Consider the following 72,089-nt stretch of genomic DNA (forward strand, 5'->3'; position numbering starts at 1 on the left):
CTGCTGTACTGCAGAAGCTTCCTTCATCACAGTATATTGTGCCACATTGCTGCTATATAGTAGCAAATAACACATCACAGCCGTATTTTAATAGTGTAACAAAAAATAGTGGACACTGATGACAAAAAAAGTTTCATAAAAAACAAACAATGTTTCAACTCCCGTAAGTGCAGCAGTCACAGCAGCCCTGCGCTTTAGGTACCCACTATACCCAGCCCATTCCTTGGTCTATGGTTTCTACATCTCAATGCATGTTGCCTCACCTTGTGCTTAACACAGCACACTTGATTTGTTACACTTGATTGTTTATTGAGTGTTATGTGGCCTCTATGCAAACTCAGCCCAACCAAAAAAAAATAATAATAATGAACTGATCGGTTTGTCTTTGCCACTTACCCTACACCACGGAGCAAGAAACCTTTAGGAGTGGAAACTCCGCTGTTTGTGGCGACCTGAAAAGATCACAAGCCCGCGACGCCACTACCATGCTAGCGGCACCTGGCAGCCTAGAAATTATCGCCATTTCGGTTACCGAGGCAACTGAAAGAGTGTGTTGCTCCTGTTCGGCCGCGTGCCTGACAACTTCTACTGAGGGCACACTCGCATGTTTACTTAACGCTGGTAGCCCGGAGAGTGACTGGTGCTGCGCTACAGCTATTTGAGAACAATAAAAAAAAATGCATTCCTTGTGATGACCACTATAATAAGATGATCTGCAGCTTCCAGTTGCACACAGCGCTATTGTTTGAAATTCACATGATGACTTTGATTGGATGGGTATAAGCGCTGCTGGCATTCGTTGAAGGCAAACATGCCTTCACTTTCTTCGATTTTGTGAACAAGTTGAGTTTCACCTGCTGGAGGAGAATGCGGGTGTCGTACGGCACAGCATTTATGACTACATGGCAGCCGAGAAGGCAACAAGCGGCTACCACATGATCGGTAGAAGAGATTGCAGCAGAAAGGGTGTAAGGTGCTTTATATCGTCCACCACTTCTTGTAGCATCTGAGTGTACTGCACACACATTGTGCTCTTTTACCTTAAGATGCACAGGCAAATATATGCAAATACAAATATCCATGTCCCTTAAGGACAACGGAAATGCACAGTCCACATTTATTACAAAGGCACGCAAAATATAGCCTCTACACATTACTTGAAACGAATGTTATTTAAACACACGCATAAGTCACGACAGAAACATCCGCACACACACACGGAAGCTCACTCGCAAATGTGCATAGTAGTTCTAACACTCGGTCATAGCTCCTGACTACCACTCCTTATAGCTCCTGACTTTGCCCTAACTTTGTGATCACCCCCTCACACAATGCTCCGACGCTCTGAGCCTGTGAAGTGACTTGAATGAATGAATGAATAAATATTCTGTCAGGTCTAACATAGAGATGGATACTCAGAGGCCTTTGTCTGTTGATGGGGTCGGGAACATTTCTTTGATGATAACATCAAAGTTGAGATTGCGTTCCCAGTCGTTTAACCATTGCACGGATTCCTTTATCACAAGAATGTATTTGCCTTCATTGCGCATAGCGTTGCCGGGGTGTTGCCCGTTCATTGCATAAAATAGGTCATCGATATGTTCTGTAAACTCCACATTACCTGCTGCTTCCAGTGCACTGAACACATGCCGCTGAATGTAGTACTTGGTGGCCGAAGCCATAGAAAGGGTGAAGACCTGCGTTGCGAGTTTGACAAGCATGAGGTCCATGTTTGAGGTGTGTACGTGGCGGCTTGTTATTTTGGAACATACATTCAAGCCATCAGCATTCTTCAGATCTTCTTTGTGGTCGGCTACATAAAACCAACATTTCGCATACTCTCCTTTTACTTTGAGCAGATGCTGCTTTAATTTTTTTTTTTTATGCACTTAAAGAGGTGTGGCACGCCCAAAAATATGTACACCTTTCTGTCTTCATGCATTGGGTGCTCAAAGAAGTGCTTGGCTGTGTACAGTTTCCCAATGACACCAAGCTCAGTCCACATTTTCCTGTTGGTGCTGGTGCCATCACATACAATGCCATCAACAATTGCACCTGCATTTTCCAACATCACTATCACCTGCAGCACCAACTGGCTCAGAACAGTTCCCTTTGTTGCTCCCCTTGATGCAAACACTCAGGTTGTGCATAATTTTCTCCAAAAGGTCAAAACATAAACACAAGTCTGTGGTTGGCCAGGGAAGTCATTTCACCACTACCCTCACCGTAGTCAACGAGGCCGATGTAGGTTAGCGTTTTCGAGTCTACAGAGTTTCTTTCCCTCACCTGCACCTTGTTTGTCTTTGGAAGTTCAATTTCACATCTTACTTCTTTTTTCAGAGCTGCAAATAAATCCAAATTGACACCTCATTTCAACTCTGCAGTAGCAATGTATTTCCTTATGGTTCTAACGCAGAGCAAAGGGCAATATGTCACTTTCCCGAAGAAACCTGTAGCTTGATGGCAAACGAATGCGCAGCAGTAGACACAGTAGCAGCTAGTTGTCCGTGAAACGCCTTCCCTGTTCTGACGTAGCTTTCGCGGCAGCTATGCACTCCGTTAACAGCATATGGTGCGTTTCTGGTAGCTCAACTTTCTTTGCCAGATTTCCACTTCGTTGTCTTCTTGGTCGTTAACTTGCTCTTTATACTTGAGCAGTTCATCGATGAGTTTTTCTTTCTTTTCTGGAACCTTAACTTTGAGCGGTAGAAGGCAATATGCTGCCTTCGCAATGCTTCCAACTTCGGTCTCTCTGAAGGACTCACTGGAAGTCGTGTACATGTCTCTTTCGCTCGTTTTTCTTTCCACGCTTTGTGAACATCCAGCGTATTGTCTAGGGATCTGCATGATCTGCACTGTGTTTCAGACGCATCAAGAAGCAGGGAACAATTTCTATGCATCCAGAATCCAAATTTGTCAACTGCGACGCATTCTAATTAGATACCAAGAAACTTGCTCATCGCAGGACCCCCGAAGCAGACAAAGCTTTTATAAAATGTGGCAAGCAATTCAGTGAGGTCTGGGACGTCATGGAGGCTAGAGAACTTTGAACACCTTAATGCTCACTTCGCACTCGAAGACATATTGTCTTGCTTTCAGCCCCTCTCCACACATTGCAAGCTCTAAACTCTTAATCATAGTAGCTGGTGAAGTTGCTGAAGCTTTCTCGAGTTCCGCAAAACAAATACTTTTGACGCCTTCCATACTTCATGGCGATTCCATGCTGGGTTCGGCGAGCTGACAGGCTTCTCTTTCATGAGTTTGTGAAGCAAGCATTGTTCAGGAACCACATGACTGCACGTCTGTCACAGAAATGCTGGTAGCTTTGCACTGCTTTTCTAAGGCGTGCACAGCATGTCGGAGCTACTGGTACTAGCATATGGAAGAATGTTGTCGCGTGAATGCAAAGAGCTGATTTTCCTTAAGCTCATAGGCCTCACCCGCTGTGTCAACAACGCTGACATTCACAGCTGTTGATGTTCCTGGCTTCTTGCATACACTCATTCTTGGTGTTTTGACAGTAGCATGACATTATGCTTCCAGAGGAGTCCACTTCCTTTTCGGGGATGTCAAAGATGCAGGAAGGAGCCTCTGGATGCAGTCTAGGTTTCTTCAGGTGGCCAAGGATTACCTCACCTCTAAGCTCACTGCAGTTCTTATCACGTCTCATGTTGCTTGTGAAATGCTTCTCGCAGAAGTAATCTCTTGATGTGAGCCGACGGCCACACCCAGGAATCGCCCATGCTTGCAGATGTTCAGAATCATTCGGAGCCTTGACGATGCTCACCTTCTCCCTGCAACACTTGTAACCACTTCTGAAGTTTTAAACAAAACACCTGCGTCCCATCTTAGTCTAGCAAACTCCAAATGAGGGCACATTGCACGCAGCAGCGCTGTTAGTATTGCGGCCCTCGAACAGACACTACAAAAGCTGTTGCTGTTTGACTTGAGGGCGCACAAATACAACATTATGGCATGCCTGCTGAAGCAAACGCCCGTGTCGTCTACTTGTCTGCTTTGAGCGTAAGGCACGGGCACCGCCAAAGAAAGCGTGCCCGCGCTGCCCGCTTGGGCACCTCTCTTTCTTTTTTTTCTTTTTTTTGTTTGCTGCGGCTTGTACAACACACTGCAAGGCGCCGCGACTACGCACACCTTCATCGGCGCATACAAGTGTTACGTTATCTGGTCGCCCATGCTCGCCCACGCTGACGGGAGTTTCACCTCCTAAATAGTCTTCCTCTGTGTCCTACAAATTGTGTTCACCCCTGCTACTATCAATATGCTTCACCACAATATACAGGATGCTTCACTGGATGAAAGGTTACGCATGTGCCAGTGTTGCATGTAATTTATGAACTTTCTATGATATGGCAATTGAGGACAATTGTGCAAGAAAGCTGACTTGAGGTGCCCCAAAAAGCCTAAAAGCTTCGAGCAGCAATCAACCTACACGAATTTGCAATGTGGACAGTTTACTCTCATTTTCCCTTACAATTACCTGAATTTTCCAAATGCCCAGAATTTCTCATACTTCTCCAGGTCACTAGGCAGACACTCTGATGTGTTTCTGGGAAAACTAAATCATGCTAGTGTCTATGCTTGTTGAAATTACTTTTTTACGGTACCTTAGGATAGCTTTGAAATTATGGATTCCCATTCTGAAACCATGCAGAATGGTGCCAGTAATAATCTGTTTCATGCACTAAATAGCATGCTTTAATTATTTGCACACAGTGGTTCTCCAGCTTTATTCAAATCTCAATTTAAGACTTTCCATGTATTTGCTACACTGGTGCTGATGCCTCAAAGGCACAAATGATGGCTACAAAGAACAGCATTTTTTTATCTTTGGTACTGAGAGGGATCACCTTCGTCTTGACTTGGTGACTTGCGGGCTATTGGTCTTGGGAGTATCAAGTCGAGCGGTGCGTTTGCGCTTGGGTGCAGTCTCTTGTGGCTCCTCTTTCGCCTGCCTGCTGGACCCCTTGACTGAAACAGAGAGGGGTCTATTATTCAGGCTATGAAACAGACAGCTATAACATTACGTTAAAAGACATGTTTTTTGCCGCAATTGAACACTCACAAAAGAAAGACGCATAAAGACAACACGGGCGGCTGTGTCTTTCTTTTGCGAGTGTTCAATTGCGGCAAAAAACATGTCTTTTAGCAAGCACCAACTAGGCCAACAAGCAGTTCTGTTGCAACATTACGTTGCATGTTTTGTATTAAAAATTTAGAAGCTGAATACAATGAAGGTGTGATGCACTGTAGTAACTTACCCGGAGTGGTATCGTCATCTGCTTTACCTCTTCCTTCAGATTTGCGCCCAGGCATTTCCTTTGCTTTAGAAGGTTCACTCCGTTTTGATCCGACTGAGGTGCTGTCCCCTTTCGCTCCTCCTCCACCTTTCGGCTCTCCTCTTGGGTGATCTTTGCTTTCTCCCTTGGATTCAGCCTTGGAATCTGCCTTGCCATCCGTTTTGCTCTCACCTTTGGAACCTTTTGTGAAGGACTGTTTGTGCTTGTCATGCGGCCCGTCTTGATGCTTACTGTCAGACTTTGTCTCTGATGTCTTTGATGACTTTGTGTCTGGTTTGGTTTTAATTCTTGGCACACCTTGGTTGTTTGAACTGCTGATATCAGCTCTCTGTGCTTTGGTATTACTTGATGCTGGTGACTCTAGCCGGCCAGACTTGTGACTTGGTGTGCTGTCATTTTTAACCTTGCCATGTGCGTGCTCTGGCTTAACCTTGCTGGTGGAGGACGCACTCTGCTTCGGCGTGCCCATGTCACCCTTTCGTGACGTCGTCCCTGATGTGGACTTGGCCCCAGACCTGCATCATAATTTGTGTACTTAAATTGTCAGCTTGTAGATATGCTTAACACCTTTTTCTGCAAATTATAGTTGTCATTTTTGCATGCTCTTAATGTAGAAACTGTGTTGCACAGTAGTGATGACACAATGAGCTTCCAGCAACCTCACATCAGTTGTGCTTTATTGCTACAATTATTAAAAACATTTACGTTGGTTAGTAAGCTTACAGAATGAATGCGGCAACCCCTTGTCATCATGTCTAGGTGTTCAAGAAAAGTAGGGCCTTGCCTGGAAGCTGCCTCTGCCTCACTGCGCCTTATTTTCCCGCCTGCACTGGGTACAGGCGAAGACTTTGCTGCATTCCAGTCACCTTTGCCCGTCTTGCCACCGGTGGCTTCAGGCTTCTTGGATGCTGAAGAGTCATCTACGCGCACTTTACCACCCATGGAGGATCTGTGAAGGCCAGAAAGTGAGGTTCTTGTTATGTTTATGGGGAGCATCCAGTGTGTAAACAAGTATGAAATTCCTTCAATGGAAAGGACTTGAAAACACAAAAAAGTGCAGCAACTTTCTCAAAGAAGTTTAGGAGGCAGTCATCTTATATGCTCCCACAGTGACCATGTGGTATTCGGGCAAGGAGTAGTGTTTCTTGGTACAAGAGACAAACATGCGATAAAGAATGCGTGTTATAGCACGACTAAAATTGTACAGTTGACTTTCATTAACTTTACTCCAATGGGATGGACAAAATTTACTGAATTATTTCACAAGTCAAATTAAACAACAGGCAGAAAAATGCAAGAACTCAGAGGATTCATTTGCTGGTCAGTGTTTGATCTAAAATGCCACCAAAATAAACACGCGACCACATTATATGGCTTCAAAGTTGAAAAATAATGTAGAAGTGACAGTAAGTTGATTTGGTATGAAAAAGAAAACCAATCACTTTACCTTCACGGAATGAAAATTTATTTACTCTAATGTCCACGGTCATCCCTCTCACCCACACAATATATTCTCTCACAATATATTCGCTCACACGCAGAGAAGCCAAATGTTATCGTTTTACAAGAAACATTAACATCTAACGTCACGCTGTCTGGCTACAAGCCCGTAGCAAAACACGAAGAAGGACGGGGGATCGCCGTACTGATTAGCAACAAGCTGACCCACATCACTCACGACCTTAACATGACCGCAAGTAAAGTCGAATACATGATGATAGAGATAATTCCTAGCCCAACTAACCGCGAAAGTATATTCATCCTGAATGTCTACAGTAGTCCCAAAGCTCCAAGACAACGCTTCAAAGCCCTAATCACCAAGGCCACGCAACTAGCGCGCGACTCCCCTTTGATCATAGCTGGTGATTTCAACGCACCGTACCACACCTGGGGCTACCCATATAACACTAACAAGGGGGAGGAACTCTGGCGTGAGGCTATAAACCTAAACTTGATGCTAGTCACGGACCCAGCGTTCCCCACCAGATGCGGAACATCGTCGAGCCGTGACACGACACCGGATCTCACCTTTGTCAGGAGCAATGCAGCCGTCAAGTGGACGAACCTCGGGGTAGACTTTGGTAGCGACCATTATATCTTGGCCACGCACCTCCAAGTCGAGCAGAAGAGACAGCGTATGTTCCAGTACACAGACTGGGACAAATTTCGCAAAATTAGGGAAGAGCGAACGGAGAGTGTGGAGAAGCCTAGCCTCGAACAATGGGTTGTACAGGTTAGGCAGGACATCAAAGCTACCACCAAAGAGGTTTGTACCGATCTTCCAGTGGAAAAGATGGACAGCCGTCTGGCTCACCTGTTGGAGGCCAAGCAGTCGCTCCTCGCCAGGTGGAAAGGACAACGGCTGAACCGCCGGCTAAGAAAAAAGATATCGGAAGTCAACAGAACTATAGAGGAACACTGCAGAGCCCTCTCTAAACAACAATGGGATGAGGTGTGTAACTCGATCGACGGGCAGCTGCGCAACGGGGGCACCTGGAACCTCCTAAAGCATCTCCTCGACGAGACAAACACTAAAACCAACCAACGCAACACACTGGCGCGCACCCTACACATAGCAAAGCGAGAATATTCGAGCAATGAAATTTTATCCCAACTAGTGAAGAAGTACCTGTCAGTCGCATCGGGCCCTACACCACCTTGCCCTGACTACGAAGGCTCCGACAACCCTGAGCTCGACGCAGATTTTGGGATTGAGGAGATCAGGCAGGCGCTCCATGCCCTCAACGGCAGATCGGCTCCGGGTCCAGACAAGATCACAAACAAAGCTTTACGGAACCTGGACGAGAAGTCCATCGAATACCTAACGGACATCATTAACCAAACATGGAGCAGCGGTAAAGTCCCGGAAATGTGGAAATCGGCCAACACCATTCTCATTCCCAAGCCAGGCAAGCCGCCCAGCCTCGATAACCTCCGCCCAATTTCGCTCACATCGTGCGTGGGGAAGGTTGCTGAGCACGCAATCCTAAACAGGCTTTCACGCTACCTGGAGGACCACGACATTTACCCACACAACATGATCGGCTTCAGGGTCGGACTCTCGACGCAGGACGCGATGAAGCTCATCAGGCATCACATTATTGACTGTAATACGCGGGACACGAGAGCCATACTAGGTCTAGATCTGGAAAAGGCCTTCGATAACGTTCTTCACTCGTTCGTTTTGAACACAATCTCGAGTCTTAACCTGGGGAAGCACTTTCATTCCTACACGAGATCTTTCCTGTCAAATAGAGAAGCCACACTTAAGATCGGGGACCTGACTTCAGACATGGTCAAGCTGGGGTCTAAGGGGACGCCACAAGGGGCAGTCATATCCCCAACCCTCTTTAACCTCGTCATGATTGGACTATCCCGGACACTCTCTGCTATCGATGGTATCAGTCATACCATATACGCAGATGACGTTACCATCTGGTGTACGGGAGGTAGTGACGGACAGGTAGAGACGGCCCTGCAAGAGGCGATTGATGCTACCGAGAGATACCTTGAGTCCACGGGCCTTCGGTGCTCACCGCACAAGTCGGAACTGCTACTTTATCGACCCAAGCGCAGAGGCCCGAAACCAAAGGGGTGGAAACCACTCGCCGAATGCGACATAAAACTGCGCACAAACGACGGAGGATATATTCCGAGGGTGGATGCTATCCGGATTCTCGGCATGATGGTAGAGTCGAATGGTTCAAACAACCAGACAGTGCTGCGACTCACTAAGAAGACGGACAATGCCATCAGACTAATCAGAAGAGTGGCCAACCGGCAGCAAGGCCTCGGAGAAGATAACCTCGTGAGATTGGTACATGCGTTCGTAATGTGTCATTTCACTTACGTCGCGGCTATGCACAACTGGCAAAGATCGGAGCGGGATAAGCTCAACGCATTAATCAGGAAGGCAATCAAGAGAGCTCTCGGCCTCCCCATATACACTCACACGGAACGCTTACTTCAACTTGGCATGCATAACACGCTAGAGGAAATAGCGGAAGCACAGGAGAGGGCCCAGTTCGTCAGGTTATCTACCACACAAGCTGGAAGACACATCTTACAGGAGCTGGGCGTTCCCCCCACAGTAATCAAAACAAAGTTCTGTAGCATCCCTCGAGAGCAGCGGGACCGCATCATTGTCGCCCCGATCCCACGAAACGTCCATCCAGAGCACAACGTGGGAAGACGTCGGGCGCGCGCGAAGGCTCTCCTGGAAAAGGCTCGTGAACGAGCTTCGGAGAACAGTTTCGTAGACGCAGCGCGCTACGCCGACGGACAGGCCTTCGCTGTAGTTAGCGTAGATCATGAAAGGCAAATAACAAACGCAATCTCGATTCGGACGACGTCCTCTGAGATCGCAGAGCAGGCTGCAATAGCGATGGCCTTATTGGACGACAAGAGGACATCAGTCTACAGTGACTCCATATCAGCTGTTAGGGCATTTGCCAAAGGTACCATATCCGAGCTGGCCCTAAGGATACTAGGAAGCAAGGAGATCAAGCCACACACATTGATCTGGTTTCCAGCCCACATGGGACAGATCGAGGGTGCCCCGCCCAACCTCAACGAGTCGGCACACGGAGCTGCGCGAGGGATCATCAACCGCGTAGCTACCGGGCAGCCTGACGCTGGGGGTACTGACAATCGGGACTCTCCTTCATCCTACACCGAAATTACTCAGCACTTTTATTTGGCTCGGAGGATCTACCCCCTCCCACATTGCAAACTCAATAGACCTCAAGCTTTGACACTCAGGCTTCTACAGACGGGGGTTTACCCAAACCCCCTACTTCTTCACAAGGTGTACCCCGAAATTCAAACAACAAATGCATGTGCACTTTGCAATGATTTAGCGAGTTTACCTCACATGCTCTGGCGATGTCCCGCGTTACACAGCGATAAAAACAACACTTCTTCACGTTGGGATGCGGTCCTACACAGCCCCAACCTCGAAGAACAGTTATGGGCTGTCCAACGGGCCCGCGACGCGGCGGAGAGACTCGGCCTCTCTGTCCCGACGTGGGAGCGGCCCGCTGCGCGCTAGTGCGCGCCCTAAAGGACCCTAATAAAGTTTTTCATCCATCCATCCCTCTCACCCAGAACTTTATTGCTGTCCATGAACCATAACATGTCCTCTGTATGATCTATTGTTTAATATTATACATTTATCAAATGGCCTAGCAACAATTACAAACACAATGGTGGCCCATGGCTAGACTAACCACTTCTCTAGTTCTTCCTGCAATGCACGCAGTTCTCCGAAATGCCAAAAACATGTAGTGCTACTTGTGCCCACTAGCCTAGCATGTAAAATAACAATCTTTTGAATGAGCTTTCGTAATCAGACTGAAAGCAAAGCACTGTTATCATGCTATGCAAGTAGTTGCTATTGCTACCTTGTGATGTCAATAATGTTAGCTAGGCTGGCTCTGACAGAAGGCTGTTGTGAATGCTGCAAAGATGGTTTTTGCTTAGTATGTGACTGCACTAAGCAGACATTCTTGGACAAATTTTCTCTAAAAGAAAGGCCTGCATTAGAACTGGGCAAATACTGTGAACATTCATTATGAACTAGCATTGTTGCTTAAAAATCTTCCTCAGGCAGGCTGAAAATGGCATATTGAAAATGGTCCAGGAATAATGAAAGTTTGGACCCATAGAAATGTATGGGCACCAGATAGGACCGTTAAGCATGATAGAATTAAAAAAGAATGAATTAACCAGAGTCAAATTACCAGAAGTCTACAGAATTATGCAAATGTTAGGTCTCAAGATGGCCAAGGGCATTCATTAGCTGCTTACCACAAGGCAGCCCTCCCATTTATCAGTGCCCATCCAGATGTCAAGGCAGCGTTGGTGCGAACAGTTGATGGGTCAACAAAAAACCCCTCTACCTGGGCCTTACCACCTGAACTAATTGATGAATAAGGCCAACGTTAAATGCTACCGTGGGAACAATTTCAACCTTGGATCCCCAGATTGCTAAATATGCGGGGGCATAGGTGCAACATCAGAGGCAGAGTTCAACGGAATGGTGTGATATCAAGGGCAGGATATTGCGAACGATTCAACTACTGTGACTGGCCATGATACAATCAGGTTCTTTAGTCTAGTCGCCCAGGGAAGACGATGGTATTAAAAACAGGGACCTTTTTCCAAGCTATACAGCAAATTCTATTCAGTAAATTCAACGCCAACACCACATGTGCGACAAGAAAGCCAGCATGAAAATGGCACGCCAGCAAGGAGCTGCAAAAAATTGCAATGAAAGATGGCACCTATCTTACGGGTACTGTGTGCCGGGAGCATGTTCAGCTAATGCAGTGGCGAATACGTATACAGGTACAGCTACAGCCAAATGGGTGCTACCTTTTCGCCTTTTCTTTGAGAGTTTATAATTTTTGCATACATTGTGCACATACAGTCAACGTGCAATTTTTTTGGAAACTTTCAGAAAAACGAATGCATGCCTTTTACTGCCCCCAAAGGCTCAAACTGCCATAGGCACGTCCAAAATAGCTCTGAAGGCCTGCGAGTACATTAGGTGTATCAGTGCTCGTACTGTCACAGGAGATGGCGGGTGCACGCGTGTAATTAAGGTATACATACTGTGTCCCATAACAATTGCCTCTTCCCACTCTTAGTATACTTCACCGCAGTACTTCGCGTATGCTTCACCGCATAACACTGCTATATTGAGCCAAAGCAGACTTGTGAGAACCGGCATTATGCAACTTGTACTTTTCGAGCTTTGAAGCCATTGGCGAGGATTAGAAAGGCAGAGTCAGCGCCATTGCTAACGGCAGCAAATTGTTTTAATGAAAAACATGGTGTTGAGCAGCAAAATGTTTGGTAACGAACGTCAAAGTAGCTAGGCCTAGCGTACCTGCAGTGGTGGCTACGGCTGCCAGTGGATCTGCGGGTGAGAGCACCTATTCGAGGCGGCGGGATAATCGAAATGGCGGAGGTGGCGGCTTCGATCACTGCCGTTTCGGGGCTGCAGGCATGGCACAAAGTCCGGAAAATCGGAGGGCCAAGGGTTTTCATGTCCGAAATTTCTTATACATTTACTCTATGGTGGTACCGTAGCGGTGTCGCAAAGGTGTGCACATTATCGGGCATGTCCGAAAAATCTGGCGTCCGGAAAATCAGTCATTGACCGTACGCACATTTATCCATTCACCACGCCTTGCATGTGCATGCAAAAAGAGCGAGAAGCGGCACAACGACAGCAGGGAGCACATTGTATTTGTCATATGTCGGTAAAACAGACGGTGCACCTTTTTTATTTTTTATTGGTCACTGCACGCGTTGGATAGGGTAAAGCCGAGTTGTAGATAAAATGCTGTTATTCTTGACTTAATGAAAACCTATAATGCAATCGTGTCATCAACAACTAAAGAATTTCGCAACTTCGAATATCTCATTCCACAATGCTTTGTGACAAATACTGTGTCACTACCCAGACCAACATACGAGCAAATAAATGTATCATAACAAAAAGGAAGCTCAAGTAGTCTTAACCAGCCCTGAACAGCTCTCCCACAGAAATAAAATTATCATCCACATATTACACAAATAAGTGATAGCTGTGTGGTGCAGTAGTTTCATTTGACCTTACATTTTTTTCTTGTGCACATGTTACTTTCTTTCATATTAACTGATATGTGTTTTGTTAGGGTGTCCAATTCATTTCATTTGTCACGCATATACATGTCCGAACCTTTTACGGAATAAACAGTGTCGGTGCATCTGCACTGTTGCTCGCCTTCGCCATGTTCATAATTTAAAATTACAGTGAACTCTCGTTAAGACTAACTCAGTTGAGCTGCATCCTCGCATATAACAAACAATATGAGAATGTTTGTTTGGTTTTCCACAGACTCAATGCAAAAAAAAATCCACTTAAGATTAACTGCCTCAGACGTGCTCTTCAGTTAAGACGAACATTCAGAGTGACTGCCTCCGCTACCGATCCTGGAGGCTAAGGTGCGCACATCAAGGCACCCTACTGGAGGTATGTGGTGCACAGTGCCTGTAGACAGAGGCGAAAACAAGAGGAGGAAACAAAATGAGACAGTGACGTTTCACTTCATGAACGCAGGTGATGCGCAAGCATATGGGTGCTATAGTGCATATGAAGCTATAAGCCCTCGGTGCGCTTAGACTGTCCGTATCACAGATCGTATTGAGAAAGGGCTCGTGCGGCCACGCTATACACAGCAGCCACCGTTGTAGAACATCCCCTTGTAAACATTTGCTTACTAACTAAATCATAGTGTCAGTGCGCACAGGCAAACATGGACACATCACACTCAATGACCGTGGGCACTCCCTTTCAAAACTCTGGCGCGAGGAATCACGGCACCAGCAGCAAACGAAGTGACCTCCGCGCTGTCTATCACTTCAAATTGAGCTGCAAGAACACAGCACACACAAAGCTCTGAGCCATTGGCGCACCCAGACTGTTTCCCCAAAGCAGACTGTATTCAAGATAAAGCTGCGGGACTGAAGTACAACATCCCCTCCCTCCCCTCTCGGTGCCACGGAAGATGGCGCGCTCCCACTTCCCTTAATTTTCTCCTTTACGCACCAAGATTCAGATGCCATCGTCGACTCACCGTCACACGCTTTCACTTGCACATGTACCGTACAGCGCGCAAAAACAATGTTACCATGAGACAAACCCTCTACGTCCGTATCGCGAACGAAACATGTAGCAACTGCCAGAGGAGGTCAACCCAGCGCGACTCTGCATACCTTCCTCCTCCGCGATACTTTGCCTCGTTTCTCCTCCCCCACTTCGCTCAACGTCACCTGGACTTTCAGCTAGGGTGCATTTCTTTGCCGCGCGCTCAGTGCACTGCTTCTTACTTTCGCTAGCTCGGAGCCTGCACCGATGACCTGTGAGGCAGCAGATGCATGCTTTAACTCCCTAGTGAACTTTTTGCAGCAGTATGAAGGCACAGAAGAATTTTTAAGGTCATTAACTGATATGAAATCGTTTGTGGCTACTTATCATTTTGCACAGAAGCATCAAACGTCCATCACGGACTGCACGAAACCAAAAGAGTACCACTTGAAGTTTTATATTAATTTCGGGTAAATAAATGCTTTGTATGTCATTCCCCTCGCCCCCTTTAGGTTTATTTCATTTACCGTTTTAAAGTAAGACATTTGGATGCTTCGGCCATGTTGCCAATTATTCTTCTGATAAGGCGAACTTCTGATAAGACAAATTTTCATGGTCCCTTTGAGTTCGTCTTAAAGGGAGTCTACAATATGTGGTTTTACAGGCCAAAACCGGGATCTACTTATGTCAGGCATGCTGTAGCAGGGGCTGTGTATTAATTATATACACCACCTTGGTTTCTTGAACGAGCACGTAATGCATGGTACATGAGTGTTTTTTGCATTTGATCTCCATCGGAATGGGGTCGCTGTGCTGGAATCAAACACTTGCGCAGCAGTGCAACACCGTAGTAAGTATAGGCTACTGTGGCAAGTAACAGGGAATAATCTGTGACACCAGTTTAAACAAGTTTTTCGCAGAGCTTTGATTCCCTTCTGCGAGATATTTTAGTGCATACGAAAACACGGGACAGCATCCTGCATCAGGTGTAGCCGATTGATTGCGCGGTACTTCCACAACTTCACTATTGATTGTGCGGCGAAAAGTACTTTTTCGATGAACGCAAGCTGCTTCGAAGTGATGCTAACTAATGTGTACACACCACCGCAACTATGCTGGTCACGAGAATGCCCTTTTTCATGCAGGCCGCACTATTATGAATCGCCACGTCAACGCCGTTGTGCTGTCAAGGCAGCTGCTGCGACCTGGACTACCACTGGTACATTTGGCGACAAACCGACAGCACAGTCAACGCAAGCTGCCTCCAACTCCAGACCACTTCCACATCCGGTAACCAAGTGCTACGCTCTTCGCAGCCGCTTCGGATGGACTACAATTACCACCACCATGCTGCAATCACTCAGGGCATGCACCCCGCAACTATGCTGGTCACGAAAATGCCCTTTTTCATGCAGGTTGGTTACTTGCCAAATACTAATTGCATTCGCTCCGATAATGCATTTCTGCTTGCGGTGTCGTGCCCCACTGACGCCATTGATTGCTTTCGGAAAACATTGTTCATATCTTGTCACCAATGTATCAATGCCTACGTCGTATGCCTTCTGTTAGTGTTGGCTGGGGACGTCGGATTAAACCCAGGACCTGATGGGAATAGTAATTCTCAGCCGTCTCTTGAATCCATTGCTATGGCCATATCCCGCATTGAATGCTCTCAGAATACTGTGTTAAGTGAACTAGTGCTGATTCACGCTGCTCAGTCGAAGGTGGAGGATTCAATTTGTATCCTCTCGTCGTGAATCGACGCCCTAGAAAAAATTGCGGAAACAAATCAGTTAAGTTGCGCAAGCTCTGTGGCCAATTCTGATATGGCTAAACTTTCCTCGGATATTAAACTACTCACGAACAAATGTGACAACGCTGAGAAACGTCTCCGCCACTCAAACTTACTGTTTTTTGGGATCACTGATAAGCAAGATGAAGCATGGTCACAGTCTGAATCACGTATCATATCATTCTGCTCCCAGGAGCTCTATATACCCGTTAATAGTCGAGATATTGAACGTGCCCACAGACTTGGCCGCTTCCAGCCAGGAAAGAACCACCTGATAATTATCAGTTTCATGAGATTCAAATACAAAGGGGAAATTCTGTCGGCCAGTTCAAAGCTAAAAAGCTAATTGTTTGCAGTCCGTGAAGACTATTCTGCGCATGTGCGCTTGGCAAAGAAGAAACTTTTTCGTATGGTCAGCAAAGTACTGCTTTTTTCAAAATTCATTTTGATAAGCTTATTATGAACAACAAACAGATTGTGTACGATGCTGGAACTGATTCTGTGGTCGAGCTATGTTCATAGCGCTCACCACATGCACCTAAGTCTTTGGTGCACCACCCTTTGGGAACTCCCACGCGTGCTAACTTTGCCCCAAGAAATAAATCTGTTTCAGTTTTACTAACCAATATCCGAAGCTATTTCCCAAAGAAAGACGCTGTCGAAGCTTTATTGGATGACAACAGCACCAATATCGCCATCTTCACCGAAACTTGGCTCACACCTGATATACAGAATGACGAACTTTTACACAATTTTTCCAGCGTGACAGATGTGGTCGCCGGGGAGGTGGCATGATGGTTCTTGTTAAGGGCACCCTGGTTTCTTCTGTTGAAATCAATAGTAAAAGCGAAATCCTTTGTGTCAACATTTCATTGGCTCATAGCGCTACTATTATCATTACCTGCTACCGGCCACCTGATTCTGATCACTCCTTCATTGTCGACCTAAGTAGCATTCTACTTAATATCAAAACCTTTCCATACATTGATTGGGACAACCTAACTGCATCTTCACATATGTGGGAAGCCCTCGCCAGTCTGCAACGCAGATACAAACACAACAAGCTCAACCGAACGCTCAGGAAACGTATTAGTACTCTCACCCTTCAAATCGAAGACTATGCACAACTTACTGGTCAAAATTGGCACAGCACATGCGACAGCATGGAGCGGCAACTAAACCTGCCCAAAACGTGGAATATCCTCCGTTGCCTCCTCGATCCGGCTAACAGCAAGAACACACAACAGCACAACTTGCAAAAAATTATTCACACCCATCCGGGCACGGACGCACAAGTTCTTCAAGAACTGATAGACCGATACATAGGACCTCAACCTACTACACCCGCTCCAGCATACACAGGCACCGATAACAACCACCTAGACGCGCCCATACAAGCAGCAGAAGTACGTGAAGCCATCCTCGCACTCCGCCCTAACTCAGCCCCGGGACCTGATGGCATTACTAATAAAATGCTTCGCAACCTAGATGAGGATTCTATACTAGCCCTCGCTGCTTATTTTAACGTATACTGGGAAAATGGAAACCTCCCCTCACAATGGAAAGATGCCAAAATTATTATGATTCCCAAACCTGGGAAGCGCCTCCTACTCGAAAACCTCCGCCCTATCTCCCTGACTTCATGTGTCGGAAAGGTCCTCGAGCACGTCATCCCCACACGCTTACACAGACATATGAACGACAACGACCTCTTCCCCAATACCATGGTTGGCTTCCGCCCGAAACTTTCTGCTCAAGATGTCATGATTCAGCTCAAGCACCAAATTATTGATGGCGACAAAAGCTCCAGGTTGGACACCAGAGCCATCTTGGGGCTAGACCTAACCAAGGCCTTCGATAACGTCATGCATGAGGCAATACTGAACCAACTGACACAACTCCAGGTTGGACATCGAACATATAACTACGTGAAGAATTTTCTTACAGGACGCACGGCCACCATTGCCATCGGAGAGTTGCAGTCGCCAATTATTCACTTCGGCAGCAAAGGCACGCCGCAAGGATCGGTTCTATCCCCTTTTCTGTTTAACGTGGCCTTGCTCGGACTACCGCCTGCATTAGCTAGCATCCCCAACCTCAAGCATAGCCTCTACGCAGACAATATCACCCTGTGGGTCACCGGGGGCAGCGACGGGGACATCCAAGACACGCTGCAGCAAGCCATCAATGAGGTCGTTGCATACGTAGAACCGCACGGCCTGGCGTGTTCCCCACAGAAATCGGAGCTCCTTCTGTACAAGCCTAATTGGGGAGGTCGACGTTCAGACCCTCACCCACCCGAGATAGAACTCCACGTGCACCAGCAACGCATACCTACAGTACCTAGCATTCGTATCCTTGGCTTACGCATCCAACAAAACGGCAGAAACACGGAGATACTCAAGCAATTAGATGATCATGTACATCAAACTACTCGCCTCATTGCACGCATCGGAAATAGACATCACGGCATGAAGGAAAGCAACCTTATACTCCTGGTAACCGCCTACGCCCTGAGCAGGATCACCTATGTCGCCCCGTACCTTAGCCTCAATGCAACTGACAAGCTCAAACTCAATACCATGATCAAGAGGGCCTATAAACAAGCCCAACATCTTCCCATCACCACCTCCAACGAGAAACTGGACGCCCTAGGCATCCATAACACCATATACGAGCTTATTGAAGTGCACCGTATTAGCCAATACGAACGACTTGCCAATTCCACCACGGGCAGGCACATTCTAGGCACCCTAGGCATAACCTACACCACCCAATTCGGACCAAAAGTACCCATCCCTCCAAACATTCGTGATCAGCTAGTTATCCCGCCCATACCTCGCAATATGCACCCTGAACACAATCCGGAGCGACGTGCAGAAAGAGCTAAACAACTACAAAAGCGCTACAACCAAGCCGCTGACGTAACCTACGTGGACGCAGCAGAGTACCCCAACCAAAACGCAATGGCAGTCGTCGCAGTCGCGGGTTCGCAGTACCACCTCTCCGCGGCCGCATCAATATTCGCCACGCAACCCGAAGTAGGAAAACAAACGGCCATCGCTTTGGCCTACGCGGCTACCAATGCACACTGCATCATCAGCGATTCAAAAACGGCCATTCGTAACTACGCAAGAGGACTCATAGCACCCCAAGCGCAGAAGATTCTCTCTGGCACTCCTCCCCCAAGGCAACGCCGCGTGCAGATCATCTGGGCCCCTGGTCACTCGGGTCTGGCTGGAAACGAAGCCGCCCGAGCTCTCGCACACCGGGCGCATCATCCTTCACCTGCGTCTTCCTATCCCGACCAGCCCTCTGTTCTGCATCGCGGTCACGCGTGGGACCGAATGGTCACGTTCAGAGAAATTCTCCTGCACTACCGCTGAGAGCGGTTACGCTACCCCCCAGCACACAAAACATTGAATAAGTCTCAACCCACCACTTGGCGACTCCTTCAGACACGAACTTTTCCGAACCTCGTGCTTTACAACCGCATGTACCCCGATGCATACTCACTACTCTGCAAAGCGTGCAAGGCCCACGCCGACCTCAATCATATTAACTGGCAATGCCCCAAAGCCTAACCCACCAACACCTCCCACACTAACACACGCATCATTAGAACGGCCGAGCAGTGGGAGACATTGCTGCTCAGCTTGGACCCAGAGGAGCAGCTCTGGGCCATCCGGATGGCCGAAGACGCCGCCAGAAAGCAAGGACTGGCCGCCGTTTGAGGAAGGGGGGGATTGGGGGTTAGTCTCCCGACCCCCGCCACCCCTTAACCCCATCAAGGACACAATAAAGTTTTATCTCTCTCTCTCTTCACATCATTCCAGATACTTTTTGGATCTTATTCTTTCTTTCAACCTCACTCAAACTGTCGGAATACCAACTCATAGCAGTAACACCCTTTATCTAGTCCTTGTGTCAAATCCTGAGCTAATTCAGTCATTGTCATCCACCGCCGGTTTGAGCGATCATATGTTAGTGTTGCTCGACCTCCATATTTCAATTCCTTCGTGCCAACGTTCAGTAAAGTACATTCCCGACTACAGCAAAGCAGATTTTTCCAAAATCAATGAGGAAATGGTCGAATTTCTCCAACACTTTGAACAATCAGCTCCTATAGGTCTATTGATGAAAACTAGTCTTCCTATAAAGAAAAAATTATCTAATAGAATCGTATGTACCCATCATTTGCATTCAGGGTGATGCCGGGAAACCGTGGTTTACGAATTTATTAAGAAAATTATGTAACAAGAAAAAGCGGTTGTTCAGGGAAGCCAAGAGCTCCATTTCAGCATTATAATGGGAAAAGTAGTTAGAGTGTCTGCATAATTATACGAAGTTGCTGAGGAGCACAAAACGACACTTCTACAACAAGGACTTACTTGACATCCTCCGAAATAACCCAAGAATGTTTTGGAGTTTGTTAACTCCCAACTGTAGAGGCTCACATAACATCACTTTACTATGTCAAGATGGTTCTGTCATTCCGAAGGAGCTTCATTCTGACGTTTTGAATGTGTACTTCACGTCCATTTTCACCCAGGAACCAGCTGCTATTATTTCTATACCGCCCAGCCCAAATTTCACTCAAATGCCACCCGTTAGTATCCCGGCAGAAGGAATCTGTAAAATAATTGATAACTTAATAGATATCCCGTGCCCCTGGGCCTGACAACATATCTCCTAAAATCCTTAAAGGCATAAAAGTAATGTCCAGTCGCGCACTACAATTAATTTTCACGCAGTCTATTTCCAGTGGTGAAATTCCATTTGAGTGAAAGGCAAGCAGAGTGGTACCGTTTTTAAGACAGGAAGCCGTTCTGATCCATCAAATTATCATCCTATCTCGCTAACATGCATTGCATGCAAACTTGTTGAACATATTTACTCCCACGTGGCAAAGCACCTGGATAATAATTCCTTTTTCTTCTCAAACCAACACGGATTTCAGGCCGGCTTTTCGTGCGAATCTCAACTTTTTGCATTCACGACTGACCTGCACCTAAACCTAGACTCATCAAACTGATGTCATTTACCTTGATTTTCCTAAGGCTTTTGACCGTGTTCCTCACCAGCGTCTCATGACTAAATTTTCTTGCCTTTCACTACTGGACCTGCTGATACTTCCATGGATTCACTGCTTTTTAACTAATCGTTCGCAGTACACCGTCATCGAAAGTCACCTTTCTGACGCTACTAACATTATCTCCAGAGTCCCTCAGGGCTCTGTTCTTGGCCCGCTTCTGTTCCTAATCTTTATCAATTACCTTCCTGCTGAAATTTCATCATTCATTCGTCTGTTTGCAGATGATTGCGTTCTCTACCGACTTATCTCTACTATTACCGATCAGTCATTGCTGCAGGATGATATAACCTTAATCCAAAATTGGTGTTCGACCTGGCTCATGCAGTTAAATGCATCAAAATGTAAGTTTATGCACGTGTCTCGTAAAAGATCTAACCTAGACTTCTCATACACGCTAAACACTACTGCGCTTTCAAAAGTGAAATCTTATAGGTATCTAGGCATAGAAATAACAAGTACAGTCGAACCTGGCTATATCGAACTCGCAAAAAAACACCTATCAGTTCGATATAGAGCATAATTCGATATAAGCCTGCTAAATAATTGTATGTCATAAAAGCACATACCATTTATAAAATCACTTTATTGATGAAACTAGCTTAGTTTCCCACGAAGAAGTCCTGCATTTTCTTCTGCTTGGGCAATTTCACTGCGTGCGACGCATGCACTTTTCCACTTTGTTTAAGAAGTCGGAGCAGCTGAGGCCGCAACATTCCGCACTCGAGCAGAAGCACCGGACCAGTGCGAGCACACAAATCACTTCGGAGGATGTGGGCCAAAGACAGTCGTTGCTGTCCTCATTGTGCCCACTTTCACTTGTGCTCGGCATGATGTCGGCAACGTAGTCTTCGTTTCCGGGATCTCCCGTGGTCGCGACACCGTCATTTGCGCTCGCAAACTGGTCCACCGTTGGTTCGTCAACAGCTTTCGAAAATTCTGACAGCTCACTTCAAACTTCGGCAACACCGGCAACGGCTTCGTCGGCATTAATCAGAATTACAGTCATCACCGAGCACGCGGAAGTCGGTATGGCTGAAGCTATTTCGGATGAACCACTCGTACACGGCCGTGCGTCACGGGCACCGGGTCGCAAGTTAGGCCGCTTTAGCCCTAATTTCCCCCTTCAAGATCGTGCTGAGAGTGCACCTCGGAATCTTGTACGTTGCGGGGACATCGGACTTTTCACCGCGTTCGACCCGATTTATGATTTCGAGCTTCACGACAAAAGGCGAATTCTGCCACTTCATCACGGCAACACTACGGGAGAAGGCGCACAAGGCACACACAATGAACCAGAAAAGCAGCGAGACAACTCGCACTTTCGCCATCTTGCACGACGAGGGCACAAGAGTCTCTGATTGGCTGTCTGAGCAAGCGCTGCAGGCGAGCCAGGATCATTTTTTGCAGGGGGGGTGTCGGCAGCTCCGGGGTAGCACGGTCACGTAGGGAGAGCAGTTGGATGGAGCCGCGCCGCTGGGTTTTCCCGCCCCCGCGAGGGAAAGCCAACTTCCGGGGGCACTTTCCACTGCTTGACGTTCAATATATCGAGAGTCGCTACTAGTTTTGTTCGATGTAAGTGTAAATTTTGCTATATATACTCATTGTAACTATACCATGTCCAGAAATTGTTCGATATATGGAATAATTCGATGTAAACGAGTTCGATATAGTCGAGTTTGACTGTAATCTAAGCTGGTCAAAGCACATCACATCGCTCTCTGCAAGCGTTTCCAAGTCACTAGGTTTCATTAGACGATCACTCACGTTTGCTTCGCCCATGGTTAGACTAATCGCATACGAAACTTTGATCCGTACCAAACTTGAATACGCATCCCCTATCTGGAACCTCCATCAAGAGTACCTAATCCAGGCGTTAGAAGCTATACAAGATCGAGCTGCTCATTTTATAACATCCAAATATGATTCTCGCTTAAGCATGACTAACATCAAAGCTTCGATTGGTCTTGCCCCCCTGGCATCCCATCGTACGATAGCAAGTCTCTGCCTTTTTCATAAGCTATATTATCATTTTCCTCATTTACGCGAGAGCCCAATTCTGCCGCCCATGAGATCATCACGACGTCAGTTTAATTGTCACAGTGTTCAATGCATTTATGGTACAACTAACGCTTTCAATAAATAATTTCTGCCGACTGCCATATCAGATTTGAATGTACTTCCTGGCACTATTGTCAGTGAAACAAACTCTGTAGTATTTAAACTGTTATTATTACACCAGTTTTGTCCACAGCCCCAGTAGTAACCCTTTCATCGGCTTTTTCATTTTCATGTGTTTACTGTGTTTACTAGTTCTTTCAATATGTATTAATGTGTTTTATCTGTGACCCGTGGTTACCATTTGTCACCCCCCCCTTATGTAATACACCCATCAGGGGCCCTTAGGGGAAATAAATTATGATGATGATGATGATTATTATTATGACTCGGTCGTGAGTTTTGTGTATCTCTGTTTTATATTGTGGGCTGACTTTTTTCGTCGCAAAGCATCCCTCAGACCTAAAAAAACTGCACTTTCTTTTCCGCCGCGCACAATTTGTGCCCATTTTTCAGCCACGTACAAAACATGTGCCCGATTTCCAAGGCATGGTGCAGCTACATCCCCCTTAAGCGAAGCTCGCACAATGAAATCACACATTCAGTAAACGGTGCCCTTCTAGCATAAGGTCAACACATTGCGCTCTGGCTCAACATCTACATGGCCGCCACATTGGGGACCCTACGCGCTCGCGACAATGACAACACCCCAGAGAAGCCTTAGTGGCGTCGAAAATTTTCATCGAACTTTGTCCGCTCCTCTCCTATGATGCCCATCACACTGCCCCTTTTAGCCACCACAAAATTGGCATGGTCTGTGCACTTTGGCTTGGCTACGGCTTGTTCACCAATGCACTGAAAAGTCCACTGTAACTGGCTTGAGTCATACGAGCAGTAGGTGGTCATGCGTACTAGGCAAAGTGTTATCTTATAGAAGCTTGGAAAGGGAAACTGTTACATGCAACATCTGCGATGTTACATACTATAACATGTAACACTGCCTCACTTCCGGCAGTGTTTCACTTTGTTGCCTGCCTCTCCATGCTTTTTGAAGGGGCTGCTACTACACCCGGGAAAGTGAACAGCTAATCCGGCACCACAGGACAGACATTTCAGGACTCCTTGGGATCCAGAGAGGTCAAAGTGGGACCAAGCACTGTCCCAGATGTAAGCCGTGGAACAGCACTACCATGGTGACAAAGGTAAGACATGTCCTGCTTAAATCGAGACGTATGGTCACTTTAGCTAAGCCTAATCAATGGTGCACTAATACCCCTGTCAAATGGGCATCCGCAAACTCCTTAACTCCATCGTCTTAATCAAGAGAGAGGTGCACTTGGTGTCACGTGGTCCCCTTTCCGCTAGGGGAATTTAATGGAGCTTTTGGTCAAGAGAGATCAGCAATCTCCCTTGGTGGTTGAAGGGCCCATACACCCATACTGATTATTGTAAAGAATTGATAAATGTCCAAGCACAATTCAGTAACAGTTATGCTAGCTAGTTACCTAGGCCACTTGGCTTTTCTTGTCTTTCAGGGCATTCACATGAACCCAACAGAAGTGGGTCAAGTCAGCTTGTCAGGCTGGAATATGCCTGTCGAGTTCCAGCCAGTTGGACTGAACAAGCGTCGAGTCGGGCTCAGTCAGCCCGACTGCAAAGGCTAGGTTGAAACAGCCCGACCCATTCACAGCAGGCATGTAAACGCAGACGCATCAGGCTTGCCAGCACCAAGACTTGCGCAGGACCACCATGACGCCGCAATTTAGGTGCCAGCAGCAGTAATAGTATCAGGAAAAGGCCGAGACAAGCACTGTGCAGTACAATCTCATTGTAGTGATAAGACTCATGAAGACATTATTGGGAACCAGAAGCCCAGTTCGAATACGTTTATGTCTCTCGACTCGACACTGTGTGCCATCCTTGTCCAGACTCGTCAGAAGCGAGTTCATATAAATACAGTCACGTCGGGCTCGGTCAGTGAGATTTTTTACTAAATAAACCCTCTCACGTCAGATCCATGTAAATAAATGTAGCCTTGTCGTGCCAGTCGTGCAGTAGTGGTGTGGTCACAGTGCACGAAATGCAGCATTTTGAGTACAGTTTGCAGCAATTCAGGTCATAAAACACAGCCTACTCACCATGCCGCAAACAAACACAGATAAATACAGGGTGGCTAGCGTCGCTGTCAGCACTGCTATGTTTAGCGAGCGCACTTTGATTGTTAACGTGTTTATGTTTTTCGTTTCAAACATATTGAATATATGCTTTATGGAAGGAGCGTTCATTATAATAGCTATGAGCATAGTTAGAAGTTACACTTTTATACTTCTACAAAAACCAAACCCTGCTGAACGTGCCTCTGGTGGCTTCTACTAATAACTTATTGGCCGTGTGACACGACCACAACTTCCTTGAGGTCGCACTCCCTTATCCTAAAGGAGTTCGTGCATGCGTGCCCATGTGACATAGGTATAAGATTGCGTCCAAAGATCAGCTACCAATCAATGAAACAAACGTATGTTATGGGAACAGGCCAAGTTTCATTTTCTCACCTCGAAGACACTCATTCTAAATTCGAATCTGTCCATGAGGAATCCACACATGCTGCCGTCTTTCTCACCGTGTCAAAATCAATAGTGTCGTCCTTTAACAGGTAGCCCGCAGTAGCAACAAATGAGTTTGTGTCGTTTGAGTTTTAGAAGACTTTTTGCTAAACCTGATTAAAATTGACAACTGAAATTTAGGACTCCTGGATTATGTTCTGGGGAAGCAAAGTCTGATTTGGTGCGGTTTGGTTGTGCAGAAAATGTATCTAGAATCCAAATGAGTGATAATCATAGTTGCCATTGGAAATTAGTAGCCAAGAAGTTTGACAATAGCAAACAGGTAATTTGTCAACATTAGTTACTTTAGTTTTCTGCAAACTAAAGTAATGTTTAACAGTCTCGGAAGAGAACAGCAATTTACAATAGGTAGCGAAGCAATGGGAAGTGGTAAGGGAATACATCTACTTAGGGCAGGTAGTGACGGCGGATCCGGATCATGAGACGGAAATAATCAGAAGAATAAGAATGAGCTGGGGTGCGTTTGGCAGGCATTCTCAGATCATGAACAGCAGGTTGCCATTATCCCTCAAGAGAAAAGTGTATAATAGCTGTGTATTACCAGTACACACCTACGGGGCACAACCCTGGAGGCTTACGAAAAGGGTTCTACTTAAATTGAGGACGACGCAACAAGCTATGGAAAGAAGAATTACGGGTGTGACGTTAAGGGATAAGAAAAGAGCAGATTGGGTGAGGGAACAAACGCGAGTTAATGACATCTTAGTCGAAATCAAGAAAAACAAATGGGAATGGGCAGGACATGTAATGAGGAGGGACGATAACCGATGGTCATTAACACTTACGGACTGGATTCCAAGGGAAGGGAAGCGTAGCAGGGGTTGGAAGAAAGTTAGGTGGGCGGATGAGATTAAGAAGTTTGCAGGGACAACTTGGCCACAATTAGTATATGACTGGGGTAGTTGGAGAAGTAGGGAGAGGCCTTTGCCCTCCAGTGGGCGTAACCAGGATGATGATGATGATGAATTTGTCAACGAGCCATACTGCCATGCCGGTGGACTGGATGTGGTACACTTGCAAAATAAATCTGGAATGTTATACGCATGATGGTGTTCACCAATACTCAATGGAGATTTACCAAACGGCCCACAAATGAGCACTAAAATGCATCAGTATGACTAAACTGATGAGCTAGATGCTGTATGACATACATGTTCACACAGCTGACAGCGCAGCTGTTCTTCCCGATTGCCCCATAAATAAAGCACCAGTTCAAATCTCAAAAAAAAAAAAAATCTCTGGGGTTTCACCCGCCAAAACCACAATCTGTAAGGCATGGCACAGTGGGGGACACTGGATTAAAGGCTCACTAAAGGAAAATACAGTCAAGCTCGAGAATCTCTAAGGCGTCAACATTATCGCGAACAGAGCCTTAATAATCGAGAAATTGAGGTAAATGCTGGACATAATTGGAGACTCCCCCAGGACATTCAAGCACTTGCCCGATGACGAAAGCACTCCTCAATTAAATTCTGTCACTAGTACTCAACTACTCGTTGCAAAAAAATATTCTCGTATTCTAATATATTGTTACAGGGATGTTAGGAATATATAAAGACGGTATTTACAATATATATACAGGGTGAGTCAGCACAGACCACAAACAACATGCAGCAGCCAGCGTCTCGCAATCTTCTTCGTCTGTCTTTCATCCTTCTGCAACAGGACCCCAGGCTGGTAAAGCACAGTCTCGGCGCATGGTAGGCGAAGAATTGCGAGCGAAGTTTGGCTTCAGCTGCGAAATGTGCATGACGTCAACAGGCGTCGGACTTGAGGATGCATCAAACTGTAGCGGCGAAATCTCGCAATTTACGCCGGTAACTTGACGTAGGACTTCATAAGGCCCTGTGTAGCAAGAGAGAAGCTTCTGGGAGAGGCCAACCCGACGACATTGTGACCAAAGGTGCACCCAAGCACCTGGCGCAAACTTAAAATCACGATGGCACTGGTCATAACGCTGTTTTTGTATATGCTGCGAGGCTAATAAACAAGATCAGGCGACTTGACATGCCATGGGAGCGCTATCAATGACTTTTTGAGAGTACAGTGAAAGCTCGTTAATTCGAACTTCAATAATTCGAATTTATGGATAATTCTAACTGTACGATTTGGTCCGGCCAAGCTCCACAGAAGTCTATGTATAAAAAAGTCCGTTAATTCGATCGCGAGAAGGTTCCCTCACGGATAATTCGAACTACGCTCACCTGGCACACGGCCAGAGAAAAGCGCTTACTGCCTACACACAAGGCTGTATTGCCTCCGAAACGGAGAGAACGGCGAGAGAAGGCAAAATCGGAAAAAAATCTAACCGACGCGGGGTCAGCTAGAAGGCAGTGGCGGCTGCCGCCTCTCCGTTCTACGGAACCTCCAAGACTTCTTGCCCGTTGCGAATCTCGGAGGCTTTGCAAATCTTGTACAGCTGCTAATGTTGTGCGGAGATGGCACGGCAAGCGCCAAAACACAGCGAATCAAGTACGTCGCAGCTGCGCTTGCAATCAAGAACCAACGAATCAGGGCCTTCGCCACCTTCACATGCTCAGCGTCTTTGTCTCGGCAGTCTTCATCAGTTGTGCACCTCTGTTTTCAGCTTAGGAGGTATCGGCCGTTGCGAATCATTGTGATAATGTTAAGCCTCGGCTAACGTTCGTTTCGGTGGACATCGGTGGTGTGCCACAGTTGGACCCAGAGCTTCGACTTGAAGATGGCGTGTGCCCGCGGCACATGCCATCACTTTCTGACACGCCAAATTTCTGACATGCCCTACTGCTTCCAAATCGCAGTGTACTGTTGCTCTCCTTCACTTTCGTGAGTTCGAACTTTCGTTAATTCGAACTGAAGCGGCTTCCCCTTGCGGTTCGAATTAACGAGCTTTTACTGTACTCAGTTGCAACATGAGGCACAGAAGGGAGGATGGTGTCAAATGGCAATGTGGGGTCACGACCATACAAAATATAAAAGGGTGAATATCTAGCAGTATCATGTCAAGACGAGTTGTACGCGTAGGTCACGTAGGTCAGCGTGCTGTCCCAGTCACATTGATCATTGGAGATGTACATCAACAGCATCTCTGTGATTGTTCAGTCAAGACATTCCATGAGACCGTTCGTCTGTGGCCGGAACTTGGTGACAGCCCAAACTACAGCCAAGTACTCCCACTCAGTGATGGAGTAATTTATCTCGGCAGGTGACAACAGGTGGCTGGCGTAAGCTATCAAGCACTCGGTACCATTCTATTGTTGGACGAGGACAGCGCCGATGCCATGGCCGCTTGCGTCAGTGTGTACTTCAGTTGGTGCAGATGGATCTAAGTGGGCAAGTATGGGAGGGGTGGTCAGAAACCCCATGAAGGCGGCGAACACATGAGCCTGCTCAGGGCCCCATGAGAATGGCATGTTATTTAGAAGATCTGTCAAAGGCCAAGCAACGTTGGCGAAGTTTTTGACAAAACGGCGAAAGTAAGAACACAGGCCGACGAAGCAGTGCACATAAGAAGCAGAAAGTGGCACAGGGAAACTGCGTATGGCATGAACTTTTTCCGGGTCTGGTTGAACACCGGATGCATCAACCAAGTGTCCCAACATGGTAATCTGACAGCGCCCGAATTGACACTTCGTGGAGTTCAGTTGGAGGCCAGCTTTTCAGAAGACTGCAAGAACGGCAGCAAGTCAGGTATTGTGGCTGCCGAACGTGGGAGAAAAAACAATAACATCGTCAAAGTAACAAAGACAGGTGGTCCATTTGTAGCCTCGCAGAAGAGAGTCCATCATACGTTCAAATGTCGCAGGAGCATTGCATAGGCCAAAGGGCATGACTTCGAACTGATATAAGCCATCCGGCGTGATGAAGGTCGTCTTCTCGCGGTCCATTTCAATTACTGAAATCTGCCAGTAGCCCGATCGAAAATCGATGGATGAGAAGTATTTAGCTCCGTGCAAGCAGTCCAAGCCATCATCGATGCGTGGTAGTGGGTAGAAGTCTTTTCGCATGATCTTGTTTAAATGCGATAATTGACTCAAAAACGCCAGGTACCACCTTTCTTTTCCACAAGCACGACAGGCGAGGCCCAAGGGCTGGTTGATGGCTCGATGACCCCTTTGCGGAGCATTTTGTCCACTTCTGATTGGCTAACTCGACGTTCAGCATGCAATACACGATAGGGACGCCGACGAATAGGATTCGTGTCTCCAGTGTTTATACGGTGGTGAACAACAGATGTTTGGCCTAAAGGCCTGTCACCGAAATCAAAGATGTCTCTGTACGATTCAAGCAGGAGACGTATGTCCGTGGCCTGTGCCGAGGTGAGGTCAGGTGCAATCATTCTCGCGAGGTCATCCGTTAAGGAAACAGAGCTGTGCACTGCAATTGGCGCTAAGAAACCACTCTCGGAATTCAGACTCTTAATGTCAAATTCAGAACCACTAGAAACTCTGGCCAAGAACATGCCAGCCGGAATCACTTGAGGGCACAGGCTGAAATTCAGAAGCGGTAGAACGACATCGTTATTGGTAACTGTAACCAGCGTATGCTGAACAGCGACATTCCGGTTCAAAAGCACGTCGACGATGGGGCAAAGCACATATTCACCCTCAGGAACCTGTGGCTGAGCGGTGTAAGAGTTGAGGAGGACTTTGGGATGAAAACTTGGGAGGTTTATTTACATTATTTGCAGTGAGAGTCAATTAACAGTCTTAGAGTCATTACGGGCCGGCAGCAACTCGGACGCTTCAGCCCGTGGCAAGACGCTCGAAAGGGATGAATCAAGGAATGCTCTAGGAATGCTCTCTGCTGATCCCGGTCTGTGTCTTAAGCCCTTCGGTGTCTCGAAGATATGTCACGTTCGGCCAATGGGCGAGCCCGCTCAGATGACGCCATTTTCGGCCAATGGTAGGCGCCCATGCGATGGTGTCATACCCGGCGAGAGTCGCCGCTGGGTCCCCAATAGCTACGCGTATTTGAATAAGCCACGTTGGAGTTTGATCCGTGCTAAAGCTTCCTCTTAAAGGGTCTCTGAAATGGTTTGGACAAATTTTGTAGATTCGTAAGGTACAGGTACAGTAAAACATTCACACCACAATTGAAGTAAAGCGTCTCATATTGAGAGAGCAACGGACGATTGAAAGGAACATATTGAGGTCATATCGAGAGCAACGGTCCGGGATGAATTTTTCAACTACGAGGCTTTTCTTTCGAGGAACCTGTATGGGTTTCCTTTGTAGCAATTGATATGATTGGTGGATGTCTCATTTTCCCTTTATTAGTTACTGCTCTTAACCTTGCGGGTTTCCGCAAAACTATTACATCAATCGATAACATTGATTCAATGTACACAATAACACATGCAAACCTGCATGCAAATACATAAAGAAGCACTTTGAATACAGATAAAAAATAGCAATGCTCTCTCCTGAATTACCTGGCAGCAGGTGATGGAGCTCTCTTGCTGGACTCTTTGTCAATTGAACCTTTTTCTTTACGCTTGGATAGAAGGTCTCCAAAATCAATGTCAGGGAGCCCAAACTCATTTTCAGGGTTTGGAAATGGGAGAATCTCAGACTCATGCTGCAAGAGAGTTATTGTAACTTTGTTTATTTCATCCATACAAGTACTACAGAAAAAGAAAGGATGGTATCAAAGCTGCTGGCATTGCATGACATTGATCAGCAATGTGAGAAGCCACATGTGATTTTCAGTGTATTCTGCACTGTTTTCTATCAAGCTGATGGGTTGGAGTGCCAGTGTTCTAATCACACATTTTTTTTCTGTATTCTGAGGCACTTACACTTCACTGCATTACAAACAAAAGGTAGAAAAACACCATCCACACCAATATTCAAGAAAAATTTCCCCTCATACTCTATGTTAACTGCATTGTTCACCAAAATAAACATGCAAGAAATTATACAGAAATTATCAGCGCAAAGGGGATCCTAATAAGTATATAAAGATAACCATATCTGTTGAACGCTGGTACTGGAGTGCTCATGACCATCCAGGGAACACCAATAACAAAGGCAGGATAAATATCCAGGATGATGCATGTGAAAGTCGACTATGACACTTATTAGTTCCCTGTCTGGTCTAAGCTTCTAATCCCATTACAAGAACCTGCCAAAATCTTGAAGTCTAGAATACCAACACAACCAAATATGTAGCTTGTTCTGATGTGGTGAACACAGAGATACCAGGTAGAGTCCGAAAAACTTCATTGAATTATGGCAATCTTTGCTTGATGTTGGCGATGGTGCTGTAAGTGTTTTATCGTTGGTTAAGACTTTTCACCAGCTACACGCCTCCCATCTGGGATCATTTCGCTTAACACTGCCAAGTACCTTCCTTAAAGCAAATAGCATGCTCATGCAATTCTGTCAGGTCTCAATGGTGTATGTTTTGATCGTACACAATCATGTCATTGGTTAACAAATGATAAATTTTATGTCCATGCGCACTGGATTCTGCACCGCCAGGTAGCCTGTTGTGCACCTTGCACGACCACATAATAAAACGCGAGAAACGCTTTTATACAGAATGCTTTCGCAGGGAGGCCACTCACCAAAGCCGCCATGTCGTACATTGTGTCGAGGTGGTCCCATATTGTTTGTGAAGAGATATCCTTGTTAAGAGACGCGCTGAACTTCTCGTGGATGCAAGCCATTTGGAAGTACCTGTTGACGCCTGCGTAATGCGGCGAAATGCATTTTTCACGGTGCGAACATGGCAAATCGCGGCGCCTTGTTTGAGAACGGAATTAGTACGTACTTTCGATTTACAGTCACTGAAACACGGACAATTTTTCGGTACTGTCAATAACAGTTCAGCCACGCCAGCAAGTGTTATAAATACTAGCAAAAATAAATGGCACACTTACAGCTTCAGTTTCAACAGCGTGCTAACTTTGGTCGGTTAGTACGTACTTAGGAGAAGAAACAGCGCTCTTGAGCGGGATAAATAGGAGACGACAAACACAAGTGCAGTTTGTCGCTTTTTATTTTCATTTATTTGTTTTTCTAGTCCCGTTCAAAGGCGCTGTTCCTTTGCATATCGAGTTTAACTTAGCTTACGGACAACACTTACACAAACATGTCAAAACGCCGTAATATCACACTTACCTACTGGCTTATGGCCTTTCATCGCGTGAAATAACTGCACTTCCGTATCGACATTCCAGTCCAAAGTTTCCGCTGGCTTTTCGGAAATAGAATCCATGAACGACCGCCAAACAACGGACGGTCTACCGCGGGGTGTGTTTTTTTGCATGAGGTTACAGCGCTAGACCGAGCTAGACTGACGTTTCCATAGACTACGCTACCACCATAAAATGAATGTAACGCCCTCGCTGCGTTCACCCTAATAGCCAAAAAAAAGAACGATGATTTGGCTTGGCTTCTTTTGGATTTTCGAAAGACGGCGCTTTATTTGTGAGCGTGTGGGCTTGTGTGGGCATAGAGAAAGAAATTCTGTGGGCGTGGTGGAGTGAGGATGGCAAATATTTTGAATGTGTTTTCGTCTCGTGTGATCCTTTTATGTGATCTCGGTCACTGCCGTAATTAGTCGGTTTGGCCGGTTTATCAATCTGGTTCATGTGGAAACTGCCTTCGCCTGTAATTTTAATGTGCTAGAGTTGTAGAATGTGCTGTTAGGCGCGTGTTTGGATTACTCATGTTATGGTGGTGTGATTCGCGTGGATGCTTCGCTGCTTTCGCAAGTAGTAGATGATAGTAGTACTTGCGTTGTCGCAGCGTCCTTCCCACATTAAACAGTCGGGGCAGGAACGAGCATGCCCTCGATGGTCGTGTAGGCGCCATGAATCTCCTGGACTACTGGTCACTGCACGATGGATGCCTTTGTGATCTATGTATGCGCGGCACTGCGTGTTTGCACCAACTCTGACAAATAAGGAGTGTTGAAAGCAGTGCCGTGCTGTTTCTGTTACCTGCTTGGTCCAACTGTTTTCTTTACAAATTCGCCTGAATATTTGCTGTTGTGACATATGTAAATTTGCCCCATCCTATTTATACAAAGATACCATGCATTCAGTTCCTCATCGCCTATGGTTACTTTATTTATTTATTTATTTTACAAGTACTGCCAGCCTTGTTCCCAGGCCTTAGGCAGGAGTGGGCATTTGGAACAAAACACAAGTATGAAATAAGATCAAACAAGATAGCAGACACCGAACAAGAATCGGCACAACAAACAGCCTAAGAGAAACCTTTTCACAATCATGATTTGATAAGTAGAGACGAGGGATGAACGCTATGGTTTATTCACAAAGTGCAGAAAGAAAGGATGAAACCATTGGACAGTCAACAGTTGTGGCAAGTAATGCGTTCCGTTCGGAAATTGTGCGCGGGAAAAAAAAAATTTAAATGTTGGTCCTGAAGGAAAATCTCTAACCTTTTTGTTGTGATAGGAGCGCGTGTAGCGGTGGCTAGCCGGTGGAATATATAATGTTTTATCTATTCCTAATTGACTGTTATAGAGTGAGAAGGAAATTTTCATTCTGTCCCGGGAACGCCTTATTGCTAGGTTTCCAGTTCTGCAGCCTCTGAAAGAGATGATGGAGATGTGTGCCAGCTGTACGAATTGAAAATAAACCTGGCTGATTTTCTTTGGACTTTCTCAATTTTAGTGATGTTGGTTTGTGTGTGCTGACCCCAAACAATCGCATTGTATTCTAGAATGGGTCAGATGAATGTTTTATACGCTAGAAGTTTTATTTCAGGTGAAGTGTTTCCTATTGATTGCCTTAAAAAGCCTAGTTTCTTCATTGCTTTATTATAAGTGTATGTTACATGTTCATTCCACCTAAGATCTGATGTTATTACTACTCCCAAGTATTTGTACATAGACACGACTGATAGAGACCGGTTGTTAATGCTATAATTAGGGGTTAAGGGATTCTTTTTGCGAGTAATGGTCATTGCAACAGTCTTTTTGAGGTTAATAGTCATCTGCCATTTCGAGCACCACGTTTGCATTGTAGACAGCGAGGTGTTTAGAGCTTCCTGATCATTTGAATTGCGCAATTCGTTGTACAAAATGCAGTCATCTGCAAAAAGCTTTATCTTGACATGTATGCCACTGATGACATCGTTGCTAAAGACAAGAAAGAAGAGCAACCCTAACATTGATCCCTGTGGAATGCCTGAGCCTACAGTTGCGCGTGTCAAAGCTGCATCGTTGACATGAACACATTTGTTTTTGTAACGAAAGGTATGCTTTAATCCATAGAGTTCACTAAGGCGTCATTCTTTAAAATGGGTTTTAGTTTAAGCAGCAGCTTGGAGTGAGAGATGCGGTCAAATTCTTTTACAAAATCGAGAAATATTAAGTCAATTTGGCCGTGTCTATCGTGACCTGTCGCTAAGTCGTAAACTGTTTCTACAAGCTGAGTTGCAGTAGAAAAACGTCGCCGAAAGTCATATTGTCTTGCATCAATTACTACGTTGTTGTTAAGAAAGGCGGAAATGTGCTTGAAAATTATGTGTTAAAGGGTTTTTGTGCATGTGCAGAGTAAAGATATTGGCCTGTATGATGTGAGGAGCGATGGATTTGCTGTTTTTGGTTCGGAGATGACTTTCGCGTACTTCCAGTCGGTTGTGATTTCCACGCATGACAGTGATTTCTTGAATATTAAGGTTAAATACATTAAACACCATTTGGCGTACCGGGAAATGCTTTCGGGATCCCATCAGCTCCGGGCGATTTTTAACGTCGAGGCTGAGCATAAGTGCTATCACACCTTCCTCAGTAATTCTGGCATCACCAATCAGCAGAATGTCTTCATAGCTAGGCAACTGTTGGCTGATACCGTCGTCGCGCTTAAACACTGAGCAGAAGTATCGGTTGAACGCATCTGCGGTTTTGGCACTGTCGGTTAAAAAGGTATCACCAAAACAGAGTTTGGATGCAGCTTTCTTTTTTGGCGATAAGTGCTGCCAGATTTTTTATTTGCTTTTTATTTGCTTTTTTTATTTCATCAGCTAATAATGTACGCAAGCCAAGAAACCGATCACTTGCGGGAACGGTTGGGTGTTGCTCGAGTTGTTTTCCTTTTTGAGCTGAGGATTGCGCTTCCGCAGCACTTTTCGCTTCACAGGTACAAAATCTCGGTACACTTCAGAACCAGGAACTTGAACTCGCCCCATATATCATCAATAGAATGTTCGTTTGATTCACACATGGCATGAAATTCTGAAAAAGTGTCATCTAGGGCGTCCAGTACATCAATATCACTGTCACGGGACAAATCTGGGACAATTCTTTCTTGTTTTTCAATCTGTGGGGCAAAGTTCACTTCCAACGTAAGGTATACCATTTTGTGGTCTGATATACCTTCGAAAACCTGAATTTGTGGGTTGCGGCGGACTACGACAGTATTTGAAAAGAAAAGGTCCAGAATTGATAGTGTATTGTTTTGAATACGGGTAGGTTCTTTGACAAGCTGTGAAAGTTTGTAAAGCACTACTATATCTATGAAAAGTTCAGAAGCACTTGAGAGGGGCTCAGGGAAATCGTTATTCCAGTTTACAGAAGGAACATTAAAATCGCCTGTTAGTAGCATACTGCAGCGCTTATTCTTACAGGTACACAAGAACTCATTAAGATTTTCAAAGAAGGTGGTGTCGCAATTTGGAGGCCGATAGGACTCTGCTATGATTAGGTTGCACGCGTCAAGAAAAATTTTCACAACACATTCAGTTCCTGTAATATCAGGCAGCCTAGCAACACTCAATGTTTCTTGGAAGAGAATTGCAGTGCCGCCGCCACGGCAATCCCTGTCATGTCTGTAGATTCCGTAACCGCCAGGTGTTATTTCAGAGTCTGTGATATCACTATGCAACCAGGTTCCTGTTATTAGAACATGGGGTTTGTGGGCAGTTACAATACTCTCTAATTCAGCGATTTTGGTGACTATGCTCCGAGCATTTATGTTTAGACACCGAAACATTTTTTTTCTTTTTTAACACAGGAACGGGGTCATTGCAGTCCTTCAGGGTTTTCTTGATGGAAGGTGACGGGTATGCGTTTCATCTGAGCGCTGTCCCATCAATATGTTTGATTGTCAAAGTTTATCTTGTCGTACTGAAGCCTTACTTTGGCACCTGCTTTCTTATCGTCAGCTGTGCTGTCCCAGAGGTGCTCCTTTATCTGCCATGTCTCGGCTGAAAAATCTTCCAATATTGAAATATTTTGCCCTTTGAGCTTGTGGCAGTTGCTCAGCATGGTTGTTTTTTCTCAGTGGTCTATAAGCTTTAGAATGATAGGCCGGTGCTTCTTTGCCTGCTTACGGCTTATCCTGTGCAGTCTTTCAATGGAAGATACTCGAACACCTAAATGCTTTAAAAATAATTCTTCATTTATTGTGGTCAATAGCGAATCCGGTGTTTCGTTCACATCTTCTCTAAAGCCGAAGGCTAATAGGTTGTTTCGTCTGCTCCTATCTTCTAAATCGACTAGTTTCTTTTCTAGATTCTGTATTGTTCGTTGCATGTTCTCGAAGTGTGCTCTGAGTTCCGCATATTTGGCTGCTATGGTTTCCACATTCTCAAGTTTAGACTCAATGGTGTTTAATCGCTTCTGCATACTGTTTTGTCCATAAAGAATTTCTCTCGGCATCTGTTCAGTAGTGGGTCCAGGATTGGATTCAATATCCCCACTGAGCAGCAGTAACGAGAGCAAAAAATTTTTTACGAACATGCATACAGTGCTAATGCTGGAAGGGCACACAAGCTGGACTAGACAGCGGTGAGAGGTTTTGACGGAGGAGTATGTGCTACTAACCTGGGTGAACAACATGAATGGGTTGCTCATGGCTCTGACGTATGACCAGCTGGTGTGCCCAGTGCAAAATCTTAGCCTGAAGTAAATTTTACTCCTGAAACGCATTTGTATGTTCCTACAAATTGTTAGTTTACATGCAACACATGGTGGTGGTGGTAACAACTTTATTGAAAATTTGCCAAATTCGTGGCCTGGGCCTAGGCCGCCCCCGAGTAGGTTCGGAGAGCCCATCTCCTCGCTGCCTCACGGGCTTGCTGGATGGCCCGTAGTTGACCTTGGAGGTTTGAGTTGCGCAGCGCGGCCGTCCACTGCGCCGCAGCTTTGTCTGGAGGCACTGCATTTCCTCTGCCCATAACCTCACATTCCCAGAGAATGTGTCTAAAATGCGTGAACCCTGCCGCATAGTTTGCAGTTACCGTCTGAATAGATGTCTGGATATATCCTTCCGAGATGAATGGTATTGCGGAAGGTCTTGGTTTGTAACTGCCTCTAGGCTACCGCTTGGGGCCCTGTCGAGAGGTTAGGAGGTGGATAAACACGCCTGGAGTTTTAATAAAATTTTGAAATGTCACAGTACCTGGTCATTCTGTCCCTCTCTGTCAATGCCTCCGTTAGATTTCCAACCCCCAAAGAGGATCCTCCCATGCAAAGGGTAATTATATTTCGGGAGCCGAAAATAATTTTACCTGCCGTGGTTGCTTAGTGGCTATGGTGATGAGCTGCTGAGCACGAGGTCGTGGGATCGAATCCCGACCACGACCGCCGCATTTCGATGGGGGTCAAATGCGAAAACACGTGTACTTTAGACTTAGGTGCACATTAAAGAACCACAGGTGGTCTAAATTTCTGGTGTCCCCCACCATGGCGTGCCTCATAATCAGATCGTGGTTTTGGCTTGTGAAACCTCATAATTTAATATTTTTAAGAAAATAATTTTAAGCTTCGGTGCAAATGTTAAGACTCCACGCTGTGCTCCTGTCCTTTTATCTGTATTTTCTCATTGCTATTATATGGCTTCGTGGTTCATCATGTCCAATATAAGTATTGTTTGCCAAAGTGCAAATCTCGCATGCAGAACATGAAGGAAGCTTAATTGTGTGTTTGACAACTTGATTTATGCATAAATACCTTGAATGACGATGTTGAATAAAGAATTGAATTGAATACCTGCTGTGGCTGAAAATGTGATTGTCTGATTGACATGCTCCCTGAGAGAAATGAATCAGCTAATGTAATTGTTATGGTTTGTAAGAAGACACAATGTTCCTGTGTAGTTGCCTTGTTTGACTTCCTTTAGCATTTATTCATGACCTGTGAAATCTGTAAAACAACTCATCTATTAGCCTGAGTGGATATTCAACGCATAAACTGCTTTCCTTCGTGCAAGTTGGTTGTTTTATTAGTATCGTGATATTTTGTCATTTTTCTTGGGTTTACTAAAAAACATCTTGTGTGTTTTGTTAGGTGGGTAACTTATGCAGCAGTTTATTGGGTACAAGCTTATGCATTCCACTCATCTTTGTGTATTGGAGTTGGAGGAACAAATAGATTCACAGGAAGATGTAAATAGTAATGTTGAATAAGGAATGTTTTGGGCTGGAGCCAATGTTGTGACAAACTCATCTTCATCAACTAGTCCTCTTGTTGAAACACTGGCTGCAGCCAGAGGCCTCCCTTAATTTGTTTAGCTGATGTTGATCACTTGTAGAACAATCACTATTGTAAAAATAAACAGGCTATAGAATAAATTTTCTTATGTACAGTAAGGTTTCAACATTTTTTGTTAATAACCAAACGGAACAAAACCATTAACAATTTTTCAAAGCTCAGAAAGGCTTGCATTCAAGTGTAATACTGCATGCAGAAAAACAAAGTATTCAGGCAGCTGTCGTCTTGAAGCTTTACTTCACAATCGCAGCAGGCTAGCAAGCACCAAGTATGAAAGAATAAAAAACGCATTTGCACTTCTCGTCTGAAGAAATTTACTGTGCTTTTACAGAAATGAAAATCATTGAAAAGGAAGTGGGTGTTCCACGGCACATAGGGATGTAATACTTAGCAGACATGATAATTAGCGTGTATTGTACGCATTGCGCTTGTCAACTCAAAATGTGCAGGCCTGATGAGGGGCGAAAGCCTTAGATCTCTATGTTTCAAGGTCACCTTGTGAGGTACAGAAAATCAGAGCGCTTGTGCTACTGCTCGCGCATTTGTCATCTTCCACATTGATGCCGCTATAATCATGCCAAATAAAATCAAATTAAGGTGTTACCACGTGTATACCACGTGTTATACCCCAAGTTCATCAAAGAGGAGTGGGACTCGCTTTTGCGTAGCCCCGCCCTAGAAAAGCAAATCCTGGCCGTACGGCGTGCCCGCGACCGGGCCGGTGGGCTAGACCTGCCGGTCCCGACGTGGGACTAGCCGGGTGCGCGACGAGTTCGCGTCCTCGCCGGACCTACAATAAAGTTTATTCACTCACTCACTCACTAATCACGTGTTCTCGTGCAGAGCGCGCATTATCGGCCGCTACGGGAAACTAGACAAGCGCAACAGATCGCGTGCGACACCGTCACCGGAAGTATGCCGGTGACGGTGTGGAAGAAGAAGACGGTGAAAAAAGAAGACGACAGCTAGATCCCTCGGCTCCGGTATGGGAGAACGCAGTGAAGGGATTTCGCTTGCGTAGGCGAGACAGGGAAAGTCGAGAGAGTGTTTATATAGGCGGCGACGCTCGCCTCCTGAAATCATGGGTTCGCGGCACTTCAATCATTCTCTCTCTGCTGTTAATGAACCAATTTGAAACATTCTGGCTGTAGAACACTTCTTAGAGGGCACGTAACAGCTTACAGCATATAACCAAAATTTGTCATGTAGCCTGTGAGGGGCCCTTTAAAACAAACTCGGTAAAAATCGGGTGGACCGATGTTGTTGCAGCTCCGTCGAACTTCACAGCCTTCTCTAGCACGAGCATTAATTGCTGTGAAGCCTGTGGCAGAAATTGAGTTTTATTAAATGAAAGGACTCCATAGAGCGCGCGCTCGTGGTGTGCTACGTGAATGAAATCATTCGTTGCCTGCCTGAACAAACGTTTGCATCTCGAGTGAATTTCGAGCGCACCGTAATAATGTGCAGTTCCGTCGAGCCTCGCAGCACTATACGCAAACATTAATTGCTGTAAAGCTAGTGGCAAAGGTACGATGTCATGAAAGCAGATAAATGCATATACCACGCTCTTGTGGTGCGCTGCGTGAACGAAAGCATATCGTTGCCTGCCTGCACAAACGTTTGCATCTAGAGTGAATTTCGCGCACACCATAATAATGTGCAGTTCTGTTGAGCTTCGCAGCACTATACGCAAGCATTTCCGTAAAGCTATAGTGGCAAAAGTGCGATATCATGAAACCTGAGGCCTCCGTTTGCCGGTTACATGTGTCCTCCTAGAGCAGTGCTTGTAAAAAATACGATCTAGCGTCGCGACAAAAAAAAAAAACCAACCCGCCATTTATACAACACCAGTCAGAACCTTGCCCCTTCAGACACCGCGATTACAGTGTACTAGAATACTTTCCAGTGGCACGACCGCGCCTCTCCGCTGACGCGCGCGGTGGCACCTGCAGCGGCGGCGCTGCAATCGACCGCTCTTGAAAGCTCGTCCTGTTCCCCTCTGAAGCGTACGTGGCACACAAAAATAGAAAGCGTGTTTGGTTATGTACAGTCGCTGTTTTAACGCAATTCAGCTTGGGTTTTCAATTATTTTTGGGGTACTTTATGTGCGTAGAGGTGTTTGAGGTGGCCGTAAGATTTTGGGCGTGTCTTACTTGCAATTTCTTTTTTCACGCTTAGTCGTCAACTCGGACTAGATGGCACTACCGGAATAATTTGCGAGTACTAAATTTTGCGAAGCAATTGTCATTTGCGGGACCAAATATTCGCATGATGTTCGCGATCGCAAAAGACACCTTACAGTGTCTGCTAGGGTGCACATGCACAGATATCCGTCAAATTAAGGCTGATTTAATATTTACACGAGAAAGCACTTCATTTTTAAAGTACGTGCTGCACAAGACGAAATCTGACGCGCAGAAAAAAAGAAGGGAGAACGACTTCGAAACCGATTTCTCTGTCCCATACGATTTTATTCCAGGCGCTCTGTAATAGCGCAAGAATCATCCCGAGAGCTTTATGCACTTAACAAGCAGCTTAGAAATTGGGCTAAGTCAGTCTGCTTAGCTTCAGGTGCTGTGCTGCCTTTCTTTTTGACAGCATATGTGCTTTATTCAAGCCTTTGATAAAAAAATGGAGCCGTGTGGTGACATAAAAGCTGACTATGCGAGGAGTCAGGCTTTCTGCATGATCTCTGCATCCCACCTTCAAGGGAGCGGCGCAATGAATCATATGCAGGATGTCCATTACGCTTTCCCGATGAACTTTTTGTGCACTAAAGCAATTAGTGAAAATGTCTTCAAGCCTTGTTATAAAGCGGAACAGTTCCACCGAGGGGTAGAGTAAACCTCCTTCATCATTATGGCGCACAAATTCTGCAGCATGCAAGCGGCGCCCTTCTTCTGTTGGAAGTAAGAGGCTGTCATTACACGCACAGCATTTGGTGGGCAGCACACACTTTTTGGCCACGTATCCGGAAATGTAATATATAAGCCTTGAGTCGCTCCTCTGTACATTGTACTCGTGTTCCACTGCTTCACTGCCATGTGAACTTGAAGGTACTGCTTGTTTTTCTGTGCAAAGCTTCATCTGGTCAATCAGCTGTTGCTTTGAAGTTTCTTCCCGGTCCCCAACATCAAGAAGAGAACTGATGACATCTCCCTCTGCATTCCCGCCTGCAACACTGTGCGCCAAGTTATAAAAAGAGAGACAGTTAACAGTTAGCAGAAACTGCTGTGGCGTTGGGTGTGAGTTGCAGCCAGATGAGAGTCTAACGATTCCAAAAAAGTTTTCCACTTTATCCTGGCTCAGCCGGGATGTCAACAAGTAGCTAAAGCCAACTTGGTGATGCAAATAGCGAAGAAGCTCAAGAGTACTTGTTAGAGTAACTCTTAAGCCTTCTGCAGTGGACTCGCTCAGAAATGTCTTCTTATCAGCATGGCGCTCCCAGACGTCCAGGAAACAGAGCATTTCCTTAATGGTTTCTTCACCTGCAGAATGGAGTCGGAGAGCTTCGGCTGTGTACCTTGCAGTCATCACAGCAATCAGTGACTTCATTCTCATGAAGAACTTCTCTGTCGCTTCAATTTTACCACAGCTCCTTTCCAACTGAGTACGGTAAAGAAAGAATGCCCTCAAAGGACCATGCCCAAACAACTGGAATGCATAACTTGCCCGCATTTTTTCGAAATTGTTGGGGAATACGTGGACGCTGGTTATTCCAGGCATTGCTTTCATAGTGACAGCATTGCTATCCAGTTTGAGAGCTTCTCTTGGAAACTGCATTGAAACTGCACCATCAGGGGTGTCAAAAGTCGTGGTGAGAAGCCTGTTTCGCACGTTTTTTACTAGGTGAGGAAAATCAGAGAGAAAATGCAAGAACCGACTGCTCTCAACAGGATGGGGCTTCTTGCAGACCACTTCCTTCAAAGATGCTCGAATGTTAAAGATGCGCCACATTTTCCTGTTCCAGGCCGCTGCATCGCAAGTTACGAAGTCCACAAACAGGCCAGCCCTTTCTGCTAAAATTGTGGACTCAAGCACAATTTTGGCCAACAGGTCCCCTTTCACATTCTCGTTGCTTCCGAAAACACCAATAACCTGAGTCCAGCTGCCAACCAGTGGCACAAACATCACTACGAGGCCATGATTGCAGGGCAATGTTTTTTCTTTTTCGGGTGTGTACGGGCCCAGGTCCACAAAACCTTCAATCTTCGCTCCTGTGGTCACTGACAAATGTTCAGCTAGCTTCATTTCATCCACGACTATTCCACCATGTCGGTGGAACACATCCAGGTGGGCAACCTTCTTTTCCAACACACTCAGCATTTTCTCATTGAACCCGTAGCCGCTTCTGTACTGAGCAGTGTATTTACGCAGGGTTGTTTCACTTGGGAGCACCAAAATGTTCTGCCTCCGCATATATTGATACAGCTTTGGGCTTCTCATTTTGAGCAAGATGCATTCGAGGATCCATTCTTTGTCGTACTTCATGCCCCGCGGACTCTTCCTTCTTGATGCCTCGAAGCACTGCCTGACAGCGAGCTGCTGCTTTGGTGACAAAAAGCTTAACTTTTCAGCAAGTACATCTTCAGCTGTTGCAGCACATTCGCTTTTGATTTTCTTGAGGTCCAAGGCGAGCTTGTCTACCTTCGATAAAAGCCGCTTGTTTTTACGGGTACATGCTTGCAGCTTCTTCAAAACACTGCCGTGCCACCGCGAGCTAGCATTATTGCAACTTTGGTTCTGACCTTGACGCCTTTCGAGGCGCCACTGCCGCCTAACAAGGGCTTTTCTTAGATACTTGCAAACGACGCAAGCTGTTCCTTCTTTTGTTGTCTTGCCTAGGCAGTTAGTACTATAAGCTGCCCTTGCCTCGCGCCTAATTTGGCCTTGCAATCTCATTGTTAAGCTGGTAGTTAGGCAGCTTTCATTCCGTGACGCTGCGCCTTTGCAGAGGTGCATATCATGCGCTTCCAGCAGAGTGGTTATAGCATCTTGAATAGTTGCCACTGACGCGCCAGCCACCTGCTTACCCAGCACGAACGTCTTCGAGTTCATAGCACCGGCACTATTTGCAGTGGAGAACACGGCCTTTTCTACATTCACCTCACCTGAGAGCGAGTCGAGGGAACATGAAGTAAAACATACTCCGTCTGCGTCGTGAAGTTCATGTAGCGTCCAGCGCTTCCCAGGCACTTTTATTTTCATCACCGCAGCGACAGTCGCGGCCACACAGACTTCGTTGTCAACCGTCGCACCCGTAGGTTCGTCAACCTCTGTCGTCTCTGCAAGCTGCCCTCGTGCCTTTTTTCGTGGTGGGACTTCGTCATCGCCCTTCCTTTTTCTTTCGTTCCTCTTGGGAGTAGGCTGCTTGCTCAGGTAAGCTGGCAGATTTGGCAAAATTGTGGGGACTGCGTCCGGAGTAAGCGTAGGCGTACCGCGTGGGATGCGAACTTCCTCCCCATTTATACGGTGCACATAGTCCCGAACAATGAAGCGTTGCTCAAAATGCAGCTCACATACCGCGCAGTCTGTGGTTAGCGGCTTGTCGGCTCTATGTAGGTTTCTCTCCCACGTGCACCTCCGTTCCGGGTCTGCAGGCGCCTTGAATAACGATAGCTTCTTCGCACTGTTAGTTCGGGCGTATCCTGTGCTACACCCTGGGGCGTAGCAATGGTTGAGACGTTGCTTTGCACTCATTGATGCAAGTGGCCCGCATTCACAAGAGAACGCTTGCGACGCACAACCGCACAGAGCAAAAAGCCACCACCAAAACACACCGCTGAAATGCAATGGTACTGCGTGCCGAGACCTGTCGCCTTCAAGAGTGGTCGACGGCAGCGCCACCGCTTCGGGTGCCACCGCGGGTGACACACGCCGCAAGGCGCAGCCCCCTCCGCTCGTTGCACTGAATAGCTTCTAGTTCACTGTACCGCGATAACCAAATGGGGTGTCCGTGCCCACTGCCTCACCGCGCGGGCAGCCAGCGGCGGAGCGTAAACTCCACCGCACTCCGCAATGCCGGCATGTCTAGGGGACAAACGCACGCAACACGTGCTAAGAAACCTCCTCCGTAGTGCCTAGGCAGAGTCATATTCAAAGAGCAAAAGCATAGGTGTTCTGTGCAAAAGCCCCCAGATTTTCTCTCCCGCGCCTGCGCACAAACGACTGGCGATCCCTCAAATGAACGTCTCGTGGAGTAATGTGTGACCAACGCCTCCTTTAAAAAGATGCCTGCCGCGTGCGCCGAAAACCTGCTGCCCTTACCTTTCCCTCCTTCCTCCGGTCCGCTTGAGGCGGTAGCGAGCGATCCTTGCGGTGGTCGCTTGCAACACTTGCGCGCATGCGCACATCACCCCATGGAAGCGCGGCCGGCGCGGCTGTGAGCGCGCGCCGTAGCTAAAGTGTACTAGAATATTGGGTAGTGGGCTGACTGAGCTCCATCCGCTGTCGCGGTTTACGTCTCGCCTGCTAGATGGCGCCACCACTGTATTCAATGTAAGCGGCCGCGCTTTGGCCGTGCGAAAGGTACGTGGTCGCCGCTGTAGAAACGGTCTAATTTCTTGAATGCTCGTTTCTCATATAAATAAAGAGCTTGGACAGTATGCTTGTTTGTCAGTAGTACTTCGTCTTTCTTTTCATGAGGGAAAAGTTTCTTTAATCACCATTTTTGTAACGCTGGCTTTGCTGAGCTTGCACTCGTATCGAAAACTCGCGTCTTGCGCCGAGTAAAAGGCTGTGGGGTTCCTCTCCATTGACAGCAAGTTTGGGTATATTTACTCAATAATAGCGTGACATAACAAATGAATCACTTACATTCTTGTCAAAGACAGCAGTTTTACTGCTGTCTTTGATTAGAACGTAAGTGATCCATATGTCGCGGTGTTAACGAGTTGCGCGCGTGCAGAAATTCGTTTTCGGCGTTACCCTATTTGCAGTCCTTACAGCAATTCAGGCACCTTTGGAACGATGCCTTTCCTGTATACCCACCTATTTGACTCTGGCTGAGCATATTGTGGAAGAAAAATAGAGGTATATCAATGAAATGTTAAGCAGCATAGATATGAAGTTTTAATCGCACATGAATGTTGAAACAAAAGGTAAACCGTTTAAAACACCTTCCATGCTGTAGCTTGTCACATATGTGCCAGAAAACATGCGCCTATACATCAGTCGTTGCTCTACATTATTCCAACATAAAACGCATTTAATTCTCCCGACACTAACATACTGCATAATTTCCTATATCTGCCTTTCCAGAGAGTGATGTTGGTATAGCCACACTTATTTTTAAGGAAATATTTTATGAAAGAAAAAGAGAAAAAAAATGCAAACGAAATGTTGGTTGAACAACTTTAACAAAAGTTTATTATCTTGACAAGCACAATGCAACAAGTAGACAATGCAGACAGCATGCACATTTCAAGAGCAGCGGCTCAACTTCAAGTGCTTTGCCTTTTGGCGCTTCCCCGACTTGTCAGTATTTATACTTTTAACATAGAGGTGAAGTCGTGTAGTGACATAGAATTTGATTATTTTTGGAGAAAGGGTGGAAGCATGACTGGAACAACCAACCTCTTGGCCAAGTCTGGCTTTGACAACTGTCAGCACATCTAAAATGCTGTCAGAGTGCAGCTGTCCATGGGAGAAGCAGCCTGTGAACAAGTCCTCAGGCTTCTTTATGAAACCAAATAAGCGACCAGTTGGATATAGGAGCCCTCCATTGTCACGAAACTTTGTCAGCCTCGCAAGCTGGAAAGTTTCATCTGGGGCAGGCATAGTGAGAAGGCTCTGACTTCCTTTTACGAGCAGGCCTTTCTTTCACAGCTTTTTTCGTCAAATACGCGGGTAGATTTGGAAGAATGGTTGGCACAGCATCACTGCTAAGCAGTGGCTTACCACGTGGGATCCGCACTTCCTTGCCACCAATGATGTGTACATAGTCGCGAATTACGTAGCGCGGCTCAAAATGTAGTTCGCACACGGCACTTGTGTCTTCGAGAGGCTTGTCCGCTCGATGGAGGTTTTTTTCCCACAGTCTTCGAAGTGCTTCATCCTTGGGCACGCTGAATAACGACGGCTTTGGGGCACCTTTTACATGTACAGGGTCGTCCTTTTTGAAAGGGAACACGCGAGCGCGTGGCCTGCGCTCTGCGGCGGCTGCCTAGAGCGCCGGTCAGTGGCAGCGAGAGGAAGCACGTCCGCTTTTCGCGTCATCTATTGACGGTCAGAATGACTAGGCATGGCCGATTGGAAGTGCCTACTGGATTCCCTTCCCCGTATTACTGATGCGCAAGGAGTGGGGCCTGCAGCGCGAGCGCGATTTGCTAGCTGCAGGCCCCGCTCCTTGCGCATCAGTAATACGGGGAAGGGAGTCCAGTAGGCGCTTCCAATCGGCCATGCCTAGTCATTCTGACCGTTAATAGATGACCCCAAAAGCGGACGTGCTTCCTCTTGCTGCCACTGACCGGCGCTTACGCAGCCGCCGCAGAGCACAGGCCACGCGCTCGCGTGTTCCCTTTCAAAAAGGACGACCCTGTACATAGCCCGTTTTACAGCCGGGCGCCAGGGGCGTAGCCAGGGGGGGGGCTTATGGGGCTTCAGCCCCCCCCGAAATTTTTTCGTGCTTTCCATGCACCGCCGACCAAAGCGACCCCCGGCGCCGGAAATCACTCTGGATTTTGTCTAGAATGTCTTTTTGACGCTCGAAAAGACATTTAACCGCGAAGATTGCAAACTCGGGCTGGATTTCGTGGCAACGCCCATACACCCGGAGTCACATAACGCCAAGCAGTCCCATCCGAGCACAAAGTTTCAAGGGCGCTTTGATGGTGAGCGGGCTATGGAGCGCATGGATATCAATTGCGAAACTTTATGGGTATAAATCTCATAAGCTCTTGATGTGAAAGGTGCATTGACATTTCCAAAGTTGTGCTTTAGATTTTCAATTGCGGAACTTTGTGGGTTTAATGTTGTTATAAACAGTTGACGCCAAAGGTCTATTGACTTTTCTAAAGTCTTACATCTCAACATACAACGAGACAAGCCAAATCAACACACTAGCAGACGACTTGACAAAGCAGGCAGCGAGGTCCAATGAGACGAAGCGTTGGGGTGGTTCATTTGTGCCGTCATGTCACATAAAAAAATATCAACATTTTTTTTAACATACGCCAGAACATCCATGTCAAGACACTAAGGCCAGCCAAAGTAACTACGTTCTTATTTATTTTTTCTACTTTGACTTTTATTCGCGAGGGCACATTGAGCCTCTTCATTTTTTTTTTGTTCTCGCTACCCTACCCGCGGGCTACCAGAGCCAGCCAGAGCGCATACGTTTTTCTCGTATGGGCCCGACCACCGTGCGGTGCACTTCGGTGCGCGTTCGGTTTGCTCTGGCCGAGTGGATTTTTACCGGACAGGGTTTTGGACGCTTTCTGGCTAGCAGACGAGAAAAAAAAAACAATGGTCGTTCGCCTCCATCACTGTGGGGACTCGAAGGATTTCACCGCATTCCTTGAGCGGAACCTTTCCGGAAAGTCTTGTTTCGCCGCTGTAGGATACTGAGCAGTATGCGTATGGTTCTCAGTGGACCAAGCGTCTCATGTTTTCTTCGGTATTGCGCACTCCTGCCATCGCCCTCATGTTTCGTATAAAGTCCAAGGGTGATAACATCGTGACCACGTGCTGCATGCTGTATGTGCGAGTGAAAGCGTAGGAGGGGAGGTGGAATGGGTGAGCCGACGATGGTGGCTCAGTCTTGTGTGCGCATAGGAGAAAAGCGGGGAGCAAGCGCGCCGCCTTCCGTCGCGCGCAATACATCGGGGGGAGTGGATGGAATGGGGGCGGAATCTAGGATTCTGTGAATCTATGATTGTGCAACATGTTTATTTGCCTTGTTTGACGCATTATATACAGTTACTTCTTCTTACATACATAGACTCGTTGGAGACTTATACGTATACTTAAATATCTTGTTGCGAGGTTTTGTGTATACGTGCAGTGAACTTTGTCTCCAGTGACACTTTTTTGTCCTTTATCAAGCCGTATTTTCGCATTTGCATATCTCATTGTATCTTTGCATTTCTAAAGTACGAGGGCGAGTCAAATGAAAGTGAGCCTACCCTAACCGAGCAATAATGGTTTGGTTCATTATCTGCGAGGCATGCGCGCAGGAGAACGGCATGTCTCATTTACAAAAGTGACACGCAGGTGTGAAAAATGTTCTTTAATGCTCTCATACACTGGGTTGAATATGGTTGCGTCACATAATGGACACTTCAAAAGTTGAACAGTTCGGTGTCACGAAGTTTTTGACAGCTGAAGGTGTTTCCAAAACAGAAATTAATCACGATATGACTGCCGTGTACGGTGAACACTGCATTGCATTGACCACTGTGAAGCGTTGGAGCAAACGGTTCAAAGGACGTTGCAAAGACATACCAAGACCGGGCCAAAACCATCGTGCAATCACCTCCCACACAATTTCAAAGGTTCATGAGCTGCTGAAACAAGAATGGAGGATAAGCATCGATGAACTGGCAGACCGTGTGAACATCAGTCACGGTTCGGTTCACGCCATAATTCATGAGCTTCTCGGTTATCGGCTCTTTGGTGCGCAGTGGATCCCCAAGATTTTTATCTATGGATCGCGAGAAGACGGAGAAGTTTCGCGCTGCCTTGACTCATCTGATCGGGTATCACAATGAGCATGACAACTTCTTGCTTGCAACTGTGATCGGGGACGAACCTTGGTGCCACTACTACGAGCCTGAAACACGACGGCAAAGCTTACAGTGCAAACATTCGAATTTACCACGCCCAAAGAATGTAAAGGCCATCATTTCCTCTGGAAAGGTGTTGTTGACTTTTTGTTTCGATCGACGGGGTTCATTACTGATAGAATTCGCTAAATCTTGAGAGACTATCAATTGTTTCAGATATTGTGAAACGCCAGAACGGCAGCGTGTCGCAATCAAGAACGAACAACGTGGAAAATTGACGAATGGGGTCATCTTGTTCCACGACAATGCCTGTCCCCACGTCGCATATGCGGTTAATGCAAAACTGGCAAAGTTCAAGTTGGAAACGCTGCAACATCCGCCATACAGCTCAGACCTGTCACCTTGCGACTTCTACATTTTGGGGCAACCGAAAAAACAGCTCAAGGGAACCAGATACAGACTTTTTGAAGCAGCAACCCAAGGAGTTTTATAAGACGAGAATCACGCAACTGGTTAGTCAATAGGACAAATGTCTAAATTCTCATGAAGACTACTTTTAAATAAGGTACCCCGTTGTTGGCCCATTCATTTGACTTGCCCTCATATATCTTGCAGAACTCCTGGTTTTTATACGTGCTCTCTGTCGCGACTATAACTTCGGTGCAATTACTCACGATACACGACAAGGGACAGCTACTCCTGCGTAATACATTGGAACAAACGACACCGTCATTGAGATTTTTCACTGGCCATTGTATATACACAAGAATGTAAGCACGGTTCTTGAATAACAAAGTTTCATTAACATATTTGTCCTCAACTTCTTCAGTTCATTGCCTTTTAATTTTTCATATCAGCGGCATGCACTGCTTTCCTGGTTTCGAATTGATATAGTTCTAAACTTCGTGTGATATTTTCTTTACTTAATACATAGACAAAATACATGGAAGCATTGAGGTCAGTTATGTTGGGCACAATTTTTGGCACATACGAGTATAATATTTTATGAAAAAATACATATGTTACTTGTATTTACAGTGCGTAGCTTTCAATAATTCGTTTGCAGCATCTTTGGCAATGACAATGCAGTTATTATTCATGTATTTGATCCCTCGATAAATTGTTTAAGAGGAAGCTTTAGCTCGGGCCCAATCCGACGCGGCCTATTAAAATACTCATAAAACGGAAAAACGATTTTCTGAGATAATCCTGCAAATCGCTTTTATTGAAATTGGTTGCATTTGAGAGAGACAGTTAAATCCTAGTGTCTGTTGGAAACAGAACTTCGATTTAGGGCCTGAATTTTGTTTAAAATATCTTGGAAACGTCGAAAGTTTGAAAAAATGGAAGCACGACGTTTACAAACTAATAGCAATGCATTAAGAACAGATATTGTGGTTCTGTAAACGGCATTTATTATAACAGTCAAAGCGGACAAGTTTGCTGTGTCAATTTGTATCTTACGTGAATTGGTTACGTTGTGTACAAGGGTTCTGCAAAAGCCGTATTTCCACAATACTAAATTTTTTTGAGATTCATGTGTAACATATCTATTTTGTCCCCTGTAGATGTACTATTAGATGCAATTCACAGAATTGTGATATCATTTTTCATTGTTGAGTCACGGAGTTTTAAACTTTATAGTTTCGTTTTCTGAAAATTTTCAATTTTGGCCAATTTTTTATATATAATTGACCACCTAAATGAAAACTTCAAAGCCAGTAGTCACTAGAATTAAACTTTTTCTTTTAAATGCAACAAACCTCCTCAAATTTGGTGAAGTGGTTGCAGGGAAAAACGAATTCCCCTTCTACATGTACTTAAATAGGAGCACCCGAGCTAAAGCTACCTCTTAAGGAGGAGGCTGAGCTGCAACGGGCAGCTATATATATATATATATATATATATATATATATATATATATATATATATATATATATATATATATATATATATATATATATTGGGCCAGTGGCGTAGCCCCCCCCGAACAAAATTTCTGGCTACGCCACTGCCGGGCGCAAAACAGTGGTTCAAACGGCGTGGTGCCATTTCACACGCAATAGCGACGCACGATATACTTCCCTACGATGATTTCTTATAAACATTAGAATTGGTAATGTAAACTTCGGAACACATGAAAGAAAGCACAGCGGAGGCAGCGGCGCGCAAAGCCAGGAAGGCAGCGGCGGAGGCAGCGGAGGTTTACATTGACGACGACGACAGCGCCTCCGCGCGGGTCCCCGGGAAAACATAAAAATGTTCACATTTCCGGCGACGCGGGAGCGCACGCCGCCACCGGAGAGTCAGCTCACTACCCAATGGTCTAGTTCACTTTACCGTAGCAGACGACGTGTCTACGGCAGACGACGCCTTCCACATGTTTTCAACAATTTACGCAGACGAAAACAAAAGCGCACAATGCTTAAAGTAAAAACTCCCAAATAAAGTGATTTGAGTCTCTCATAAGTACTTATCTAATGAAGTTTAAATATTCTATTAATATTGTGTTGGCAGATCTACTAGCAGAAGAACTGCTTATAACGTATATCTGCATGACTTCCGCCGCTCGCTGCTTGCAAATTGCAATTGCTTCGTTCTTTTCGCACTTCAGCACTAGTTTTATTTGTTCTGTGTGTTTCGTAAAGCGCGATGCGCTATTGCTGCGTCCCACGCTGCACCTCAAGCGAACGACGAAAAGAGCCCGGAGTGTCCTTCCATGAGCTACCATCCGACAGCGCTACGCGGAGGCGATGGATGACTGCAATAGTGCGAGAGGTTTCGGCACCTAACACAACATCTTATTACACTGTTGTGTGCAGCCTGCACTTCAAACCATCTGATTTCCGAGACGACTGCAAACGACGTCTACTGAAGCCAGGCGCAGTGCCCAGTGTGTTCAGTGCCCGGACGCCGCGCACGGAGAAATGCGGCGCTCCGGCGAAACCCGAAGATCGAGGAACCGGAAAACGCAAGCGCGAGCCTTCGCCAAGTGTGCTTTGCGTGTCAGTGAGTGGAGATGAGCAACACGAAGATGTGGTCGCAGAAAGCAAGCGAGCACCTTCAACTGAACAACCTGCCGAGCTGGCGACATCACGAAGTGCTGCTGGACAAACCAGCGGGCTATTCCCAGATGGTAGAAGCAGCGCACTCGGCTTTGAGCATGGCGCGATTGCACCGATCGGCGCATCGCATGAGCCTGCAGAAAATAGCGAACAGGTCACAATTGTTGCCACAGCTTTGAGGAACAAGAAACGAAAAACCAAAGCCAATGTTAAACGGTCATTCGCCACAGAGACAGCGCCAACACCGCATTCTTCAACTTTTTCCGTCCAGCGAAAGCGATGGCGACAAAAAGAACGCGCCCTGAGAGTGAAAATTGATAGACTAAGAACAGTGGACGTGTACAAGCAAGAGCTGCAGAAGCTTAAGGAAAGCTGCTTAGTGAGTGCATTTTTAGAAGTTGCGGCCGATGCAGAAGACGGAAGTGCGAAAGCAGTGCTGCTTCGAGACCAAGTTAAAGGGCCCCTGATACGGTTCGGACAAATTTTGTAGACGCGTAGGGTACAGCTTAAGTAGAACATTCGCACCACAATTTAAGTGAAGCGTTACGTATTAATGGAGCTACAAGCGATTAGAAGTTACCCTCCTCCCCAGCCATGCTTTTCCTCCTCAACTCGTTCGCCGAGCGTGCGGGGCTAAGGTCCGCCTTCACTGGTCCTGCGTCACGATGCGACGTCACATCGTCCACTTCCGGTGGTTTTGCAGCCCGCCCCCGCCCGCGCGGAACCTCTCCGCTAGCCGCTTGGCTGTCGACCCCAAGCGAGAGCTATCGAAGCAGCGTGCGTTGCGAGCATTCTGTCGTAGCGCCGAACGTGTCTGGTATTCCGTTAACCACAGGCAAGCTGGTAATCTCGGCAAATGACTAGAGGCATAAACTCAACCTGATGAAGGAACTTTGGCGTGGACGTACGTGAGCGGCCTGATCGGTCTGCTCGGGCCAGACACTTGTTGGCGCAGCGCTTAACCAGCCAAACAAAGCGCTAATATTGCTCTAACCAAGTGTAAAACATTTTAAACATTTATAAAAACAACATGTTGATGATTACACTACTGCGAAAAATACGCACCATCAGTAAAGAAGAATACGCTTCGTTGCTGCTACTGTGTATGGTTGAGCTCTATGCCACCAGGTGTCTGCACCGTGCAGACCATTCACATTTGCCCTTCTGCTCATCTCGGCTCGTCCCGTTACGGCACAGTCAAGCGGCCAGACCTGTCCCCTTGCGCTTACGTTTGCCCTACGGGACTCGCGAAACGCTATTGCGTTAGTAATCTTCCGGTGTAAAGTGACGGCCACAAACGCGCAAATCCTCGCGCCGATCGGATAGCGGCAGTCCGATGCGCAGCAGCCAGTTCGCTCGTACGCTGCCTTGCAGAGGGACACGATGTCGCAGCTTGACGCATTGCCAGTCGCTACGTTTGCAATCCACAGGGCAACAAAGTCGAATCATAGTGCTCGCGAAAAGACTGAGACCAACTCTGACCGCGGAGCTCTCGTCAAAATGGAGTACGTTGTAACACAAGCAGACGACACTTGCTGTGTGCCGGAAGTGCTTAAGTGTACTGAAAAATTGTTCTTTTGCATTCTCTTTATGCTACTTTCTTTTTATAAAAACAAATTAACTAACATTCCAACTATTACGAAGATCCTTTGTTTACCATAAAGTTGGAAAAATTATCGATCATGCGCCCTGGTCAGCCAATCGGATAGCTCGCCCCACTGACGTCATATGGGTGATTTCGGTCATATGGGTAGGGGCGGCTTGAAATTCCGCCGAGCAGTGCGCTGCGATCGGCAGCGAAGTGCATTTTTAAAACCTTATTATAAATTACACGCTTTACGCACAGAGCACTTAGATGTGTCAGTTAATGATCAGAAGGACCTATTCTAACGACTCGGTACGTTTGTAGAAAATCGTCAAAAGCGTTTCAGGGTCCCTTTAAGAATTACAAGACGAAGAAACCACAGTGGTCTGAAATCACCATCAGACATTGCATCGTTATTCGACACCTCTCGACAAAGGCCCACGAGCACATCAGATCTGAGGGGCTCCTCCGACTACCATGTCGAAGCACTCTACAGAAATATATTGGAACAGTCGCCGGAGAAGTCGGGTTTAACGACCTGGTACGTTGCCGCCTGGAAGCAGAACTTCAAAATCTGCACACACCTCAGTCCAAGGTGTGCGGTCTCGTGGTAGACGAGATGATGATTCGGGAGAAGCTGATTTACAACAAGCAAAGAGATGCATTTGTAGGTGATGATGACATGGGCCCTGAACTCCAAGATATTGTTCCCAGCCCAGAAGACGAACTCCTAGCCAACTCTCTTTTGTGCTTTTTACTGTGCGGTCTGCACGCGAGGTTTAAGATACCTGTCGGGTATTTTTTTACCAAAGGCTGCACGGGAGAACAGCTGGCAGTAGTTGTACGCCACGTGCTCAAGAAGACGACCGATATAGGGTTCGACATCGTCCGGCTGGTGACCGACAACCACAAGGTGAATGTGGCAGCGATGGATATTCTGTGCGGAGGCAAGGCGAGCATACAGGCTTCGCACCCTGCCGATCCCTCTAAGGAGATTTTTCTTTCTTTCGACGAAAACCATATCATCAAAAATGTGAGGTCACAGTTTCTGGCGAAGGACTTCGGTAAAGAAAAGCAGATCACATCAAGGTATGTGAAAAGTCTGTATAAAATGCAGAAAAACTCGACAGTGAGGCCAGTAAGGTTCCTGACCAGAAAACACCTGTATCCAACAAACATCGAAAAATGAACGTCAGGTCAGCGGTTCAGTTGTTTTCAGTTCCCGTAACTGCCGCACTTTGCTACCTCAAAGATCAGGCCGGCCACACATGTGATCTGGACTTCGCTTCAGCAGGACCCACAATTGAATTCATGCAAATGATACAGAGGTGGCTTACAATAATGGACATCAGCAACTGCCAACAACACATCCATTGCAACAACGCCGACGCCCGCCAGTTTACAGATGCTGATGATCCTAGATTAGAGTGGCTCGAGATTGTTTTTCTTGCTTACATCGAAGACCTCAGGAAGGAAAGTGCAGCTGGCAGCTTTTTAAGCAAGGAAATACCACGCTCTTGTCTTTGCGACCACGTCAAATGTGCATTCGTCACTTGCTGACTGTGAAGAAGTTCCGGTTTGTGCTCACACGCAAAATGTCGAGTGACCCGATAGAATCCATGTTTGGCTTTCTGCGCCGAAGTTGCGGTAGCAATGATATACTTGACGTGAAGAGCGCGATATGCGGGCTGGAAAAAATGCTGAAGACAGGCATCGTTGCTGCCTCCGACCAGAGCAATGTTCAGAGCTCGACATCATTCGTCGCAAGGCAGCTGCTTCCCATTCAACACAGCCCCACCATGCCTGCCATCGGTAACAAGTTTCTCGACCAGGCAGTGAATGACTTAAAGAACCACCTCACAACGTTGACACCGTGCATAACAGGTCCGCACGAAGTCAGCGTCGCCATGGTTGGAGGCTTCATAGTGAGAGCTGCAAGTGAAAGCATTGTCTGCTCGAACTGCATCGCCCTATTGCAGGGTCAGAAAGGCAACACACCTCTCCTTGGCCTCATTGCCCACCAAGATTGGGGCGGGCTCTTCTACCCGAGCCAGGAACTCGCAAAACTGTTGATTAGTCTTCGGAACCTTGTAGACCACGTGCTTCCCCACAGAAAACATTTCACAAAGCCCTTGGAGGTTTGCGTTGAGAGAAGTGTCGCAGCGCTCATGGAACTTAATGTTCTCAGCTGTGGCAACACAGACAGCGACCATCGCAAGGTTCTCCTGCAGCTCATCACTAAGAAGGTTATGAAGCCGCTGTTCACCAACTATGCCGTCAGCGCTTGCGACAGGAATGCGGTTAAGTTCCTTGACCGCAAACCTCTGTCCCGCAAGGTGCTTAAACTGTAATTAAGGGAATGTGACCGCGGCGGCCTCATTTCAATGGAGACGATATGTAAAAAGGCGCGTGTGCTTGCGTTGTAGTGCACGTTAAAGAACCCTAGGTGGTCAAAACTAATCCGGAGCCCTCCACTAGCTACGGCGTGCCTCATAATCAGAACTGGTTTCGGCACGTAAAACCCCAGAAAGAAGATGGACCCTTCATTACGCACACACCAGGTTCAAGTGAATAGCTTTCATGTTGTCGTTGAACCTGCTTTGAGTACACCACAATTTTCAGCAGAATTACGCGAGACTAGTAATGCTGCGCGAAGCGACATGCAAGGATGAGAGCGTGTACGTGTAAAACAAACTGCTGTGGGCTTCTTGTTACGTTACTCGTGAACGCTACTTAGACTTAGTGAACTAATTGCCATAACTGCAAGAAACTAAAATTTCGTCGAAAGTCGCCAGAGCACAACCAGTTTATTCAAGTACAAGTGAACGGATGTGTTGCGATGTCTCCCTGTGTCGCCGCGCTTTCCAAGCAGCCGCCGCCGCTACCGCCGCGCGCCGCGACACCACACCGCCCCAGCCCACTTGGCGGAGATAGGGATGTAGGTGGCGCCATCTCTCGACAACCGACCGCAACTCAAGGCGCGACGACTACAATGGGTAAGCGAGCGACGCCGCAGGCATCTTTCTAGAGGAGACGTTGGTGTGACACTAAAGCGAACGCGACACGCCAAGATATAGTCCGGCGTTCTCGGCGCGCCAGGCCGCGGCAGGCGAAGTCGGATACGCTGCGCTAGCGACGCCAGGGGTGCAAGAAATTTGCTTCCTCTAGAGCATAGAGTTAGTAGAACAACTCTAGAGGAAAAGCTGGGCCGGAAAAGTGGGAACCTCTAGGGCGCCGCCCTGTTGCTACTGGTCAATGTGGCCAGCGCAATTACTATTGAAAGAGCTGAAAACAAGTACAGGTCACTTAATGCTTTGTCATCTAAAAACGCATACCTGATGGCTTTATGAAGGTGGAACGTTATATTAAATTTACAGAAAGCGATCGCTAAGTCCATGACTTATGTAAATCACGATGTACGCATTCATGCAATAAAGGATGACACGAATTTCGGTTTCGAATCTGTTTTTTGGTTGCATAGTAGTTTCGTATAGTTTAGGTTTGACATGCGATCGCGCGTCGACATCGGACGCTATGACACACTCGTTCGTGCCTTATGTGCCACCGAAGCCCCGAAGTGCTCTGGCATATACCTTCACATGTAAGTAAACGAATGTATCTCTTTGTTGAGAGTGTCACGCGAGTAGGCGGCTCTTGTGGTGCATCACAATCGTTTGAGAAGCGTCACATTAGTGCATTTTTATGCATGCGGAGCGGGGTTTTTATTTGCAGGTTTCCCTTCAGTAGGAAATTGCTGGACAGGCAGACCAGCGCACCGGAATTGTACTGGCGAAGCCACAAGCAACTCAAAGAATCTGTTTAATTGTTGCACTTTGAACAATCATGCTTCTACAAAGGCCACAGCAGAAAAACAGCCTGATGCCGAATATTTCTGTGCCACGAAGTAATCAAGAGGCGAGTGCCTATAATGCGGACGAAATCGAGTGCATCGAGACTTAGAACGACAGAAAGCTGAGCTAGTTGGTAAGGATTCATTATGCAAAACAGAGGTGAGGCGTGCAGACAGGACACAAGAGTAGAGAAGTGGGCGGCGCTTGTGTTGTTTGCTTGTAAATACTCTACTCTCGTGTCCTGTCTGCACGCCTCACCTCCGTTTTGCATAACGAGTGCATCAACCCACATATTGATAGCGTAGGCGTTTTATTAACTGTGTAATGTTTCCAACACTTCCTTGCATGCCATTTCATGTGGAATATATTTTCTGGTCACAAATGTGTGCAGCGAATCAATTTGCATGATCGACTCCGCGCCTGTGGGACCGTTCACTTGCACTTGATGCTGAGTCTTTTACATGTATCCATAAACTGCAGATATGCACATCAGGCCCCTGCAAGCATTTTCAAAATTCAATTATTTTAGACAACAGGCACATATGCAATACTGACATAATCCCGAATACCACACGTTTCCCTTTTATGCAGATATGCAATGGCAAGCCCTTCCATGTGTTCCAAAAGTAAAATTTAAGCTCTAAATTAAAGAAGATATTTCTAGTCAGAAACAAGCAAAAATGGTGACTGCAGAGTATCAGAAGCCCAAGGTACAGAAATTGTGAGAAGTGTCGAATGATTTCAAGGAAAGAGTCGTATTTGAAAATGCAAGACTCTTTAGTGGAGGTCAAGCAAGTCAATATAGGTAGAATACTCTGCAAAATTATGCGAGTGAGGGGATGTCAAACAGTGGGTCAGGAAATGCATTGTTTTTCTGCTAAACAAGAGCTGCTGATTGCCATTACATAAGTCACTTCAGCATCATGATAAATTCAGAAATAAACCAAAAAACAAGACACGCAAAAATAAAAAAAAAAACATTTAATGATGCTCTCTCCACACTGGGATAAATAAAAACAAACACATCACATCTAATGTGGACATATCAGATGCCTTGTGAAACACTAAAGGAACAATTCAGTTTCGAGCTATGGCACTTGCCACATAGATGTGGGGGGGCCTTGCACCAATAGTGATAGTTACCACTGCATTTAGAAATTGAAAGCATTCGTGCAGACAAGGATGATTCTTTCTATTCTTGGCTACCACTTCAAATGCCTCCACCAAGTGTTACAATGCTGCACGCAGCCATACTAAGGATCTCGCAGCAACACCTGCAGGTAAAAAGCAGAAGCAGTCAAAGTGCTGGTGTGTTCTGGACACTATGTTTGAAAACATTTAGGCAAGAAGAGTGCAAGAAGCAGACATAACAACTGCATTTATTTCCATAATTCCCCATTTAAATGGCCTTTTCTTTTTGCTTAGACAATGCCTACGCCTAGCCACAGCAGCTCCCTCATACAGACTCCGCAAGCCAAGAGGCCGTGGAGCCAAATGCAGGTAAGAGGCAATAAGCAATAGCACTGGTATTGACATTCATCTAATTTCTTTTTATTTCATTTAGGCAGCCAGCACACCTCGAACAGCCACCTTGACTGCGGGTGTGTCACCCTAGTCGCCAAGGAAACATTTGAGGGAAAGTGACAGGCAATGTGAACAGCCACTTTTCCATGTAAACAATACTCTTTCTCTCGAATGACTCCTACGCCTCGCCACGCCAGCACACTTGTGCACAAAGATGCCGCAGAGGCACGTGCAGGTCAGAGGCAAGAAGCAGTGGCACTGGTGTCGACTTTTACCCAATTTCTTTTTCTTACACTGAGGCAGCCAGCACACCTCGAACAGCCACCTTGACTGCGGGTGTGTCAGTAGATTCCTGTTGTACATATGCTCATAATAAACTTCAGTAAACTTGAACTTCATAATAAACTTGAAGGCAAATGGGACATTGATGCATTGTATTTTTTAACATTTATTGTACACATACAATATATGTTATACTTTGCAGTGCTACAGAGCGTATTTTGAAGCTTCCCCCTATATTTTGCACCTTTAATTACGTATGTGTTGTGTGGCCCTCAATGCAGTTCACGTTGTAGCAGCTGCTTTGTCTGTATCACACATTGGCTTAAGCTCGTGATATCCACATACTTCTCTCACATATACAAAATAAAGTTCTATGTAGTCCTCAAGTGTTACAACAAAATATGAAAGTAAACAATCTGATCGTGGAATTGTGTTTATTACAGTGATTCCTATGACAGTTACTGACAAGTTGACAACTTGAACTGGTCAATCGGTCCATAGCCTCCTCTATTTTTCAAAAATAAAGGAGGCTATGATCCGTCATGGCAAGGAATTGTATGTATACATAAAAAAGGGGGTATGTGTGTGTGTTTGTAGTGGGGGTATAGGATTAGGGCGGTACGAAAAAATGTACCAACACCGTCCTCTAGACCCATTCCGTTAAGGTACCGTAACAAAGCGTATTATGCATAAAGTTCGTACAATGAACTCTGAAATTACTACACACGCCAGGCGACGCGAGCTACATTTGTCATGAGGCATTCGCCCTCCATATTATTTTGGTTAATCTTGCTCCCTGCACCGAGGCAAAAGAAAGATCATGGGCGCGGGTGCCTTTAAAGTATCTCGACCTTGCGAGGCACTGCTGCGCGTGCCAGGGGAGCTGTCCGTGCGAACACTCCCTGGCACACACCTGCCTCGGCGGCACCAACCTATGTAACGTTCTGCTTCGAGCTTTGATCCCCCCACTGTCCCTTGGGTGCCCTGCAGTTCCTGCACCGCCTGCTTTATTATAATCTCAGGCGCTCTCCTGAGACTTCCGTTTGTCGGTTACATGTGCCCTACAGCTGTGTCAGTACTTAAAATGAAAAAACCCGATCTATCGTCGCGACGATAGATCGCGAAAGCGGCTTTTGCAACATACCGCGCACGTGCGAAGAGAATTACGGAACACCAACGAGGAATCTGACCACAGCTTCGAGCTCGTAACCTCGTCGAGTGACACTCCTGCAACAGGCGTGACCGCTGAAAACCGCATACCGCCGGAAACTTCAACAGGATCATCCCTCGGTTGCATAACTGCCACCTGTACGGCCAACATGGACCACACCCACACCGTCCCGCAACACAGAATAAAGAACCAACTTATAAAACCCTAGCTGCACGCACACATCACGACTGCACAAGCGAGACGCCATGCTGCTACGCTGCTACTGTTGCCGGATTAAAACTGACTAGTGTCACCAAGTCTAGCAAGCGTCTCAGGAGCTGGCAACCTCGGCGCGTAGCAACATGGCGGCGCTCTTGAGGTTCCACGAGACTTGAGACTCCCGATTTTAATGCATGGGCCCTATGGGTAGCTTGTCCTCTAGAGTCAGTATAGTAACTCTATGCTCTAGAGTTCGGCGTGCGCGCGCAGCTCGAGGCTGGCGCCATCTGTGCGTCCGGGAGCGCAACTTCGCCGCGGCGAACAGCTGTTTACATGGCGCATGCGCGTCGTTCGGGTAGCGCGCGCGCTTCTCGTTCCGCGCGCTGTTTGTGCGCTAAAATGAAAACTTTTGCGGGATGGCGCGTTAACTTGTCCTGACAGCCAAAAAAAAAAAACATAAGGTTTTACGTGCGAAAACCACTTTCTTTCTGACCTGGGCTTCTTTAACGTGTACCTAAATCTAAGCACACAGGTGTTTTTCGCATTTCGCCCCCATCGAAATGCGGCCGCCGTGCCTGACAGCCAGAACATCGCACTCATATTGCTAGTACTTCGGCTACGTCAAAAACGGAAGCCGATCATGTATGTACATGCGAAAGCTATTCGACAAGCGCCCTCAACTCGGCGACTACCACCAGCTAGTACAGAGCTGCGAAATGCAGCTTACCTGTGGCGAGACCACACTGCTTTCGTATAGCTTCCCACGCGTTGTTCTTGCGCTCTGTGTCGCGGTGGTCCATGCGTTTCACATCGTATACACATGGAAGGTTGCAAATCGCTTCAAGCAGGCGTCCTCACTCGCGCTGTCATCCCACACGGATGTTCAAAAAACCACAGCCGCACTGTCAGTACGCGCACCGCAGGCCGCCATTCTGCCTTCTGCTCACTGCCGCTGCAGCGCGCAGTGCATTCTGGTCTAGCGGCAGCCGCGTGAAATAGAACACGCTCTATCTCCGCGCCGGCGGCGTTGAGCTCGCCAAGCGCGCCTGGGCACGCCGACTACGCCGTGACGCCGAACTGTAGAGTGCGCGTTTTTCACCGACGTCGCTTAACCGCGACGCGCGTGGCCGCGCGCGCGCGTTACGCCGGACTATATCTTGCCCTTTAAGAGTGTTACCGTCTCCGCAGTGGGTTCAGTATTTGTTGGCGAAAAGTCGTGCAGTAGTAGTGGTGTGGCCTGTATTTCTGAAGACCTGTATTTCTGAAGAATTCAGTGGTGCTGACTATCGAAATATTCAAGTGGCGTAGCGCCTCGGCAATGCAATTTGCAAACAGGCGCTGTGCAGCAGCATCATCACATCGCACATGCATCTTTACTTGGCGGGCGCCGTAGGCGGAGGTATTGTACGTGTTCTTCGCCACAACTTACGTTATGTAATATAATGCTTAAGGTGGTGTTTGCTCACAACTGTTCACGCGTCCTTGAAATGGGGCAGCGCATGTTTTCAATCGTATTCAGCGCTAGTGCGCCATCCGCGACTTCATGTGATTTACTTTTATGCGAATGCATATTACTAGAGCTCAACCCAGCTCCTCAGGCGCGGCGGTGTCGCCTTCAATACCACGTGACACCGTGTCGTCAGGACAGAGGAGAAACGGGGCTCCAACTCGCGCCGTCGCTCGCGGCGGTGCGCTTGCCTCTGCTAGACACTCACGAGGTGAGATGCCTCCTGGAGACAGAGCTGCTCGTTGGAATGAGAAGCGAAGGTTGCGGCGTGCTACATTGGCTACAGAGACTGTTTCTAGGTGGCTTTGCTACGGCGCAGCGACTACGCGCCCCGCATCGGACGCGGTGAGCGTCGAGCAACGCAGCGTTCGGCGCGACAACGAAATGTGCGCCTGAGCAAGCGCCGCACGCCTGAGCTGACGCCGACAACACCGGCTTTTCTGCGACACGAGCTCCTTAACGCTGTCGCGTTAAAATAAAGGCTAGTATGCTTCGCATCCTGGGCTTAACCTTAGCTAAGCCACAGCCAGTTTTTTTATTGTGGACTTTACAATTTACGCGTATTGCTGTGAACTTAACGGAGTTTAACATCACATGGTCTGCCAGAATTCCACGAACTAAAATACAGAGTAGATGTTTAATATTATTCGTACTAAGGGCGCGATAAACATGGTGAGGTGTAACTTAATAATGTGCCGTTATGTTCAGCTGCATCTCTGCCCGTTTTTCGCGCTCTTAGTTTTAGCAATGGGACGCAAGGTTTTGTGTAAAGTTGGGACGAATGAATATGTGCGTCTGCAATAACTTCACCGCAACACTTTTGTGTAATGCAATGATGCAAATAGTGTATTGCGGTGACGGGATGTATGGCAGCCCTAGTCCCAGCTTTGATGTCCTCGTTACCCTGAAGATACTGCCCCGCCCGTTTTACTATAATCTCAGGTGCCCTCGAACTCTGTTTGCCGGTATTTTTTTTATTTTCACATGCTGAATGGTCCCACCGCAATACATATATGTAGTGAGGTGAAGCTTATTAAAATTACCAAATGCTTTGATAGTGTCAGACCTAACAGTTTTAGAATGACAATGCCAATTCATAAGCCCAGACCTTCACTTTAACAATTTTATTAGGACTGTCAAACTAATATTACAGCAGATAAAAACGATGTAAACACCTCAAGAGTTGATTAGCAAGTAATACTGGAAAGCACAAGTCTAGTGGCCAAGGGTGTGGTGAATTGCTTTAAACACTCAACCGACACACCTTAAGTGCTTAAAAATTTCTAGCATATTGATGCAGGTTGATCAGACTTACTGCGATATTGGTTGCTTTACAATTACAATAATAGTATTGGATAAGAGGATGCAAGCGACTCGTGCTGCTTGGTTATGCAAACCACATGGGTCCCAGAAATACCCAAACAGGGTTCTTGTTTACACATGCTGCTTGCGTCCACTATTCTAAAGCTCTCTAATGTCAGCAGTATAGAGAGAAGCTGTAAAAATGGGGCTTTAAACTTCACAACTCCAATATTGTTTCTTCTATACTCGTTCCACCTGAACACTACACTGTTTTGAGAGCATCTGCCTAGCTCATTGCCACATTTTGCGACAAAAGCAGTGATCACTGAGAGTTGCCAGTCCTAATATTACTCAAACAATTCTTTAAACAGTTCATTTTTAAGCACGAAGCATGTCATGCCCATCTAGAAAATTAACCATGCAATAAGCTACTAGAAATAGCTAAAAAATCAGCAGTCTTCTGAAGTCAGCTTGATTTGCAGCTCCTAAAATTGACTATTATTGAATTAGGGGAAGGGAAGAACAGCTTAAATGAACATATGTCTGATCAGGAAGTTGTGTTGGTGTGCTGCAGGCTAAGGCAGTGAAAGGAAGCCGTTCTGGCATTGGTCTACCTTTGTCCCAAAACCAAGCACCGCAGCCGAGGCAACTTCACTTGGCTTTGACACCTTCAAATTTCTTTCCCGAGCACAGAATACTCAGTCGAGGTGAGCTCAATGCACATCACCCACATTGGGGATGCAAAGGCATACGGCCAAGAGGATGCCACCTTGACGAAGCAGACACCACACACCTCATATTAACAAATGACACCAACTATTCCAACTGCCACACCCTCCATTACAAGCAGCATGGGCAACTGGGGCCTTCATCCAGAGTGTCAGTGACTCGACTCTGCCCCAAGAGGCAGTGACCATTATCTAGTATAACACTTGATGTAGGTGTAAAATTTTCCACATTCACAAAATCAGAGTTTCAGGCTGGGACCATTTCTGTGATGCACTTGAATCCCAGAATGTGAAGGTGTTGAAGAATCGCTAGCAACACGCCTCCTTTACAAACTGCAAAGAGCGACATGCGAAATAGAGCTTACTGGGGCAACATCCAGCCCTAACAAGCACCTGCTGCAACTTTGGGGTGAGCAAGCCAAGCTGCATACTGCATACTTAAATTGTGGCTGCACGAAACAAACCCTGATCAATGATGTGCACAAGACTGAGCAGGCAAGATGTCAACTTGCCAGAGACTACTGGATGGACCACTGCGTGTCATTTGAATGTGTAAGTCTCGGTAAGATGCGACACATTCTCGGCTATAACAGGATGAACCAAATACTGTAATACTATTTAAAACACGCTGCTCGATCTTCAGTGCACATCTGAGTAATTTGAGGAACAAGCTGCAGATGACTTCCCCGACCACCTCTCAGTGAGAGTGACTGTCACCAGAGTTGTACGCACCTTAATGACCACTTGCCAAGGAAGGAATGGAAAGCCTCGATGGCAGAACCTGTTGTTGCTCTCGAACATGTCAACACTTCAAATGCACGTGGCAAAGATGGAGTCATTTTGCAGATGTTGATGAATCTTGCCGAATCGAGGAAGCAAGCACTATTGCTTGTAATCAATTAAATCTGGAATATTGGAATTCCCCACAAAGTGGAAACACTTGGTCATGATGCCACTACCGAAACCAGGCAAGAAACCCGACACCATAACCTTTGATCAGTCTCACTCGCACTGACAGTGTGCAAATTGACTGAAGGAATATGCCTTGTGAGGCTGAACCACCATATGGGAAAGACAAGACTTTCTGCATCAATCCATCGCCAATACCAGCCGCTTTGGAGGAAAGATATATGCGTTCTTAGTCAGTCGAACCAAGAAGAATGTTGAGCACAGTCTGCAACGAAGAGGTACTGGTGGCCTTTCGTGAAGCCTTCCCAGGCATTAGGGTTGCCAGTGTTGCCAAAACCTCTTATGCAACCAAATGTTTGAAATGTGGAGTTACAGTAAACAGCCAAAGACTTTTACCAACTGCACAGGTGGAAATGCAGGTAAAACCCGGACCAGCACACTTGGTTGCAGGAGTGATTCGCTGATGAGGTAAGAAAGTGACTTAACAGTTGGGGATAAGGTATACCGAATGCAAGTATGTGCAGTATGTATATCTACTGTTAGGCCTAAACAGATTTTCTCCAAAGTAATATCAAAAGCTTTCTTTTTTTTCAGGATGCCACTCGTGCTTTAGGCAAGTGTGGACAGGGTTATATAAAGCTGCATAGGCAAAATGATACAACTAAATACTGCTGTTAAGCGTAATATTTTTTCTGGGCTAAATTCTTGCTCCTTGAACTCATTCGAGATCATTAACTGTAGCACCAAAGTAGTGGACCAGTACCAGAACAAAGGCATGTCGTGTGCTAATCTCAGTTCTTGTGCTTATGCCAGTCTTCTTTTTTACAGCAATAGCTGCTATGGGCCAACTCCCCTGGTTGTTCTGATGTCCACTGGTGTAAAATTGTCACTGGAATTCCCAAATTTCTTGCTAGAATATTGCAAGTAAAGTTCTCATTGTGCTGCGAGGATTCGAACATACGATCAAAAGATTGGCAGTCCACATTTCTATATTCCAGCCACTCTGATGAAAGTACAGTCGTGGTGAATACTGATCCTGGGGAGTGCAATCAAACCAACAGGTGCCATGATTGGCAAACTCCTGCTCAGTGTCTGCATACTGATTATAGAGCTGACGTCCATGCCTTCAAATTGTGACACATCACCTTCCCACTCGTGAAGGCAGTCCTATGTTAATTTTTCTTCTTACATGTAATGACAGTGATTGGGTGCATCTGCTTCATCTTCTAGTGCTTGGCTTCTCAAATTTACTGGATGGGGCTGTTGGTGTCTTGTTTTCCTCAAGCACAGTGCGAGACCTAGCGATGGGTAGCCCAAATATAAATTTGAGAAAAAAAAACAGCAATAAGAAACTAAAGGGTTGTTTTGGTGGAGACCAGTGGCCAAGTCCGGATATGAAAGAGGAAGAAAAGTCGAGACTTTCCACTTCAACACTGGGAGGCACAACTCCCACAAATAAATACGACTCATACTTATTTTACTTCTCTAAAGGAGATTACCGACTTCCATTGGCAAGTGTTCACTTCAACAAACACCGCATGAAGCAACCTTCCTGTGCATATTTCACCAGCTACTGCATGTCAAGCTACTGCATTATTGTTTTGCATTATAAACTGCAACTTTTTTTATGCCACAACTTGCCCAATTTTATCTTTTGCAGTAGGGTGTGAGCTCCGCTATTAAGGTACTTAAATACTTGTGAATAGTAGTAGAAAAAAAAAGTAAGAAAGCAGTGGCTTTTTGTGCGTAGACTATGCATACACCTGGTGCTCTCATGGCCATTTCTTCCATATCTGCTAAACTATCTAAACAAGAAAAGCTTATACACAATTATTGTGCAAAGTCAGACCACAACTAAACTGGAGGTATCCTTGGTAAGCAAAGTATATTTATTTGATGACATTTTCTGCAGCCCTGCTATTGGGCTTTCCCTTTTCAGCTGTGCAGGTTCATTAAGAAGTGACGAGACAATTTAACAATTTAAATCATTGAAAGACTTAGCGAAACCTTTTTGGGTTGTTTTTTCTTGGTTTCAGACTCTGCATATAGCATTTTACGGTGTGTTTTCCATGTATTTTGCTTTTTTTTTTTTTGAGGGCATGTTAACACATACAGGTCAAGTATGTGGTGCCAGTTCATGGATGGAGTCTTACCCTTTCATTCTGTACATGTCGGTTTTTTGTGTCCAAGGATGTTTTACATTCGAGTGTGAGTTTTCAGGATGTCTACCAAACGGGAAAACCGGGAATATTACGGGAATTTGAGTAGTTTGGAAAAGCTCAGGGAATTTGTACCTCTATGAGGGAAAATTAGCTGTAATTTTATTGAAAGGGCTGAAAGTTGCGGTAATGCTGGCTCGAGTAAGACAGAATTGTAATTCATCGTCTTTGACGTCCTGTCGTCAGCTGGAGGAGTTGCCAGCGTGCTGTCAACGACCGACTTTCCGGATTCCCAATAATTTGGACAGCTTCGCGGCACAACCACGTACACCATAGAGTCAATGTATCAGAACGTTTGAAATTTCGGACGCCAGAACTTTTCGCCGTCCGATTCTCTGGACGTTTTGCCGTGACTGCAGGTCCGAAACGGCATTAATCAAAGCCACCACTGCTGTCATTTTGATTACATCGCCGCCTCAAACCGGCGCTCTTGCACGCAGATCGCACTGGCAGCCGTAGCCACCACTGCGGCAACGCTAGGTCTAGCTGCTTCGACGTTCGCTTTGAAGCTTCTTGCCATTGGGTGCCATGTTTTTTATTAAAAGAATTTGCTGCTGTCAGCAATGGCACGGACTGCGCCTTCGCGGTCCTCGCGATTGGCTTAGAAGCTTGGAAAGCACGATGCGTTGCATAATACCGATTCCCGAAAGTCAGCTTCGCCTCCGTCCTGAAATGTTGCTTGGTGAAGCATACGCAACAGTATTGCAGTGAAGCATAAGCGTGGGAAAGGGCTATTGCCATGGGGCACAGTATGTATTTCTTAATTATACACGCATGCACCCGGTATTTCCTGTCACAGTACAAGCACCGATATGCCTAATACGTGTAGCGACAGGCCTTCAGAGCGTTTTCGAATGTGCCAGTGGCGGATTGAGCCGTTAAGGGCAGTAAATGACATGCATTTATTTTTTTCCAACTGGCCGATTTTTCTGACGTTTTCCCGACCCCTAGGGAGTTCGAAAAATCGGACGTGGACTGTGCAACTGACCAAGAAGATGCTTCAAATGGTCCGTGGGGCAAACGAGTGGTGGAGTGAAACGAGTGGTGGAAGGAGGACAAGAACAGAAAGGACCTACGCATTGGGGAATGAACGGGAAAGGAAGCGCGCTGCTGCCATGTTCAGCTCAAAAAACAAAGTGTTGACTGATGCCGAGATGCAGGTGTCCCTCGTCCAAACCAAAATCAACTCTTTAAAGCAGTAAAACACAACACTAAGCCGTCGTGCGCGGGCTGAGAGTATGTCTGGACAGTTGAGGTTGACTTGTGAGCTGTTGAGAGAGAATCTCAGTTGTGACAAAGTTCGCGCCTCAAACCACTGAGCTTGCTGTCAATTGATAGAAATAGCTCATACTTGAAAATATTTACCTTTGTATGCATCTCCTTTCTTATTCGTATTTGATAATGTCCGACCCTATTTGCAATTGTTTTCGAAGACATTATATTTGCTGTGCATTTTACTAACATTCTCTTTTTGAATTACATAAACACTACTCCTTAGTGTTCATATTGGATTAAGTCGGTTTTTTTCATATGCTTTTTATAGAGAGTGACAGCATCGGGCGATATGGTTTCAGCTCGTCTTGACATTACACGGTTCTGCATCACTCAGGGAATCTTGCAAAGGCCCTCAGGGAAAACCTGGAAAACTCGGGGAAATCGGAAATGTCAACTTGGTAGACATCCTGGTTTTTCCTCCGTCATCCAAGCGCGAAAGATGGCTACCCACTGCTGGTGGCATAAGTGACTTTTTTTTTCAATAAAAGGAAGTCGGTCACTTATCCTGTGCACTGGTTTTCTTTGTCTTTTTGAATTACAATTTGTTGCCTATATTTGCTCTGTTGTTGCATCAGATTAGGAATGGCTATCATAGTTGAGATTTAACCATATTGCACACAATGTGGATGATATGTACTTGCAATATGTGGCCACCATAACTATAATAAATATAAGTTAATAATTCAAGAATACTGCCTTTGCATGGTGGTGCAGCCATGAATTGTGGCTATAATTGGCACCAGCTGTGCAGGTAGCACTGTTGTGCAGAATATAGTTCAACTCTACTGCTTTCAAACATCACTTTTTTATCCGCATTTGTATAGCTCCAGTTCCTGTGAACACACATCTGGTGGAAGAGTGGCTTGCACCTGCAGTTGGGGCCAATGAATAGCCAATATTCTGCCCGTTTTCATGTTATTAGCATATTAGTAAAGGCAGTCGTTCTTATAGTACCCTGTTTGTCCAGTGTAGAAGCCGTTGCGGGATGTCAGGATCTTGTACACATCTTCAGCTTTGCAGGGGACACAGCATCTGGCACATACTTTGTCACAGGCCATGTCTTCGGGGCAAGTTGAGTTTACTCACTTGTAAAGGGAGAACCAAGCTTGTTGAAATTGAAGTAAACCGCCTATACACTCAGTGGCCTTCATTTTGTGTGACATATGTGGTTACAGCGACCCTTGCTTTACGTACTTCTTCTCCGGCAGCAGTCTTTTTTTTTTTTACATACTCGGGTTAGCTTTCAGCAAGCTGGACAGGAATAACACTGAAAAACCAGCAGATGTTAATTGTCGAACTTATCATGCGAAGCTTCGTACAGTATGATGAGGGCATTCCTCAAGGCCTTGTAGTACATGTCGTGAGTTTGGAGCAACGTGATGTACAGCACTTTTTTGATAGCATGCTATATATGTTCAGCAGCTAGGCGTGGCCATTGTTGAAGTGCAGCGCAAGGTCAGGAAAACACCATGGTAAAGGAGATGCTGGGAAAACTATAGTGGGAAGCCTGTTGAACAATAGGTTGACCCAGTTGCTGGCTTCATTAGGTAAAGTGTGATAAAGAGAAGGAAGCCATCAACACATCAGAAGGTTTTGCAGGTCTCTGTCATAACACGCCAACAAGTCTTAGTGTGCAAGCTATGGACAAGTTTGGACAAAGAGCTGCTCATTGTAACTAATGAGGATGTAACTAATGAGTGGATAAAAAGAAACATCAGCTCCATTAATCTGGTCTAACTGGTATCAACAGTGTTTTGCAAGTGTGCATCGTCATACTCCCCGATGCCTTCTTGGGTGACATCAGCAAGGACCAGCTTGAGGCTAGGGGTAATAGACTTCTTTACAAGCTAAAAATGCATGCATGTATGGAGAACACATTGCGTACAAAAAGTAGGCACTTCACAAGGGCACTGGAGAAGGAATAGATTGTTGGCAGAAGGCAAAGACAAGCTTCCCTGCTACTAAACACCCAGCACTGTTGCCATGTAACAACCTCTGAAACCTTTCAAAGAGAAATGATTTTTGTGTATCTATAAAGAGGGCAGGCAGGCAAAGCCCCTTCAGCAATGCTGCCAGCTTTAAAAGGCCCACTTCGCACGTCCTGAATGCTTCCTTCTTAGACTTTGCTGGGTGCAAGCATTCTACTGTCCAAAAGTTGTCATTGAGAGTACTGTTGGTTTAGTGGCAATACAGTTCAGAAGCGATTGCAACAAACCTCTCTTCCTAGTTGGTCTGGAGGTTCGCGGTGCTCGTGAAGCGATACTATGAGACAAGCAAGGTGACTGAATGCCTCCAAGCCCTTGTTCATTGATCACACGGTTGTTAGTAACAACCAAGAGACCTGAAACCAACAAGCTCAAGTTTGGTACTCGTGTGGTTACTGTGGAGGATCCATAATAAAAAGCACAAAAACAAAACTCAAGGGAAAGGATGAAGTACCATTTAACACTTAATATTGCTGCAGCCCACCCCCTTCTTTGATTCTGTCTGGCCGTGCTACATTTATTTACTATATAGAGTCATGAACTTCTGTGCACAGCTTACTGCAGAGAGCATAGGTGATGTTCCCAATCAGTGTCCCATTTTTATATACACTATGTGCTGGCTCAAAGAGGCTCGAAACACTGCAATGGAAGCTTCTAGTAGAAAAGGCGCCTGGAAGAAAAAATGAAAGCTGTGCTGCAACCATTTTGGCAACATCTTGTCCCCTTAATAAAATTTGTGCTTCCATATCAACTGCAGCCATCCAGTTTAAAGTAGCAGCGCACTTATGAA

The 72,089-nt window shown here is 46.2% G+C and overlaps 1 protein-coding gene and 1 long non-coding RNA gene across 2 annotated transcripts; one reads left to right on the top strand and one right to left on the bottom strand.

Moving 5' to 3' along the window:
* Positions 1-4,733: 4,733 nt before the first annotated feature.
* LOC135921810 (cylicin-2-like) lies at positions 4,734-32,871 on the bottom strand. The gene is made up of 6 exons (XM_065456143.1): positions 32,629-32,871; positions 32,073-32,194; positions 30,936-31,081; positions 6,103-6,267; positions 5,280-5,833; positions 4,734-4,989 (listed from the first exon to the last, which is right to left on the bottom strand). The coding sequence occupies exons 1-6, from the start codon at positions 32,774-32,776 to the stop codon at positions 4,865-4,867; spliced, it is 1,260 nt and encodes a 419-aa protein (XP_065312215.1). The 5' UTR covers positions 32,777-32,871; the 3' UTR covers positions 4,734-4,864.
* Positions 32,872-57,507: 24,636 nt separating this feature from the next.
* Positions 57,508-60,145, top strand: LOC135921803 (uncharacterized). Its single transcript, XR_011515003.1, has 3 exons — positions 57,508-57,949; positions 58,081-59,699; positions 59,764-60,145. It is a non-coding gene; the product is annotated as an uncharacterized lncRNA (long non-coding RNA).
* The last annotated feature ends 11,944 nt before the right edge of the window (positions 60,146-72,089 follow it).

Source organism: Dermacentor albipictus, chromosome 6 (assembly GCF_038994185.2).
Source record: "Dermacentor albipictus isolate Rhodes 1998 colony chromosome 6, USDA_Dalb.pri_finalv2, whole genome shotgun sequence".
Lineage (NCBI taxonomy): Eukaryota > Metazoa > Arthropoda > Arachnida > Ixodida > Ixodidae > Dermacentor > Dermacentor albipictus.

What these genes read in the sequence shown, in the direction of transcription:
- LOC135921810 (XM_065456143.1), bottom strand. Translation starts at nt 32,776, where the DNA reads ATGCAAAAAAACACACCCCGCGGTAGACCGTCCGTTGTTTGGCGGTCG. An exon ending in TGTACGACATGGCGGCTTTG is followed by an intron (nt 31,082 to 32,072) that starts GTGAGTGGCCTC and finishes ACTCTCTTGCAG; the next exon opens with CATGAGTCTGAGATTCTCCC. An exon ending in AGATGACGATACCACTCCGG is followed by an intron (nt 4,990 to 5,279) that starts GTAAGTTACTAC and finishes TCTCTGTTTCAG; the next exon opens with TCAAGGGGTCCAGCAGGCAG.